The sequence below is a fragment of the Onychomys torridus genome, chromosome 8 (genome assembly GCF_903995425.1).
Source record: "Onychomys torridus chromosome 8, mOncTor1.1, whole genome shotgun sequence".
Lineage (NCBI taxonomy): Eukaryota > Metazoa > Chordata > Mammalia > Rodentia > Cricetidae > Onychomys > Onychomys torridus.
This window is the reverse complement of record NC_050450.1, coordinates 18,774,729-18,844,961: the sequence shown is the minus strand read 5'-3', so window position 1 is coordinate 18,844,961 and position 70,233 is coordinate 18,774,729. Positions and strand designations below refer to the sequence as shown.

Genomic DNA, 70,233 nt, shown 5'->3' with positions numbered 1-70,233 from the left:
TGAGTGTCAGGCCCTGGACTGGGTTATGGGGCCAGCAGCGGGTGGCACCTATTCTTTGTACCTCCTAGAAGTCAGGCTCAGACAGACCCAAGTGCACACACCAGATCATTTCTGGAAGGGACACATGCCATGAAAGAAATGACAGAGTGTGCGCTCACATTACTGGTCAGGGATCGCATAATGGAAGAGGTGGCATTTTTATCTGGGTCAGAGACACATCTTGGAGAGAGCATTCAAGGTGGAGAGATTCAAGGTAGAGGAAGTGAAAAGACTTGTGGTATAAATACCGTCCCATGGGCATTGTCTACTGCCACAAGGAGAGAGGTGCCAGAGTGGAAGTGAGGGAGGTGGTTAGGTCCCAAAGCAGAAACGTTGAGGGCAACATGAACCTTCCATACAACTCAGTGCTGCGGACTTTCATCCAGTCCCACAGTAGGAACTGGGCTGAGTCAAAGGCGAGAGTTCTGTCTACCAATCCAGGTCAGTCCTGCTGCAGCCTCTGCCTCCCCATGAGACTCTCAGCAGCCCTCAGCAGCTGCCATCCCACTCACTAGCCATATCTCAGACCTTGCTGGCCAGCCCCAGGTCCCCTACTGAGTTTTCATCCATGTGACTATATGGTGTTCTGTGCTGCCCTCCCACCCTGGCATACCCCATCTGACCTCCTGCCTAGGAAGCCAAACCTGTGCCTCATAGAATAAACCTGGGGGTGAGCTGTGGGCGGGTCACTGTGAGACCATCAAGCTCCCAGGGACATTCTTAGTTTTTAAGGCAAGATGACTCATGACTCAGTTTACCAAATCACACACAGGAAGGACCACAGGTTGGATAGTCATTATGTGGTTCAGTTCTGGTGGCCAGGCAGGGAGATGGTAGGGAAATGGACTGAACTCAGCCTTTAGGGATGGTAGGGTGTCCCTGGGTCCAGAAGGACAGGGAGACTCCAGCCACTTGGCTGGGTCCAGGCCGGGTAGAGGTGTTTGGGCCCAGCAGCTGCCCTTCCAAGGACCCCCGGGGCCTGTTGGGAGACTGGTAATTGGGCTCTGGCTGTGATTTGGGCACAGCCGTGGGGGCTACAGGGGGAGCGCTGTGGGGGAGGCGGCTCACTCAGCATTAAGCCTGGCTCCACTCAGCCGGCTGTGGAATTCCTCCTCTGATCCGGCTCCAGATTGGCCCAGGAAGAAATTGGGGGAGAATTGATTGGTGCCATGTTATACAAGCACGTCCCTCATGACAGACGCCAGGCGACTGCGGTGTGGAGCCCTGGCCCAGCCCCATTTCTCCCCTGGGATCCTCTGGCTCCAAGGCTGAGAACCCCCCTTTCCTCCTCCACCCCATGTACCCCTGGCCTGCCTGCCAGGCGCCTAGAAGGGGAGCTGGGATGCCCCTCTGAGCCACATTCACTTGCCAGAGGCAGAACCCTGGGGTCTTCTGGGTGATATTCATTGTGTGGGGGTTGGGTTTATCCTATCTGCGGGTTGCCTGACAGACCAAGACCCAGAGCTGCAGAACCCTGGTCCTAAACATCCCCCAAATAGAGATGCTCACACAGGACATTATCAGAGACCCGGCGTGTGGTCAGGATCCTTCCTCCCACCCTGAAGGACAGAGGTGGGCAGCACTGGACTGGGGGAGCCCCAGGTTTCAGCCTTTTGCTCTTTCTATGACTGGGGACAGGAAGATCTGAAAGAGAACAGGTAAACGTCCTGAGTGAGGTAGCAGGAGATGAGCTACAGAGGCTGGGGCCTTGTGCCAGGGCATGTACCACCATCTCTGAGGAGTGGGTATCCTCTAAACTCGATATGAAGGAGAGAGCCCTCAGGGCCACAAGAATTCAAATCCTTTTAGTAAATGAGCTAAGTCTTCCTACCTTCTGGGGTACTGCCCTGGGCTCAGGTTCTTCATCACCTAGAATGGCCTTCCTGATACTCCAACAGGCTGGAATTGTAGACAGAACTCCCTTCCAGAGCTACCAGGCCCAGAGTGGCCTCCCTCATTGGGCTCAGGCCCAAGGACAGGCGGAGTCAGGCAGAGGGTTGTGGGAAGGCCCATCCTTGGTGCCAGGGAGGGAAAGAACCCGGCTTCCAAAGCCGCTGGGTTCAGTGTCTCAAGCCCTGTGGGCAGGAACACTGTGAAGAGACCCCACCCCAATGGCACCAAAGAAGGTATACTGGAGGAACCTCAGAAAGGGTAGTCTGGGTCTCAGGGGCAGAGAGCCTGGTCCAGGACCAGACACACACAGGCCCCCAGGCATCAATGGGTTCTGAGCTCCAGTTTTCTTGGCTGCTAAACCAGCCAGCTGGGCTCTGCTCAGCCTGCAAGGCTATTGTGTGGAGCCCCCCTGGGGTTGGGGGACGCTGCCTGTGGACACTGGCCACCTGCCGTGGGGCCTCCGAGGACCTAGGACTCTCCCGCCTATCCTGTTGTTCTGTGTTTTGGACAGCTCTGGGCTGCCAACTAGCATTAACATCCATGCCCATCTCCCGTCCCAGGGAGCATCAAGTCAGGACAAGTTGCATTTGGATTCAAGTCTTGCTGGGGAGCCAAGGGTCTGTGATCATCCTGGGTGCACCATGTGTGAATGGCCAGTGACCTAGACCCCTGTCTGAGAGACAACGAAGCTAGGCCCCTAGGCTACAAAATTGCCCGGTCTTTGGCCTGCTTGAGGGGTGCTCACCTCCTGCTAGGTTGAGTGACAAGAGTGATTGATCCCAGAACCTAAAGACAGCTGTGAAACCTAAAGACAGTCTGTTGCCGGAGGCCTAGCTGTCTAGCAGTGCACCCCCAGTAGTTATGTCACCGGTGCTCAGGACGAGGAGAACTGGCGTTACACATATGTTCCTGCCCAGGGTGGGGCAGGCCAGAGGAGCCAGCCCGGGGTCTCCACCTTCACTGGAGTGGATGCTGGCCCACAGGCTACCTGCTCCTCGGAGAGTAGCCCTTCTGCAAGCTCATCTCTGTCAACTGCTGGAAGCTGGGCTGTCGGGGCAGAGCTGTTGGGGAGAGAGCACCTTAGAGGGCTGCGTGGCCAGTGAGGGCAGGGAGCAGACAGTGGGAAGACTTTTCAGCCAAGCTGGCACTGACTCTTAAGAATGAAGGGAGCAGCCTCACTTGCCCATAGGCTGGCTCCTGTCATCTCCCAGCCACAAGGACATTCTGTTCTGTCCCCTTGTTCCAGAGAGGACTACAGAGACACAGATATGTGTAGGTGGCCCAGTGGTAATGGGTATGAACTGGGGGCATACTGTCTCCTGCTCCAACCAGCATACGCTGGCCTGCAATGACTTACCACCTCCAAGAAGCTGCCTAAACCCCTCCACCAGAACTGACGCTCCCCCACTTCCTTCAGACCCACTTCTCCGATGCCCACAACCTGGGTACAGCTAGGATGTGGCCTTGGGTTACTTCACACATGCTGTCCCAACTCAGCACAGTAGAGCAGGAGATGGGGCAGAAAAACAGACATCTTTACTCTGGGCCCTGACCTGGCCCAGCTTACCCATGCCCCCACCCTGCTGGGCCCCGTCGTGCCCTCCTCCGCTCGCGCGGCTGGCGGCAGGGCCTCCCCGTGTGGGACCGGGCAGCCACCTGCTGCCCACAGCCGCAGCCACACAATGAAGCCCTTGTGAGTAACGGGCAGCGGCGGGCAGTGCCTCCCAGCCCACCCCAGGCTCAGAGCCCCGTTGTGTGGGGCGGCTGCCCTGGATGGGCAGCATGGATCCAGCTAGGCTGTCCCCACCCATCCTGGACCACAATGTTCCTGCCTCTCCCTAGCACTCTATTGGTCCCTATTCCTGTCTCCTGGTGGTCTGCCTGCCTGAGGACGAGAGGACTGCACCATGGGCTGACTACCAGGGGCTCCAGCAGCCAGGATCTGAGGGTTGCATCATCCACCCTAGCTTCACCTTGACCCTAAAATTCTGCCTCCTCAGAACCTGGCAGGAAACAAGTATCAGACAATGAAGCCACCCCAAGCAAGGTTGAAAACTTATCCTATTGGGGAGTCCTGCAAGGTGCTGCTCAGAGAGAAGCCATCAGATACAGGAGGGCTAGCAGTGTCCATATGTGTCCATGAGGAGATCTGGAAGTCAACAGGGTCCGGGCATCCCATGCCAGGGGCTATACAGGACCCTGGCAAAAACCTCAGAAACAAAAACAAACCAAAAAACAAACAAACAAACTCAGTCATCCCACTGAGCAGATGCCACAAGCCTGCTGGGTAAGCAGTCCGCAGCCAGGTGCTACATCCAACTCTTGGATGCTCAAGCCAAGCATGTCACACAGGAGGGAAAGAACTGGGCTCTATGGTGAGTGAGGAAATGTTATCAGGGTTCCCACCCACCCAGCCCCGCGCCCCGCGCTGGGATGTGGCGTATGACTCCACAGGTCAACCAGAGCTATCTCTGAATTAGACAAAAGAGGGGTAAGACAGTGCATTGAGGATGCCGAACTCTGGGGAGAATAGGCCCAGAGAAGCAGGACTGATTTACAGGGATGGAGAAGAGCTCAGAGCCTGGATCCAGCCAAGCCTAAAGCCATTCCCTCATTTCATAACCCAGTGCCTTTTACTGAAGTCTAGGAGGCCACTGTTTCTGTCACATGCCTCAGAGGACTTCAGGGTTTGAAGTAGACCCCCAGTGGGGGAAGAGAGTGCTCAGGGACACCTTAGTGACCCTGCTACCTTCCTTCTCTTGGGAAACCTGGCCTCAGTAACTGAAGCTGGGTGTGTGGGACTTGAGGGCATCCCCACTCACCCTAACCCAGCAGCCACGGCAGGATTCCCCAATGCCATTGTGAGGTCACCCAAGCAGCCTTTTGCCCACAGGACCTACAAAAAGTTATCAGGAGACAGATTGGAGGGTGCCAAGGCTTTGGAGGAGACTTGCTCTGCCAGACTGCAGGGGTCTCTGAGCAGGGCTCTATGCTTGTCAGCCTCAGGCTGCACATGGCCACTAGCCCTGGGCTCCACAGCTCTTCTGGCCAGCCCTGACTAGGGCTTTGAGTTCACTGAAGGGGCCCCAGGACCCAAGCCCTGCCTCTCTGTCTGCTCTGGTGAGACTTTCCAGCATTTATCTTGAGCTGTTTCCTAGCAAGGGGAAGACTCGGACCTGCAGTAAAGATTTTCACAGCCACGTAGAGAGGCATGTACTAGCCTCATGGTGAGCCCTGACAAGAGGCACAGCCCAGACCCTCACCTAGAGCTGTTCTGTGGAGGGCAGCAGCCCCTACCTGGGGTAGGAAACCTCGGCTGTGTAGGGCAGATCCCTGAACTCAGAAGCACTGGATCCTACCAGAGGTCACTTCTCCTCTATTCCCACCTCAGAAACCACCTCAGCTCCATCCTGCCCTGGAGGGAAGAATCCCCACAGGCATGCTCCAAGCCGGCTGTTGCTGGCCGCCAGCTCAGGGGTCCCCTGAGCTTCTGCAAAGCTGAGGATTTCCTCTGGATCCTGGGGCCACAGCTGTGCTCACATGTGTGGGGGGAGGGGGAGGCACGAGTTGGCGGGAACCAGGAAGGGTTGCAGGAGGCGGTTGCAGTGGCCCTCACGGGCTGTACCTAGGAGTCAGGCTAGGGTATGACACTCCCCGCTACCCGGGGTGGGGGTGGGGTGACAGGAAGGTCATGTGTCTCCAGAGTGAGGGGATGTTCCCTGGCTGGAGGAGAAATGGTACTTTGTACTGCATTTTCTGTTCGGCACTGCGTCCTGGACACAGGGAGTCTTTAGTCAAGGTCTCTATTGCTGTGATAAAACACCATGACTAAAAGCTACTTGGGGAAGAGAGGATTTATTTCAGCTTCCAATTCTCAGGTCACACTCCACCACTGAGGGAAGTTAGAGCATGAATTCAAGGCAGGAACTGAAGGAGAGACCAGAGAAGAGCTGCTTGCTGCCTTGTTCCCCATGGCTTGTTCAATCTGCTTCCCTTACACTATCCAGGACTACCTGCCCAGGGATGGTACCGCCCCCAGTGGACTGGGCCTTCCCACATCAACTTTTAATCAAGAAAATGCCCTACGGATGTGTCTACAGGCCGATCTTGTGTGTGCATTTTCTCAATAAGATCCCCTCTCCCTAGATAGGTCTAGGTTTGGGTTAAGTTGACAAACACCAAGCAGGACACAGGGTCAGGGGTCAGAGCTGATATCACCAGCAGCACAAGAACCTGAAGAGAAGGGAGCCCATCCCTGGCAGTAGCCATCAGCCCCAATCTTCCTCCTGGGCAGTTGCCCTTGGTCAAGGTACTGGAGTGTTTGCGTTGTCAGAGTGTCTGAGGCAGGCTGGAGCAGCTGTGGTCAGTTGGCTAAGGGTGCCAGGCAGCCCTCTGTGCGAGTATCGAAACCCACACCTTGGAAAAGAAGGGAAAGATGTAGAGACAAAGGCCACATGACTTCGATGGGATGGGTGGTGCTCCGGACATCTGGCTCGTACCTACCCTACCATCTGCTTTGCCCAGCCTCTCAGAGCCCCTGTCAGCCCTGGGGATCTCAGGAGTAGAGAGCCTGGGCTGCCTTGGGAGCAGAGCAGGACTGAGGTGAGATGTCATGTGTCCTCATGGATCACCACAGTGTCTGGGGTGACTGAGACTTGGCAGTAGGGTCACTTCGTGTTTGTTAATTTAAGGAGTCTTCCTGGGGAGGGTGGAGCGGGGAAAAGCCAGGCTTCTGTCAACAAATGGAGCTGGTGCTAGGCTGGTAGATGGAGAGCATGGGAGAAGAGGTGCTCTCACCCGGCCGCTGACTATCGGGACAGCCAGTCCTGCCTGCCCTGTACGCCCAGCCCAGTGGGCAAGTCCAATGGACCTGAAGGGACTGAGCCTGGGCCAGCCTCAGGATCAGACAGAAGAGCTACAGGTGGGACTGGGGGCTCAAGCCACCTGCCCACCAAAGCTAAGATGGCCTCTGGTGGCAGGAAGGTAGGTGTGACAATGAGCCAGCACCTGCCTTCTACCTCAGTGTTGGACCTGTGGACTGAGGCCCTCATGGCTCTGCGCAGCCTACCCCACCAACTCCAGGGTGCTGGGGACGGGGCTCCTTTGTGGCCCTCAGCCTCACACTGGAGCCCACGTGTGTTAGGACCTATTGCGCTCTGAGCTGTGGTCCTATCCTGCCCAGCTCAGAGGGCTGTGCTGCCCGAGATTGTGAGAGTTCCTTCCCTGGGGAGATATAGACAATGTCAACCCCCTCCTCATAAGATCCCACCACATTCCCACTAAGACCCTGAGGAACCAGTGAGTTTGCTGAGATTGCTTATAGAGAGTTGCCCGAAGTAGGAAGTGTTCACCCAGCATGGATGATTGCTCCCCCAGGGCTGCACAGATAAAGCACTTCCAATTAACCTCCAGTCTGTGTACTCTAGTACCTCCCAGGACCCTATGTTCAGTTAGGACAGAATTACACACAAAGGCTTGGGGGAGTGGCAGGAATCTCAGGTGAGGGTCCAACCACCTTTCTCACTTCCTCTTCCTCTGAGGGAACTTGACAGTTCACAGACCCACTTTTGATGGTCTCCTACAAGCAGGCAGGGGTGATCTGATGACGGGGAGGGGGAGGGGGGACAGACGGGATGGGACACTGTTTTTGCTCCGAGGACCATGTTCTACAACAGAGGTCCACACCAGAGGTCTCAGATTCCATCTGTGGAGGTGGCCGGGTTGGAGGGCATGCAGAAGGTAGTACAGAGGGTGAACAGCAGACGGGCCTACTCAGTGCCAACAAGTCTAATGGCCATCTGTGAGCCTGTGGTCCAGCCTTGGCTTCTGAGTGGGGTAAGGCAAGGATGTCAGATTGAGGTGTGGTGAACAGGCCAGCTGGGGGCTGAGATGTACTAGAAGTTGCCTCCCATCTTTCCCCTGTGATAAGGGCTATATCAAACTCAGGAATGACTGTATTCTGTGGCATATAATAAGTGCCCAATGTGTACTTATTCCTCTTGGGAATTTTAGCTGGCATCCTGAGAGGTGGGATTTTCCTCTGGGCATTTGTGGGGCCCATGGACCATGTAGGGCCCAGGCTTGCCTCTGGGATGGCCCTGACATGTGTAAAGACCTTTGCTAAGCCCCTAGAAGGCATTCCGGGGCGGCCGCACAGAGTGGCTGCCACAGGCAGCTGGGGTCAGTGAAGAGGGATGGTGGAACCATTGAGCTGATACAAAGGTCTTAATGGCAAAACCACTTATTTCAAGAGAAAACATGATCCGTAGTGAGCCCAGAGCAGACACAGGAGGGGCTGGAGGAGAGAAGCCCCGAGGACCAACGCCCCCAGGAGCTGCTGCGAACCTGCTGCTGGGATATTAAACTTCTGCCCTGGGGAAGCGATAAAATAAACATCCACCAGGCCTGTCTCTCAGAAGCAAAGGCTCCCATAATGAGAAATCCAGACCCAGTCAAGGCCCAAATCACACCCTCAGATGTTGGAAGATCCTGAGGAAGAAAGAAGCCAGATGGACCTGCCTGCAGCCCTGACCCCCTCACAGCCAGAAGAAGTTCAGCACGGTGTCTGGCCCTGGATGGAGGGTCCTGATGGCTCTGGGGCTGAAGCTGCCAAGAAGGAGGGGACAGGGACAGATATGAGACACTGTTTTGGGTGAGCAGGGCCATGGGGGCTGCATGATCTTCGAGGCTCTGGCTTGAGAAATGCGACACACATGCATGTGTGCACATAGACCTGCATCACTACATCCACATGCAGGAACACTGCACTCAAACACCCTCTCTGGGCCTCTTCTCAGAGATGAGGTTTCCCTCCTCCCTAACACTCCTGACCCCCATCCTAGATCTGCTTCTGGGAGCTGGTACCCTGACCCAACTCTGCTCTGTCCCCAAGTCTCTCAAGGTGCCACAGTCCAGCCCCTTGGTCCTCAGTGTGAGGCTTGGATGTTGGCAGTGTTAAGGCAGACTTTTACACACAAGGCAAAGACGCATGACATGCCCAAGGCCCATCACCCTTTAGGCCCGGACTTTCCTGGCTCAAGAATAATGGAGGCTCCTGATTGGGTAGAGTCTCGATGGTCAAGACGGCCACCAGAAGCCATTCTCAGAGGAAAGGTTGTAGGAAAGAGGCTGAGGCCATAAGCCACTATGGAGAGTGGTTAATAGAACATCTGCAATAGGCTTGCTGGGTCCTGGGCACTGGACACTGTGAGCCCAATGAGGACACAGCTGTCCAGTTCTCTGCCTTGCCCTGTACCAGCAACACAGCCTGTGTCAGGGTCCTGGGCTTGCCTTGTCTGGGCAGCACAACACCCCTCCCAGGTCTGGAGGGCACTCACCTAAGCCCAGGCTTCAACAGGACTGCTCTCCACCAGCCTCTTGGTGTATGACCTATGGTCATGTCGCTCCAGTCTCTGCCTCTGTTGTCCTTGGGGAAGTTCATGACGGATCAGCTTGTTACACCTGCAAAAATCCCATTTCCAAGTAAGGGTTCCAAGCAGGGCTGAATTTGGGGGCTACTTAATCCCAGTGCAGGTACCAGAAGTCAGAGAGCAGCATGCCAGGATCCCCAGCTTCCCTGAACAGGGGCCTCCATCCATAACCCTTTCAGGTCCCCGCACTCCTGCTGGAGCTCTCCTGGGTCCAGCCAGGGAGCTGTCCCCGTCTTTGGAGGGGTGGTGCTAGGCAATGATGGTGGCACCTGTCATGAACAGGGAGGGACTCAGAAGTCAGAGAAGACAGTAATGGCGTTGAGAATATCAGGCAGGTAGGAGAGGCTCAGGAGGCAGGGGAAGGGTGGAGAAGCCAGGAGCCTGGAGAGAAGGGGAGGGGAAGACCAGGCTAAGGAGAAGGCGGAGGTCAGGGGGAGAAGAGGCCAGGAAAAGGGAGGCCAGGGGAGGATATCACCGCTCAGAGCTGGGCATGGAAGTGAGAGGGAGACCTGGGATAGGTCCCAGTTTGGAGCCTTAGACCAGTGAAGTGGGGAAATGTGCTCTGTGGGCTAAGGCCAGCCCGGGCTGGACACAGGGTCTAGCCATCCCAAGGGCAGAGTGGGTGGCTGGGAACAGCATGGGGAAGAGAGTAGGAACAGCAGCTTTCAAATGACAAATGTTCACAGATGGTGTCAACAGTCCTTCACCTGGCCATAGCTGGGTATATGGAGTGGACACTGGGCACAGGCTGGAGGGCCAGTGAGGACAATGTCCTCAAGATATCAGGGCCTTGGTGGAGCCAAGAGTTGCATTAGGACAGGGTCCCCATTGGATCTGGACATGAGGGAAGCAGCTAAACCCTCTTGTGTCCAGCCCCACGCTGCAGCCATGTGAGCCTTTGGCTGTTTGCTGCTGCTCTTCCTGGTGGCCACAGCTGATGCTGCTCCACAGATACTTGCTCCCCGCAGGCCTGAGGCTCTAAGCCCATGCTGGCCCAGGACCCCCCAGAGCTGAGTGGATGAGGTTCAGAGCTCTGCACCCCTGGGATCCATCTTTGGCTGGCTGGGCTGGGGTAGGGGGGCCACACCTGCTCTGGGGTGGGATGGGGGGAGCTCTTCCGGGCCTGCAGCTGTTGGCCCCGAGGACAGACAAGGCCTCCGCTGCAACAGCTGGGCCGGAGGCTTGGGAGCCAGGAGAGCCCAGAGCCCAGGCAGCCCCCACAGGGGATCGGTTACAGCGGCTGCAGATGCTGGGGGAGGTGAGGAGGAAAAGAACAGGGGGACTAAAGGCTCCCCCAGACCATCCTCCTCACACCAGGCTCCCAACCTCCCATGCCCTATGTGGCCCAGAGATCCCAGTTACAGCCCCTTTAGGGCTGCTTCCTATGTGACAACACCCCAGCTATTCCCAGAAGCTCTCTGCTCAGGCCACGGCACACTAGCCTGTTTGGGAAGCCCTCCTCTAGCCCCTGGGCAGAGTGCAATGGCAGCTGCTGCTGTTCCAATTGGGCGATGCCTATCACCCAGCAGGTGTGTGAGGGACCCAGGAAGAAGAGACTTCATGGTGAGTGAAAATTCAGGGATACCCTTGTGTGCACCACGCTGGGGTGGTGGGTCCACCGCGGGAGACAAAGATACACTAGCGTACAGTAGGCACTCAGTACATCTTCTGGAGTGCAAGATTATCAACACCATAAAGGGATCACCATGCAGCCTTGCCTCCAGCATCCTGAGGTGTGGAAAGGAAGCTGGAGTCTCCCCTTGCTGGGACCCTAGGAGGGGAGTAGGTATCACCTCCTTGCCTCCTGGCTCTGACAGCCTGGCATCTAGCAAAGCAAGAAGCAGGGCCAGACCCAGGCCAGTAACAGCAGAGCTATGAAATGGCAGACTCAGCAGTCTGGGCTGGGTTCTGGCCAAGGGGCTCCCACTAAGACACGCCCCACCTTTCCAGTCACTGAAAGCATGCCCCACGTTACACTTCATATAGGGCCCCAAGGGCCTGGAAATGGACAAGCTGGGAGTAGATGACCCAGGCCTTTCCAGATGCTACTTGGTACCATTGTAGGGTCTCACCCTCCCACAACAGACCCAGTCTACAGCCCCATGTGGGGCTGGAGCAGGCAGCCCCTCGCATCCCAGGATCTTGGGTGCTCTCTGCTTACCCACCTGGCCATGGTCCCTGACAGCCGGTTCAGCAAGGGACAGGCCCAACTCTTGAGCCAAGGACACATTGGCCTGGCTAGTGAAGGACCAAGTGGTTGGTTTGCCAGGATTTGGGGGGATTTTGAACCATCTGCTGTGGCAGGTGTGGTCAGCCTGACTAGCAGAGTCCATGGGCTGCCTGGATGGTGGCCAGCCAGCTGCTGGGGGGCTGGGTTTGCTGCTCTGGCCACTTGCCGGAGGCAGCAGAGCCAGAAGAGAGAAGATGGAGAACAGAGAAGCAGAAGGTCCCTGTCCCCTGCCTGGCATGCTTCAGACTCCCAAATGGACGCTGTGGCAGCTGGTCAGCAAGGCCAAGGCCTCCTCGGGGATCCGGGACTAGGCCTGCAGGTGGGGACATGGGACACTGTAACTATAAGGCTGTAGGCAGCATGATGAGGACCCTGCCCCTCATCTTGGGCACTGGTGGGATAATGGCATGCTGCTTTGCAATGAGCCTTCATGAACTGTGTGAGTGCCCCCCACTGGCCGATGTTGGCTTGTTCTGGCAGATCACACTGAGCAGATGGACCCTAGGCATCGGGAAGCAGCAGCCTGGAGGTGAGGGTTGCACAAGGTGCTAGAGGTGACTCTGAACATCCCCTTGCTGGGTAGGAGGTTTAGGGATGCTTAGGCAGGAGAAGGCTTCCTGAGCTAGAATCCCTGGAAGCAGGTCTAGTAAGGCTGTGAAGACCACTGGAGGAGCCTAGCCAGCACGCATGGTGAGCAGGTCTGAACACCCAGGCTCAGGCGTATGGGCAAGCAGAGCAGCCCAAGGATGCCCTCACAGGGGCCAAGGGGGTGGTGTCACACACCTGGGCTTTGGCCTGCCTTTCTCTGGGGGCTGACCATTACACCCTGAGTCTGACGCGTCCTCTCTGCCTTCCAGGTTGCCCTACCATGCCAGAAATAGCAAGGCTAAAGAGCCAGGACTGAGCTGGGGCTATGGCCTTGCAAAATAATGTCGGAGTAGAGGGACACTGAGGAAGGAAGCTGCTGGGGTTGACAGATCCTGAAGGAGTAGAAGTAGATGCCCCAGGCAGTCTCAGGAACCCAGGCCGCCTGGGAAGCTAAGCCCAGAAAAGCCACTAGGGCTAGCCTTTCCCCCAAAGCCAATCTGAGGAGGTACCACTAAGGTGGGTCCCCAAGGAGAGAGCAGAGGAGCCCTCACAGATACTGGCCTCACCCCTTCTGCCATGAGCACCATGGAGCCAAGGCTGAAGATGCTGATCCCAGGTGCAGGCTTGCCTGGGAGGCCTGTGGGGCTTCTGGGACACACTGAAGAGGTCTAACTAGGCACTATGGCAGTTCCTCCTGGGACCTTCTGTAGGAGTAGGATGGTGTGTTCCTGAGGCTATCAAGGCTCAGGGCAGGTGAGGGGGTGTGGGGAGGGGCTGGGTAATCAGACAAGACTGCACAGTACTGAAAAGCCACTCCCTAGACTATGGGTATGTGTCACTGGCCTGGAAGCTGCTTCCTTTGAACTAGTTCAGAAAGGACCCAGAATAGAAGTAATTTGGCTCAACTGTCCAGGTCTCTGTTCTTCTACCAGAAACAGGCCCTCAACAGTCCTGAATGTAGCTGCATGTAGTGACCACTGTGACCACAAGATGGCACCAAAGGCCGGCTGGTGGAGGCTTCTGCACTAGACCCCTGTGGGCCAGTTGAGGGCTGGGCTTTGATCCTCCATCGCTGGCCAGGCTCCTCCCTCTTGGCCTCAGAAGACTGATAGCAGCTGAGGGATACAGTGGGAAGCCCTGCTGTGTGAATGGGAGGTGGAGAGGGGGTGCACCATCCAATATGAACCCGCTTCTCTAAATGAAGGTGGAGGAGACCACAGTTCTTGCTGAGGCGGGTCCTGTACGCCTTGCTGAGGACTCTTCCTCCATCTCTCCTCCCCAACCACTGGCTTTGCTGCCCGGGCAAGGTCTGAAAAGAGAGCCCCATGCTGTGAGAATAGGAACTGAGGTACCACCTAGTCTGGGGTCCAGGGCAGATGGGAGTCCCAGAAAAAGCACCTAAAGGGAGGGTGGGCGGGCTTGAATAAACATGCCTGTAACCTCCATACTCACAAGGTGGAAGCTGGAGGATCAGAAGTCAAGGCCATCGTTAGCTACATAGTGAGTTCAAGGCCAGCCTGAACTATGTGAGACTCTGTCTTTAAAAAAAAAAAAAAAAAGCCAGGGGGGGGGGGGGGGTCTGGGAAAGGTGAGCAGATCACTTACTGGGAGATAGGGACTGATAAAGAGCCATATCCTCCCTCTCCCAAGCCTGTAATTTGTCCCCGCCTGATGTTATAATTTGTCTCCTCAGATGATTACCGCAAGGTCAACCTGACATGGGTTACAGCGAGAATCTGTGCACGGGCCTCAGAGCTCACGGGGCCTTCAAACATCCCCCTTCACCTGCTTGGTTACGAAGGGGAGTGTGCCCTCCCCCTTCCCCTCCCCTGAAGTGCTTTAGAACCCCACTCCTCACTCCTACTTCCAAAAGGGACAGTTGGCCCCACCCTTCCTTCTTCCACTGCCTCGGGGGTCCCCAGTGGAGCCTCACATCTATGTCCCGCTGAGGGGCCTCAGGAGCCCCTGTCTGCATTTCACAGGGCAGGAGAGTTTGGTAGCAGGAGCCAGGACATCAGACATCACCAGCCCTCTCTGTCTAATTCTTCATTCATCATCATCACCCCAGTCCCTGGCCAGCAAATGTCACCAGCAGGACACTCTAGCTCAGCCTCAGTGTCTCTCCAGCTGTGCCCTGTACCATCTGCCAAATGACCTATTGCCCAACACCCTTATTTTCTGGCCACGTCCACGCGCTATCTGGCCATGCTACGATGCTCCTGGTTATAAAGGTTTCACTTGCCGGTTTTTCTCATCTGTTGGGCTTTTGCGTGTGACCCTGTTGTGTTCTGTTATCTCTGTAATCATCTCAGTCCACTGTGAGTCTTCTGCTATTATTGCTCTAGCTGACACATCCCTGTATGTACAGTCACTCTCTGTGAACTCACTGGGGTCACTTCTGTGGAGCCCTATTCTGGAGCACTTCTACAGGGTGTCACACTTACGGTGCTGGATCCTGTTAGCCTCTGTGTCCTGAAACCAGGACCCGCATGTCCTCACACAGTTTCCAGCAGAATATCAGTGCCCCTGACTCAAAAGGCAGTGGACACCCAGGTACAGGCGTAGGCCCCAGCATCCCCATTAGAACTTCAACTCAGATGCTCTCAGCTATGCGGCTGAAGGTTTGGAATGTACCTACTATGTCCAGTCTCCTGAGTCAACACCCCTCACTCACAGGTGCTGAAGTGAGATGATTTGCCAAGGGTTCAGTGTACAGCTTGCCACAAATCCTGTTCTCTTCTTCGTCAGTGTTACTTGATCCCGCAGCCCCAGATGGGTCTGAGGTGTTGGGGTCAGACCTCAAAGACCAAGTCCTGGCTCCACCTGGCTCACTCACCCTTTTGGCTGATGGCTGGGGCTCACTGCCCAGGCCAGGTTGGCTGGGCTCCAGGCCTTCCTTCTGACAAGCAGAAGCCTGCTGATGTTGCGTGGGGAGCAGGAGATGAAGGTCCTCATTAACCTGTTCTCAGTGCAATGGCTTAGGAGGAGCTCCTGCCTGATGCCCTAGGTAGCCACCTCCAGCTTCCATAGCCAGGACCTCCCCACTCGAGTACCTGAAACAGAAAAGGGTTGAGAATTATGGCTGTGTGTGGTGTGTGTGTGTGTGTGTGTGTGTGTGTGTGTGTGTGTGTGTGTGGACAGTGAACTTCCAGGACAATGTCTATGCTTCATCTGGGTCCAGGACACACACACACACACACACACACACACACGCACGCACGCACGCACGCACGCACGCACGCACGCGCACTATCCCAACAATGGTCACAGAGGGCAGCTTCTTCCTTCCTTCCTTCCTTCCTTCCTTCTTCTTTCTTTCTTTCTTTCTTTCTTTCTCTCTCTCTCTTCTTTCTTTCATGTATAGGTGTGTGTGGTGTGTATTTATAAGCATATTCGCATAGGCATGAATACACATGTGTGTGGAGGCCAGACCTTGGCATCCGATGTTTCCTCAGTCATTTCCTACCTTCTGTACTGGGGCAGGGTCTCTCACTTGAAGCTAGGGCTTGCTGACTCAGCTGGTTTAGCCTAGTCAGCCAGTTTGCTCTGAGACTCCCCGTTCCTACTTCCTGTGTGGCAAACCCTTTTACCTGCTGAGCCATCTCCCCAGCCCCAAATGACAGCTCTTTCAAAAAATACTTTATTATTTGAGAATCCCATCCAGTGTATTTTGATCATATCCATTCCCCAACTCCTCCCAGATCCACCCCGCCACACAGTTTCATGCTCTCTCCCCTACCCCCATCAGGTTCAGTTTGTGCCGCCCAGTGCTCTTGGGTGTGTGGCCATCTCTCCGAGCAAGGTTGACCCACAAAGGGTCACACCCATAGAGAAAATCCACTTTCCCTCTCCTAGAATCTACCAGCGGCTAGCCAACAGCGCCTCAGCAAGGCTTTGTGTGTGTGTGTGTGTGTGTGTGTGTGTGTGTGTGTGTGTGTGTGTATCCCGCCATACTGAGATCTGCCCGGCTTGAGCTTGTGTGGGTCGTGTGCACGCTGTCACATCCCTGTGAATTCATATGTGCTGCTGCCCTGTTGTGTTCAGAAAGCAGTTTTTCCTGTCGTCATCCACTTCCTCTGGTTCATACACTATTCCAGATCCGTAGTCCTCTATGATTCCTGAGCCTTGGGGAAAGGGGTATGATATAGATAGCTAAGATGTTAAAAAAAAAAAAAATGCTGGGCACTCGGGAGGCAGAGGCAGGCAGATCTCTGTGAGTTCAAGGCCAGCCTGGTCTATAGAGTGAGTCCCAGGACAGCCAGGGCTACACAGAGAAATCCTGTCTAGGGGGGAAAAAAACCAAAGTGACCTCAAAAGCTATCGTAGATGTGCAGAAAGGGGTACAGTTAGTTATTCATGGATGGAGCAAGTACAGTCACTATGGAAATCAGTGTAGGGGTTCCCCAAAAAGCTGAAAATAGATCTACCACATGTCATAGCTATACCATTCTTGGGCATATACCAAAGGGCTTCATGCCCTACTACAGAGATACCTGCTCATCCAAGTTCATTACTGCTCTAGTCACATCAGCCAGGAAATAGAAATAACCAGATATCCATCAGCTGATGAATAGATAAGGAAATGTGGTACATTTACACAATGGGGTATTCTTCAGTGGTTAAGAAAAATGAAATTCAGCTGGGCGGTGGTGGCGCACGCCTTTAATCCCAGTACTTGGGAGGCAGAGGCAGGCAGATCTCTGTGAGTTAGAGGCCAGCCTGGGCTACCAAGTGAGTTCCAGGAAAGGCGCAAAGCTACACAGGGAAACCCTGTCTCGAAAAACCAAAAAAAAAAAAAAAAAAAAAAGAAAGAAAGAAAGAAAGAAAGAAAGAAAGAAAGAAAGAAAAAGAAAAAGAAAATTGAAATTCATAGGTAAACGGACAAAACTAGAAATAACCATCCTGAGCAAAGTAACCGAGACACAGAAACACAAATGTCACGTTGTCTCTTCTATGTGGATGTGGATGCTAGCTTTCGATCTTTCGACATGTGTGATCTGTTAGAACACTCAGAAGTCAGGGAAGTAGTAAGGGCCCTAGGGGAGGAAAGCGGCTTTCCAGGCAGAGGAGGAAGAATGCGTGATATAAAGAGCAGGGAAGGTCTAGTCGACCAGGAAGGATCACATGAGGTGAGGGACGGGAGGGGAGGGACGAGAGGGCAGGAGAGAGGACCGAGTGTGGAGAGCAACAACTAATACTAAAAGCCTTGGTTTAAAAAATCATATGGAAATCCAGTGGTGTAGAAGCTTCCTAAAACACACACACACACACACACACACACACACACACACACACACACACACATAAAAAGAGTCATGTCAGGAGAGCCGATAAAGAGCCTAGTATGAGGAATCGGTGCTTTTGGCCAGTGGGGTCCCACAGAGCCCCCAAACATTAAAGGCCAATGTCACTACTCTTGCTTACTCTCTAGAACTTGCCGGTGAGAGCCTATTGCTAAAGATACCACACACTTGAGTCAAAGAATGTGGAGAAGCCGAGCTGCCTTCTGTCTGGAAGTTCCACCCCTACTAGCCAGCTTTCATAGCACTGGAAGGTGTGACGCATTCTACCAGAGGAGAAAAGTAGCCATCAGTCTTACCCAGCTATGAACGTTGTGAGCTATACCAACCACGGGCGTGTACAATACACTCACTAGTGCAACAGTGGCGTGGGTGCTAGGGAATAACCAAACACTCCCTGACTGGATTCAAGTCCCACTCCACGAGATAAAATCCACGCCTGGTACTATTGCTGGGGCCAAGAATCTGAGGCTAAGGAGGAGGTCTTAGGCCCCCAGGAAGAGTCTGCTGCTACTATTCTGCTAAGTGGTCATAGACTTTAACAGGATGTGAGCTCTAAATACCTCCAGACTCCACTCTGACACTTGCTAAGCTAATATGCAAATGAATTGTTCCCTAAGCTGAGAACACTGCCCATGGGACACAGCTCAGAACAGGCTGGAAGCAGGAACAGCCATCAGGCATGTTCAAACCTAAGGTTTGGCTTGAACCAAATGAACAATAGAAAGTCTCAAGAGACTTGGGGGTCCCTGGACCAAGAAGCCCAGAAATCCCACAGGCAGGGTGAACACTGTACCTCCCCAGATCTGTCTCTACTAGAAGTAGCTAGAGCTACCTGATCCCACTTCATCTTAGGGCCTTGGAATGGATAGACTATGTGGGGCTTGGACAGAAGCTTAGGGAGGGAGATCCGGTGAATGGAGGAAACCAGGGGCCACCAAGACCAGGGGTGAGTGGAACTCCCCAGGACTTGGGGGCCTATATGTAGATTGAATTGTGTCCCACTCCCAAAGATAAGCTGAAGTCTGAACTCCTAGAACATGCCAGCATGACCAGGTTAGGAAACTTTCTGAAAATAATCTTGTTAGGAAATTGATCTGCCCTACATATAAAGTGGCAAAAGGCAGAGTAGCCCAGAGATACCAGCACATCCATGTCCACTACTTCACTGTGAACTGTGTGTTCACAACATACAAGAAATGGAACCAACCCAGATATCCATCAATAGATGAGCAGATGAAGAAGACGCAGTTCATATACACAGTGGGATTTATTTGGCCACAAAAAGAGTGAAATTGTGACATATTTGGAGAAGTGGAAGGAACTGAAGATTATTATGTTACATATAACAAGCCAAAGATTCAGTGTGTGTGTGTGTGTGTGTGTGTGTGTGTGTGTGTGTGTGTGTGAAAGAGAGAGACAGAGAGACAGAGACAGAGACAGAGAGAGACAGAGAGAATGACAGTATAAAGTAGAAGAGAGGCCTTGAGAGACGACTCGGCAGAGCCTGGACTGCTCTTTCGGAGCACCAGAGTTCAGTTCCTAGTACCCATGTTAGCTGGCTCAACCTCCAGCTCCAGGGGATCCAGCGCCCTCTTCTGGCCTCCTCCAGCACCTGCACTCATGTACACAACCTCCACTCCATACACACAATTTAAAAAATAAAAGTCTTTTACAAAGAAAGCAGAGAAGAGGCTATTTGGGGGAAGAAAGAGACAATAACAGTGGGAAAGAAGACAGGGAGACCCATGGTAGGGAGGTTAGGAGCAAAGTGCAACCATGTATGTGTATGGAAATGTGACAGTTAGGGGCTGGGAAGTCAGCTGTTTTTCCAGAGAACCCAGGTTCGATTCCCAGCACTCACATAGTAGCTCTCGGCCATTGGTAATTTAAATTCTAGGGAATCTGACAGCCTCTTCAGGCCTCTTGAGGGCACCAGGATACAAGTGATACACAGACATACATGTAGAGCAAAAATCATAAAACAAAATGGGACAATCAAACCCACTATTTTGTATTCTAACTGAAAAAAATTAATGGAAAAAAAAAAAACCCTTGCAACAAAGAGAACTGGTAAGGTGTGTGAAGACTTGGGGCAGCCAGTCCTGGCATGGGTCAGTCAGCATCTAGGCTGAAGTCCACACTTCTGCTTTCCTGTATGGGCTGCTGTGGCTCATGAAGCCACGAAGCTAGCACTGTGTTCTGCACATCCACGACTTGCTTAATGATTTGTTCTCTGATGAGGAATTCTGTCCCCAGTGCTATTAGACTTTCAGATTGAAATGAAATTAAATAAGTTGATGAATTGCTGGATTGTAATGTATTAGAACAGACAGAGTCCTGCTTGCATCCGGTAAATGAAATGGACCTTTAAAAATTGATTTTATAGTTGATCGATGTGAACAAATCAAGGGAAACATGCTCCTTTGATCTGTCTGGGACTCATAATTTAGTGAGTTAAACAAGCTTTGAATGAGTCAACATCTAAATGTGCCTCCAATGTGAAATGCAGGGCTTCAAAAGAGAAAGGAGGCAAAGACCATCTCCTCTGTCCTGGAGAATACAGCCCTTCCTTCTGCCTGAGAAGCTGAGAGCCACAGAGGACCTGGCCTACCCATAAGAACATTTGGCCATATCCCCCAAGATCTCCAAAGGAAGACCAGAGTCTCAGGAAGCACGGGCTTGCAGATGTGAACCAGCCCTCCTATTCACTTTGGGTAGCTACTGCCAACTCCCTTGGTCATAGACCTACACCCGGGGGTCTTGATTCCTCACTAGAGAGGGAACTGACTTCTTGGAGGGAAACTCAACTAGAAACCTGGCCATATGCTTATCAGGAGTAGCGTCCAAGGCCCTGATGCCCTAGAAAAGGCTATCTTGGGAAAAGTAGATCCCATTTGCCTGGGTGGCAGGATAGAGAGAGGAGTAGCCTTCCTGTGGCATGCTGTCTGCACCAGGACCCTTGTACCAGAACATTCTCAGTTGCTCCTTAGCTCTGCGTGTACCACCGATCTCTGAGTGATGTGCAGAGATGCAGTTTGTGGTCTGGGTCGGAAATGGGTTGCCACTGCCAGGCCCTGAGGGACAATTTCCTAACTACAGGTGGACAGATGATCCTAAGCAGGTCTGGATGCCTGCCAGGCCACCAGGGCTAATCCAGGCCCTGCCCTGGGCAGTAGTTGTCAGTGAGGCTGGGGTGACTCACTATTGCTGCATACCCTGCTCAGGGGTCCCACCAGTGTTGCCTGGTGAGGACTTCTCCCCTCCAGTGGCACCTTTACCGGTTCTTCAGCCCAACTGGGACCTGGCAAGGCAAGAGGGATGGGAAGGCAAGGGTCAGGAGGAGTATGAGTGGTATCTCTTCAAAAGGTGTGCATGGGATGGAACCATTCTACCCTGTGGCTTACCCCTGCCTGCTGTTTTGAAGACCAGTGACCTGGGAAGCTGCATTTTAAGGCATCTCATTTTAACAGGGAAGGGGCACCTACTGCATCCTGTGGGAGGAATTGGCTATGGGTTTCCAGGAGTAGGACTCTGAACAGTCCAGAGACCTTGTCTGTCTAGTCCCTGGGTGGGCATCACACTCTGCTTTGTTTAGATCTTACTCATATGCCTCCACAGACACCATCTATGACCAGTTCCCCAGTTAGAATCTGTAGACTATACGATGCCCTCCACCCTTGGTGACACATGAACATTCTCTTACTGAGACATTCTCACAGCCCTGCTGAGACAGTCCAGCACTGCACCCATGTGACCATGAGCTCCTGCTGGGAGCCTGGTAGGCAATGTCCCAGAGGCCGTGTAGGTGGCAACCCACTGTGCTGGCCCCACAGGAAGCTGATCTTTTCCCCCTCCATGGGCCCCACTGCCCGCTCCAGCAGCAGTGTCCAGGAAGTGGGCTGGCCAGTGTTTATTGGGCTACTGCTGTGTACCAGACCCCTAGACATAAGCCGAGAAATCAAGACACGGTGGGATCTTCCCAAAAGAAGACCCACTGATTCACTTGAGAAGGGATTCACTTGAGAAGGAAGTCGGGTACGTTAAGCATAGGGTACAGATGATCTGAGGCTTGCCAATCAGAGGTAGCAAAAGAAACAGAGGGTGTCTGGCTGGAGTCAGCCTCCGTTTGCTCTTAAATAACCTCATAGCATCAAGGTCTCTCCTAGTCAGGAGTTGAGGGAAGGAGCTTTGTACCTGGCAGCCACTGAGCACCTCTGACAAAGTGTCATAGGTGTGGGTCTCAGCTAGGGTAGAAGTCCCCTCAAATTGTGCTTGGGACCATCTCTGGGGAGACCATGAGGCCATTGTCCTGTTGCCATGGCTCCAGGCAGCTGCTAATCCTCTCCCAGGGCTGGACCTCTCTGCAGTGTCCCCAAGCGGGCCTCACCTTATTTGATCCTCCTTGGCAGAGTGGCCTGAGGTAAGGTATTCCTGCCCAGAGCAAAGGTCACCAAGAAGGCAGAAGCAGGCCTCCAGCAACCAGGCCTCCTGTCTGTTATCATGGACTCCAGGAGGCCCTAGGTAGCCCCAACATCTGTCCTGACCAGGGGCTGTATCCTCAGTGCTGTCCACATCTGCCAGAGGAATCGCAGAGCCTTGCTGGGGAAGTGGGAACCTGATGTTGCTCTGACCTGGCAGGGCTTAAAGTGAGGTTGAGCCTGGAGAGCAGAAGAAGCAGATGCCAGTACTTGGAGCCCCCACTTCCCTGATAGTTGTAGCACACAAGCACGGTGGAAAAACCAAGTGTCTCCAGAGAGGGGAAAGACTTGGATGAGCAGGGCAGACGTGGAGGGAGCCCTGGCCCAGCCTCTAGTCCCCAGAACCCAGGCTGGGAAGGTGGACAAAAGTTTCTCCACAAGACATGAGGAGTAGGGTGACAGGGATCTTTGAGACTTGCCCTGTAAGCCAGACTGCTTTGTCTCTGTCCAGGAGTGGGGCTGCCCACTGACTGAAAACCTTACCATAGTCAGTCCAAAGTGTTCTCCTGACTGGCTTGTCCCTACCACAAGGTCTCAGCAGAGGAGGACGTGGTTTACTGGGAACCCAGCTCCTTGTCTGGGCCCTCGGTTTCTTCAGCTGAGTAGTAAGGAGGCTGGCCAAGGGCATTCCTGGGCACATGGAGTTCTCATGGTGCCTAAAGACCCCAATCTCCCCTCTGTTTACTGGTTACTGATGGCAGAGAGCCAAGCAAGGTGTGCTAGAGTCCTCCTGTTGCAGAGAAAGGCTGCTTTCCTCTCTGATTTTGCTCAGAGAGGCCCTGCTGGCCTGTGGAATGGAAGGTGGCCATTACTAGCACCTGCATAGAAGTCTCTAGAATGCTGGCCAAGGCCAGGCAGCCAAAGAGACAAAGACATTACTCAGAGAAGAGGCAGCAGACAGATCTGGAAACCAGCCCCTGGGATTAGTAGGGACCAAGAGGCACCAAGCTCTTTGTGTATGGTAAACACAACAGAGCTTAAAACGAAACCTAAACTCTCAGGTTACATCCCTTTGCTGACCATGTCTTGACACCACATCCCTTCAAGGAGACACTAGGGACCCAGGGCCCATCCTTTCACCTGTCGCTCTGGATACCCATTACTTCCTGGCTTGGGCTCTTGTATTAAGTCCCCATATGGACAGCCAGCCCACGGGCTGTGTCTGGTGAGGAGGGGCCTGCTTGTCTCTTGTGAACCTTAGGCCAACAAAACAGGGCAGAGCTTGTCCCCGGGCCAGTATGACAAACAGATACCTGTGGGAAGTGGCCTGCCCTAGAGAAGGAACAGTGGTTTCTCCTAGCCTGCTGCCGCAGGGCCTGAGAGAAGGGATGACCTGAATTCCATAAGGTGAGGAGTGAGGCCTGGCCACCCACCCCTCAGTGGCCAACCTATAGAGCTTGTCCTCATATGAGACTCTCATAGAGAGGCCCACCCTGTGCTCAGCCAGCAGCACCTCTGGTTCAGAGGGCAGCCAGAGGCCATCTCCTATCACCCCTCAAACCGGGTCCCACGATAGGAAAACTCTCTGAGAAGGAGCCAACCTCCATGTGGCCAAGCAAGGTCATGAGGGTGTGTGAGCTGGGGTTTCAGATGTGGGTAGGCTCAGTCTATGCCAGCTCAGAGACCAGCGAGCTAGGAACATGGATCCTGCCTGCCTGCCTGCTGGGCACACTCTGCTGATGATAGAGTATGAGGTGTAGTCAGGTGGCAATTAGTCTCATGGGGTCCTGTTGGAGATTTCGGTTGGTGGAAAGATAGGTTCCAGAGCAAGGCTCCCTATCTGTCTCTGTCACCCCAGTTGGAGGAGCCCAGGCCAGGTGAGCAGCCTGCAGGGGTGCTACCAGGAAGCAGTCCCTTGAGGCCTCTGCTGGTCTCTGGCTGGCTGTCCATCTCCCAATCATCTTGGACATGGTCACACTAAGCAATGTGGGTGAATGAGAGGGCCGGCAGCAGGTGGGAGGAGGGACATGAGTGGGGACAACAGCTGGAATGGAGGACAGCCAGATTGTGACACAGAGCAAGGAGCCACACCAGGACCACCACCTGTGTAGGGCTCACTTGATCAGCCACAGAGCTTCTCCCTGCCCAGGGGATCTTCACACCTGCCAGTTTCTGCCTGAGTCTCTTCCTGACTGTGTCCACATTGCACTGTGGAGAGTGGGCCCCGGCCTCCTGCTTCTCTTTAGCACAATCTAAAAATGTCGGGTTTTTTTTTTTTTTTTATCATTTTATGTATGTGTGTGGGTGTTGTGCCTGAGTGTATGTCTGTGCACTACATGTGTGCCTGGTGCTCACAGAGGTCAGAAGAAGACATTAAATTCCCCGACACTGGAGTTACAGCCCATTTTGAGCTACCATGTGGGTGCTGGGAATCAAATCCTGGTCCTGCAGCCAGTGCTCTTAACTGCTGAGCCACATCTCCAGTCCCTAGAATTTTCTGTATTAACTTTTGTTGTTGTTGTTGTTGTTACCTCTCTGCTACACACTGAACTGGTGAGAGAGGTATTGTTTTTGTCCCCGGCTGTGTCTGCCTCACTGGGAATGCTCAGACATGGTCTCTCACCTAAACGCAGAGAGGGTTCTGGAGGCCTGCAGACTAGTGCTGAGGTTACTTCTCCAGCCTAGAGACTATGGACATTCCACTGAACCCCAGCCTGTCTCCTCATCCCACACAGTCACCCAGGCCACCTCAGAACATCTGGCGCCTCACTCACACCATGCCCGTCTCTAGCAGAGTCTCTGGGTATCCAGGATGACTCAGTCTGCCTTGGTGTGCCCTGTAGAGCACCAGAGAGGGCAGATGTCAGCTGCTGGAGGCAACGGGCTGGAAGCCACCATCCCCAGCCAGAGATGAGCCCGCCTCAGACTGCAGAACAGTCGAGGTGTCCTAATGGCAGGATCTGTACAGCCTCCTTGGGAAGCTGACAGTCACTTATGAAATGGGGCCCAGGATTAGGGGAAAGGTTTAAATTGTCCTACACATGGAGTCCAAGTCTGGCTGGGAAGGAGTACTATGAGGAACTGGAGCATGGGCAATCTCCATGTGGTTGGATCTCTCCATTACAAACCTAATCCAAGTTCCATGGAGAAAATGTAGAACCACAGAACAACTGAGAAAGCCCAGGCTCTGCCTACCTGATCGGCTGAAGCATCTCCACTTGGGGACAAGCAGTGTGTGGCTGACTCCCACATCCTTTGGCCAGGTCTTGATATCATGTGGATGTATGTCATCTCAGCTGTTCTTGGTGGGACTACAGGACTTCAGGTCAGGTTAAAGAACGGCCAGCAGGCTCCAGGGCCAGGAAGCTGTGGGACAGCGTCTGTGTCTAGCTGAGGTACTCAACTCTAAGAGTTAGTAACTCTTCGGTGAGCAGCGTCCCAAGGCCTAGCGCCCAGGCTCACACCCTGCTAGCTCAGAGAATGCCAGGTGCCAGCACTCTGCTTTAAGGATTCCCACTGCCTCCCCTCCGTTCCTCGAACCTCACCTCAGACATCGCAATAGGCCACCAGACTTCTCTCGGGAGGACTCTTCTCAGACTCTCCAGGCATTAGAGGGACTCCTTTCCACCTTAAGCTTACAGTCACAGCCCAAAGTTTTTGGAAAGAAGATGGGATGGGGCGTGGTCTAAGTCACTGACAACAGTCCTAGGGCTGTGAAAACGTTTCGGAGAGACGGATAGACAGATGTGACTTGGGGCTTACAGGGAGCTAGACAGATGAAGTGGCCAAGACAAAAGTCCCACCCAGACAACCCGACTCTACTGCCTAGACCCCCGACTCCTCTCGGAAACCCCCTTTCTCGCCTTGCGGGCAGGAACTCGCCCCTCCTTACCCCGCCTCCCCACCCTACCCGAGGCGCTCGCCCCGCCCTGCCCCGCCCTCCCTCCATCCCTCTACCCTCTCCCTCCCCCTAGCCTGAGGGCGGACGCCGACCTCCCACTGCAATCGAGTGAGAGAGCGCACTGCTCTTGGAGCCCGAGGGCGCTGCCCGCTTGCGAAGTGCCGCCGCCGTGCCCGCCGTCTCCGGCTTGGGCACTCTGTCCCGCACAGGTCTGTCGCTTCCTCCCGCCGTCTCTGCACACAGCCCGGGCCTGGGGTCCCTCCATTCGGACCCCGCCTGCGGCGCACAGGACCCCCAAGCTCCCCGGGGCATCTGCGGGGATCACCTGCCTCAGCCTCAGTTCCTCTGGCGTCCTCTCCCCAACCTGGGAGCTGCATCCCTCTGCCTTTTCTCTCGCGACCCGCCAGCCGGTCTCGGAGACCTGGAGGCCGCCCGGTGTGCCTGGGTCAGGTTAGAAGCCACAAGGGACCCAGATGTCTCCCTCTGCTCATGCACCCTCTGGTCCGACCTCTCTGTGGCGCGCGCCCCCAGTGCCAGGGAGGGTTGCAGACTGGACAAACGCCGAGGCCTCAGGAGACGCGGTGTCGGAGGGAAGGTGGGAGGGCGCCGAGGGGGGCATCAGGCAGGCTAGGAGGTCTGCAGCTGGACACCCGGGGGTGGGGGACGGTCGGGGAGAAGCAGCGGCGTGCACATTCTGGTCTCCTGGTAGCGGGCATAGTGGGGCCAGCCACGGGGCTGCGGCCTGACACTCATAGACGCCCTATGGGATCTGGGGTCCCTGAGATTGTTTGCGTGGAGGAGGGAGTCTGAGTACACCCCTGCCCTCTGAGAATCGAGTCCCCACATGGCCAGGGAGGGGCACTTGTGTCCTGGAGTCCACCAGTCCTCCATCCATCCCGCCCCTCAGTGGGATCGAGAACGTCCTGGAACTTTCCTTGGTGTGTAGTGTCCCTCCCTGTCACCCATTGTGTGACTTAGGGTGAAGAGGGTCAGGACCCAGGTGCCCAAAGTCAGACATGGGAACTGTTGCTGAGCAACAGAACGCATGCAGGGTCAGGTGGGATGCACAGGAGCTTCCAGTAGCACCAATGACTGACAATTAGATTCCCCATAAAGTAAAGGCCCAGATTTCTGAGGAAATGGGCTGGAGATGGGAATAACCTCCTCCAGGGCAGGGAGACCCACGTGAGCTCCTTGGCGGGATTGTGCGATCCCAGCTTCCCGGCTGGCCCTAAACCTGCCTCACTTTCCCCCTGCCCTGGCCCAAGCTGCCTCCAAATGTGTTCAGAGTGTATTTGGGGAAAGGTAACAGGAGAGGTGTTGCTAATGGCTGTAGGTGGAGGTGGGATGAGGGTGTCTGACTCCAGTCCCACCCTCAGCAAAGCAGGAGGGGGACATGGCATGGGGGACTTGACACTTGCATCTCCAAATGAATAAAGGAGTGGTCATTTCATCCCTCTGGCGACTCTACATTTGTATGGATTTGCTTACACCTGAAGCCTGGGCTCAAGGAAGCACCAAGGTCCCCAAGATCACAGGGCAGGTATTGGGGTAGGGGCCAGGACCTGCTGGGGAAGATGCACAGGAGGGTTTGGTTGTTTAAGCTGGTCTTCAGCTGGACTCTGGATGTGAAACCGCCTCCTTTGCTCCTCCCTCCCACAGTTGAAATGGCCGGAGGGGCAATTTTCCCGTGAACATGTAATTCTTGTGAATAAGAAGATTGGTCTTTTAAAAACGGTTCTTGCAGAATTATAGTCTAAGAGGCAGGCACAGCTCTAGGGCCTATTTTGTTCTTTGTAGCTCTGAGACTGGTTGGGAGTTGCAGTGTTTGTATAGATGGCAAGGGCTGGTGGCCTGCTAAATCACTCCTGGGCTCTGGGCAGCAGTGAGGAGGGATAGCCCAGGGAGAAACCTCAGAGAAGTGTAGAGAAAATCAGAGCTAGACTTAAGGTCAGAATGTGTTCGAGAACTGCTACCCAAGCCAGAGCCTGTTAGGGAAGTCCTGAGTCCATCAACCCTTTCCTCCACAGGGCACAGCTCATCTTCAGGAGCTGATCCTTTACCTTCATCCAGCCCTTGTCAGGTCCCTTGTTCAGTCTTTTGGGGAGAGGTGACCCATGGCCTCTGCAGCAGGTCCATGCCTATTGGCCAAGTGAAATGACATTTCTGGCTGCACCAGAGTCCTTTTTAGGATGGATTTCTGCAAGGGTCCATGGCATCTGTGAGCATAACTTTAAAAGTCCCATGTAGACACTTCTTGAGACTAGCCCCTGTGAGCCAATCAGCAGTCCCATCTACTGGCCTCCAAGGAAGCCCCTGTCTAAATGTCTGAGAAAAGGTCATTAGCTACAGTCATCTTGTACCTAACATTGTCTTTTAAAGTTATGTGTTTATATGTGTATGGATATTTTGCCTTCATGTATGTCTATGTACCACATGTATGCAGTGCTGTGTGTGCAGAGACCAGAAGAGGGTCTCAGATCCCCTGGGACTGGAGTTAAAGACAGCTGTGAGCTGTCATGTGGGTGCTGGGAATTGAACCTAGTCTCCTCTGGAAGAGCAGCTAGTGCTCACAAAGCCTCTCTCCAGCCATTCTCCTTTCTTAATACCAAGTTTCACGTATCATGGGCTGGTAATGGAAGGGGGGGGGGCAGATAATGGGATAAGTCCACGAAGTCTATTTGAAGGTCAAAGGAATTTATTCAGGCTTTAACTCACAATAAGAATACTTGAGTTGGTCGCCGAATCCAGGAGGGGTGGGGCATGGTCCAGCTCCGTTCTCAGAAGAGCTCTGCTTTGATCCGCAGCACCAGCATCCAAGACCATCAAGACCATGAGGAAATGAAGAGAGAGGAGCACTACTCCTCCCAGGTCTTAAGTAGGGGCAGGTACCTAGCAGTGACCTGCTGCCTCGCTAGGGGCGGTGCTCCAGGGTAAAGCACAGACATGCACCCCTACAGCCTGGCCTCAAACTTAGAATCTCATCAGGAAGGACCTTAGGTTTCTAATCCTCTACCTCAACCTCTTTCAAGTGCTGGACTCCCAAGCCTGTGCTAGCACACCTGGTTTATGCATTGTTAGGAATTGAACCCAGGTAATCATGCATGCTAGTCAATCACTCTACATTCCCAGCCCTACCTTTGGCCTTTTCTTTTCTTTCTTTCTTTCTTTCTTTTTTTAATATTAAATAAGGTTTGTCACGTACCTCTTGTCTTATCTTTGCTGATGGAATAGTATTATCATTGCCACTGTTTATGGTATTTCAGTGATGTGTCCTACTGATATTCTTCAGGATTTTCTGCGGCTCAGTGGTGATGCTGATGTATTGTGACTTAATCCACTGAGGACATGATTAGCCAGGAGGTGGCATCTAGCATCTTCTCTGAGTGATGAAGTTTCATCTTTCCCCTTTGTCTTGTGGCTCCTGCTTGTTCTTCCTGTTGCTTCCATGTCTGCATCTTCTCGGCATCCTTCAGTGTCTTCTGTTTCACCAACTCTCTCCTCAGCACTATCTAGATTAGAATTAGTCTTGATTCTTGTGGACTTGTTGTTTATTTAAATGACTGTATTTTTCATTTTTTTTCTTTCTTTTTTTTTTTTTTCTTGCCGGAGCTGAGGACCAAACCCAGGGCCTTGCGCTTGCTAGGCAAGCACTCTACCACTGAGCTAAATCCCCAACCTGTATTTTCCATTTTTTTAAGATTTGTTTTATTTTAAATTATGTGTGTCTATGTGTGCTTATGTGCATGTAAGTGCAGATGTTCATGGAGGCCAGAGGATCTTGGAACTGGAGTTTCAGGCAGTTGTGAGCTGCCTAACATAAGTGTGGGAATCCAGATTGGATCCTCTGCAAGAACAGTCTACATGCTTAACAGATGGGCCGACTCTCTTGGCACTAAATGACTGTATTTTTTATACCCAGGTTCTGTGACTTCAAAGTAGGGGACCTGCTCTGTTTACTCCACACTCCTTATAATATCTTATCTGTGCTTTACTCAAAGATCTTATTACACTTACTGAAACATGTTCCAGGCATACTAGTAGAATCATCTTGTTTTATTTCCCCTTTCCCAGGTGATCCACTGCTGGTCTTCTCCTCGGTTCTCCAGGTCATATTCCTTAACACCCTTGAACCTTGAGAACTTGGACTTTGGTGCATTGGCTTGTGGGGAGGAACATTTCATTTCATTGATGCTGCTGCTGATGTTCACTCTAGGATCCCTGTACCTCAGCCTGCCTCTTCTTGTCCTTCACATTTCAGTTGCCTCTGCTTGGTCCTGGTCACCCCACGACTAGGTCCTGCATGCCCTGGCGGCTGTTGGAGTGTCCCATGTCTCCTATGGTTCAGGCCATTACAGATCAGCTGAGCAGGCCCAGGATTCAGAGGGCAACATAACTAGTGGACAGCCTGGCTCGGGCGGAGGGCTCCTGCCCCCTGGCTCGGGCGGAGGGCTCCTGCCTCCCCGGGGCCTGTCCCTGGCCTGTGTCCTCCAGGTACTTCAGTCCCTTGCTGGTTGCCCAGCCATAGGCATCAGTCCTGCCCATCTCCTCTTCCCCCAGCAACAGAGGTGTTTATTTCTTCCTGGGCATCTTGGCTTTTATGAAAGACTTCAAACACAAAGAAACACAAAGCAAGCGAGAGTGTATGCATCTGCCACTCATCTGTCAGGCCCTGTCCTCCCACACCTGCCTCTCTACTTTCTCCACAAAGCCCACGCACTGGCCCTGGGTCCTCACTCTGCTTCTCAGGCCTTAGTTCACCTGGTTCTGCCACGTGGTGGGCTATGCACCCCCTCAAATGCTGTGCCCGCAGCCTGATGTGTTCCTGTTAGCTGTTATGTCTGCTCCATGTGTTCGTCCTCACGGCGTTAGGCACCACGCTGTGCGGTAAGCCTGGCCTTAAGGCTATCTGCCATTGCTGAGACAGACCTGTGCCCTGGGGAGGCAGAACCTCAACCTGGTGGACTCAGGGGTGAGAAGTGGCCCAGCCACTGTATAGGACAGGGACTTCTGGGGTCACCGCTGCTTCGGAGAGGCTCAGGCCCTACTAGGGGTGGAAACTGTCTACCGGGAACAGCATTCCCTAGGATCCCCTGTTTCCGGGAAGGCCCCACCCCAGAGAGAGTCCAACCTTGGACTTATTGGCAAAGCAGGCCTAGGATGCCACACGTGTTGGGTATGACTGGCTTACCCCAGCCATGGCATCCTAGCTTCCCCATCCTTCTCTACTGGCCACTTCTCTTCATAGTTTTGGGACCTCTGGGGAAGTGATACCCACTGAGCTTATGTCCCTTTCCTGAAATGCTGCCCTCCAGGGCTCTGAGAGGTTACAGAGAGAGGGTGCTGGACAGCAGGCCAAGCTAGGGGAGTCATAGGTTGTGGGTCATAGGGCAGCCGCTGTAGTATCAGTATTGATAGGTAATGACCCTCTTGGCTCACTGAGCCACCCATCCTCTTGTCCCCACGGTGGCTTCTTCTTTCTCTCCAGCTTATTTTCCAAACAATTTGCTTAATGTGATTCCCAGCCAAGTCGAACATGACTAATGGTGTTTACCCACCACCGTCGGGCGGGCGGGCGGGCTGGCTGGGAATGGTTGGAGGAAGGAATGCCTGAATGTGTCCACTCATGATACCCTCTTCTCTTGCAGAGACACACGTGGGCTGGTAACTGGCCTGAAGCTGGCAGCATGGAGCCCCTCTTTCCAGCTTCCACACCCAGCTGGAATGCCTCAGCGGCTTCCAGTGGTAGCCATAACTGGTCACTGGCGAGCCCAGTATCATCGATGGGAGCCCCAGGGATACTCGTACCTGTGCTCTACTTGCTGGTGTGCACAGTGGGGCTGGGTGGAAATACACTGGTCATCTATGTGGTGCTGCGGCATGCCAAGATGAAGACAGTTACGAATGTATACATCCTGAACCTGGCTGTGGCTGACGTATTGTTTATGTTGGGGCTTCCCTTCCTGGCTACACAGAACGCCATCTCTTACTGGCCCTTTGGCCCTTTCCTGTGCCGCCTGGTCATGACGCTGGATGGCATCAACCAGTTCACCAGTATCTTCTGCCTGATGGTCATGAGTGTTGACCGCTACCTGGCTGTGGTCCACCCTCTCCGCTCAGCCCGGTGGCGTCGCCCACGGGTAGCCAAGCTGGCCAGCGCTGCTGTCTGGGTCTTCTCACTGCTCATGTCTCTGCCACTCTTGGTCTTTGCTGATGTCCAGGAGGGCTGGGGCACCTGCAACCTGAGCTGGCCGGAGCCCGTGCAGCTGTGGGGTGCAGCCTTCATCACCTACACGTCTGTGCTGGGCTTCTTTGGGCCCCTGCTGGTCATCTGTTTGTGCTACCTGCTCATTGTGGTGAAGGTAAAGGCCGCGGGCATGCGTGTGGGCTCTTCCCGGCGACGGCGCTCAGAGCGCAAGGTGACTCGCATGGTGGTGGTGGTAGTGCTGGTGTTCGTGGGCTGCTGGCTGCCTTTCTTCATTGTCAACATCGTCAACCTGGCCTTCACGCTGCCTGAGGAGCCTGTCTCGGCCGGCCTCTACTTCTTCGTGGTGGTCTTGTCTTATGCCAACAGCTGTGCCAACCCCCTGCTCTATGGCTTCCTCTCTGATAACTTCCGCCAGAGCTTCCGGAAGGTTCTGTGCCTACGTAGAGGATATGGGATGGAGGATGCAGATGTCATAGAACCACAGCCAGACAAGAGTGGGCGGCCACAGGCCACACTGCCCACACGCAGCTATGAGGCCAATGGGCTCATGCAGACCAGCAGGCTTTGAGTGCCCCAGTAGCGCGCTGGTCCTGCCAGGCCTCGCTGCTGTTGTCTGCTGGGATGTGAGTGTGCTAAGGTACTCTTGTCCCCAGGTCTGCAAGCTGGACTCTTGATAGCAGTGTGAAGACAGCCGCCTGGGGCTAAGCCAAGGGTGGGCAGCACAGCTGGCGTCCTGTGGTGACTGACCATCTCTTTCACCAAAATGTTCTGCCAGGCCAGGGTCGGAGAGTTTGGAGATCGTGAGATGGGCTTGGCAGGGAGAAAGGGCTCAATTTTGCCCCCTGGAAATATTCAGGCACCTCCGCCCGCAATGTGGCACAGTTGTCAGCCTCCCAGGCCAAGAGGCAATTTTCCAGGAGGGAGCCAGGAGACGCTCCGTAAACTATTGGTTTGTGTAGTGACTGCCCACCCTGAAGCTGTGCTGGGATGCTGGCCCTCGGCCACTGCTCCGTCCATGTTCTGCTTAACATGGAAGCCAAATGACAGGTAACCACGTGTGCTTGGCCCCAGGCTCTGCTCACAGAGCTCCTAGGCCTCTGTGATCTTGCAGCTGCATGTACTTCGAGGCAACAGTTGAAGCAAAGCCGCACCGGCCCTGGGACAAAGGAGATAAAGCCGTGGGGGCCTATTCTGGCCTTTCCCCGTCTTTCTCCAGCGTGAGGAAAGTGAGGCCGTGGCCTCCATGGTGGGAATGGGTGTGCAGGGCCGACATCTGGTGAAGAGTGGGCAGAGGAATGAATAAACACACCTGGTGAAGAGTGGGCAGAAGAACAGACTCCCCAGGACCTGGTCTGTACAGAGTGGCTCCTGAGGGTGGCCCGGGGAAAGACTCTACAGAGGCTTCCCTGAGGTTCAGAGACTGTGAGGACACACAGAGGCCTTAATAGCCCTCTTTCTCCTTAAGGCAGAATGCTAGGGCTCTGTGCTTGGAGGGGGAGCAGGGGAGCAGGTAGCAACAGGAAGTGCTCCCAGCGCAAACAGCACAGCCTGGAAAGACATACAACGTGTGAGAAAGTACAAATGCCAGTGCCAGAGAGGCCCAGGCCCTGGGGAACCTGTGACCGCTCCTCAGCCCCTCCAGCAGTTTCTATACCCCGGCCCCAGAATGTGCTCAAAGAGCCCCCAGATCCACATTTTACTGGGGTCCCCGGGGCACCCTTGGGCCTTTCTGAAGCTGGAGAAAGAAGTGAATCCAATTATTCTCCTGCTCTGGGCAGCCCCGCCTGGCAGTGCCTGGCTCCCTAGGAGGTTGTAGAGGCCAGGCCAGCAGGACTGGGCAGAGGAAAGCTGTGGGAGCTGCTGGGTCTCAAATGGGACCCCTCCCTAGACAGATGCCAAGCCTGGAAGGCTCTTGTGTCCGACAACCTGCCCCTAAATAAATCATAATAATAAATAGAAATAAAAGTGTTTAATGACTTTTATTTCTAAATAAAAAGTGAATAAATAGAAAATAAAGTGTTTGATTCTTTCCCAAAGCAAATATTGTCTGTGGAGCCAAGTGAGGTCAGCTCAAAGCAGAGAACCTCATAAATACAATGCCATCAGCTCCCAGAGGACTGACCTCAGATGAGGAAGGTGGCGGGCAATTCCAGCTGGAGGTTCTGGATCCATTCTCAGGAGCTGATGGCAAGACCCGCCCCGCCCACCAATGTCAGAGTCTCAAAAAGTGTTCCTAAAAGATTCTGAAGCCACTTTACCCCTCAGTCTCTGCCCACCATTGGAACCCCTGAGATTGGGCCACAAAGGGTAACCACACCAAATGGCTCAGGAGAGTGAGTTTTGACAAAGGGGGTTCCTGACCAGACAAAAGTACTCTCAAAGGTATAGACATGACAGGCAGCCAGCACCCTCTTACAGAGAGCAAGGCACCAACATGTCCCATGGAATTAGACATAAGAATGGATGGAGGTGCTCCTTAGATTTCCTTGGTCCTAGAAGCTTCCCCTAGACCTCTGGGTACCCTGTTCCCAATCTTGCCAGCCCGAAGCCCCCATATGGCAGGCAGCAGCATCACAGCCCCAGGGAGCCCATTCCCTTTGTTCCCCAATCCAGGCTCACCCCTCAGCAGGGCTACAATCTGGCCATACTGCACTCACACAACCTTCACCCATTCCACTGACCACTTGATGGTCAAGTGCATACCATCCCAGACCCCAGACCCAAACTACTAGTTCACAATGCCCCCTTTCCAATCCTTCCTGGTGGTTCTGCCATACTGACCCCATGGGCAGGCATCAGTCAGTTCCTATGTTTCCCTAACTAGGCTGGAGGAGTATTCTAACAGAGAACCACACGTGTGAAGTCTCAGAGGCCAAGAAACACAGGCAAATGAACCCTCCTGTCAGAATATTCGGGGTGTCAGGGACAAGTTGTGGTAGAAAAGAGGAACAGGTGAAGCCCCACCTCTGCCTCCAGGGTCTCATCATGGGTCACCAGCAAGTAAGGATGAGCTGAGATGACGCTGGAGGAGGGGAAGCCAGAATGTCAATAGTGTACAGGTGCTAGGGTACAAGGAATGGGGCAGGATGTGGCCTGAGCAAGGTGGGTGAGTGAGATGGGGATCCCAAGGTGCTGAGAGACCAGCACGACGTCCCTGGCAAGGGCTGGGGCAGTAACCTAGACTGGTTCCTGATGAGGGAGCATGGTAGGGCAAGACCCAGGATTGAGAAATGTGTGGACTATTCTGGGAGTCCAAACTTGGCCGACATGGATGGGCAGAGACAGGACCCTGGATACCCTGGACACTCCTGTATTAAAGGCCTGATGGGTGTCCAGGAGAGCCACGGGTCCTGGACACTATAGTACAGGGATATCCTCTGCTGCAGTCACAGAGAATTGCAGGGGTGGCCCAAAGCAAACATTCTGGGGCCACTGTGGCGGTCTGCTGATCTACTTTATGGCTCTGTCCGCATCAGTGGCTTTTATTGGACACTGGGTTCCAGCGACTGAGTGACCTTGCCCAGGAAATCCGGCCTATGGGGCAGGGCCGAGGATGGGGATGGGGACAGGAGATGTGTATTTGCCTGGCAGGGTGGGGTGCAGCCTGGAAATGGTGGTGACAATCAGAGTCTCCTTGTCAGAGTCTCCTGACAAGCAGATCCATGTTGCAGCCCCCCCCCCCCCCACCCATCAGCAGGAGTAATGTCAGGGATCCCAGCACAGATTCTGAGAGAAAGGAACATTGTTCTCATCAGCCACCTCTCTCAGGTATCCTAAGGATGAAGGGCAGGTAGATGAGTAAAAATAGCAGGTTGCCACTGGCCCAGGTACCTGGGGACACCATTGCTTCTTACTAACTAGGGGAGACTGAAGACATCAAGAGAGAGCATGGCTGGGAATGTCCATTTGGTCTCTCCAGCCCCTCACCCTTCAGGGCCCGCCTCCCATGATTCCTGGGACCCGGCATCTGTCATGGGCAATGGGGCCTCTCCACCCCAGGGGAGACAGAAAGCTTTGGTGGAAGGGACACTTAGTGCCTTCGAGTGGAAATGATGGGAATTTGTATAAGTTAGATGGAGGGCAGGGTCAGCATCATCAGATCCAGAAGAGAATACAGGAGAGAGTCCTATGCAGGAACAGCCTGGCACAGTGGCCTCCACCCTCCCTCCTTCCTGGTCCCCCTGGGCTCTCCATAGTCAGACAGCTGAAGCTGTTGGGTCCATCACTATCCAGAGTGAGTGCAGGCCAGTGGGAAGGTTGAGAGTGGGCAGCAACTTGGAGATACCTGACCCTTCACTCTGATCACAGGAGAGGATGTCTGTCCATCTGGCCCCTGATTCTCCTCCTTCCCGTGAGGCCTGAAGCTTTTGGGAAGGAGCCAGTGGCCAGGCCTATTACCTCAGAAATCTGTGTCCTCACTCCTAACTCAGCCCTGAGTAGTTTACACTAGGTTTTCTGGTACAAGTTAAGATGCTCCTCCTGCCCATACGGCTGTGCTCCCTCCTGACTGTGCTCCCTCCTGGCTGTGCTCTCTCCCGGCTGTGCTCCCTCCTGGCTGTGCTCCCTCCTGGCTGTGCTCCCTCCTGACTGTGCTCCCTCCTGACTGTGCTCCCTCCTGGCTATGCTCCCTCTCATTGCTTCCAGTGAAATCATGTACTTGCTGTCTGTGGGTCACATTTCGCCAAGAACCTGTGTATATCCAACAACACTCTGTTTGTCCCATCACTGGTTTATCACACTGGCATAATGTCCCCAAGGTTCATCTCTATGTCCTGACAGGTGTCAGCACATCCTGAACAGTATCCTATTGCATCTGGGCCATGCTTCATGCTTGGCAGACATGTGGATTGTGTCACCATTTGGGCTTGATAATGTCTAAAGCACATGTGGTTGCATAAACCTATAATCCCAGCACTTGGGTAATGGCAGCAGGAAGACCAGGCGCCAGGTGCCAGGAGCTGAAGGCCAGCCTCAGCTATTGTGTGTTCAAAGCCAGTCTGGGTTACCTAAGCCCTTCTCCCTCCCTCCCTCCCCCCCTCTCTCCATATATATGTATATGTGTGTGTGTGTGTGTGTGTGTGTGTGTGTGCGCGTGTGTGTGCGCGTGCGTGCGCGCGCACGTCGCGCAGATGCCTGTGAATGTCAGAAGGGGGCATCAGAACTGAATCTAGAACTACAGGTGCTTATAGGTCCCTGCCATAGGCTTTGGGAACAGAACTCAGGACCTATGTGAGAACAGCAAGCCCACTTAACCACCAAGGCATCTCTCCAACCTGGAGAATCAATTTGGAGGCCAATCTTGGATGCAGAAAGAGATTCCGTGTCAAAAGGGAAAAAGGGAGGGAGGGGGAAGAGGAGGGGGGGGGGGAGGGGAGGATACTCTGTGAGGAGCACTCAGAGTACAGACTGGGATTGTACTTGCTCAAGATGCCCAGGAGGGGCACAGCCAGAAGAACTAGAGTAGAGTCCCATCACTAGGGCCTCAGGAGACTAGTGGCCGCCCATAAACAGATTCCTGGGGAACTGCATGGAGGGGGAGGCTTCCCAAGCTGTGTGTTAAATGCTAATCTACTTTGCCGCCAAATAGAAAGTTTCATGTTGTGTGAGTTTCAGCTAATGATGGGAATTCACTCAGCTGGAAATCAAATACAAGATAAACCTTCCTTGGCAGGAGCATCGCCAAAATGTCTCCACACCAGAATATTTCCCTCCTTCCTTCCCTCCCTCCCTCCTTCCCTCCCTTCCTCCCTCCCTCCCTCCCTCCCTCCCTCCCTCTTTCCTTCCTTTCTTTTTTTTTTTCTTATTTTTTTGGGGGAGTGTTTTTTGTGTTTTGTTTTTCAATACGGGGGTTCCTCTGGCTGTCCTGGAACTCGCTCTGTAGACCAGGCTGGCCTCAAACTCACAGAGATCTGCCTGCCTCTGCCTCCCGAGTGCTGGGAATAAAGGTATGTGCCACCACTGCCCGACTCTGACTTGTTCCTTTTCTTTCTTTCTTTCTTTCTTTCTTTCTTTCTTTCTTTCTTTCTTTCTTTCTTTCTGTTCTTCAAGACAGGTTTTGAGACTTTTTCTTTTTAAAAGATTGATTTTTTTATTATTTTTAATTATGTGCTAGTATATCTGCATGCATGTGGGTAAATGCATGTGAGTGCAGGTACCATGGAGGCCAGAGATCCCCTGGAGCTGGAGTTTCAGGTGGTTGTGAGCTACCAAACATAGGTTCATTGAAAGAGCAGCAAGCGCCCTTAACTGCTGAGCCATCCCTCCAGCCCCTGTATATTTTTCTTAGTTTTATCACATGGAGTGGAGCCAGCGTGTTCCTGATTAACTCTGGTTCTGCACAGCTGGTGGCCCAGGCTGCTGCCATAAATTCCCTCTAACTGTAATCTCTAATTGCTCAGGGCAGTGGCCAGAGTGCCATTGATTTTCCATCTTGGGCCTTTTCACAGGGTGAAAGGCTTATCACTCTGCCAGGATCGGCCGCGTCCCACGGGCTTCTATCACTGTGCAGAAAATCGAATCCTGACTATCACACCCCATTTCAGCTCTGGTCATCCTAAGATAAATTAACTGGGAGGGGATGGGAGGGGTGGGGTAGGGTGCAGGCACATCCCCAAGAGTGTGGGAAGACTTAGTCTCGTGTTGCCCTGAGAACTTGGGTCCCCCCCCACACACACACATCTAGAGTTTATCAAATACCCTTTGTTGCCTTCTGAGAGCTGAGGCCTTCCACTTCTCCCTTGTTCTGCCCTGCCCACACTATGGCGGTGTTTTGTATAAGTCCATTGCCTCCCTGTGAGCCCAGTTCTGCCCTCCAAATGGGCCACCTGGAAGCAGAGCTGGCCGTGGCTCGCCTGTCTCTTCCACCTGGTAGTAGGCATTTTCTGGGCTCCATGTCCGGAGGAGCCTTTCCTATATCCATCTGCACATGGCAGCACCCACACTGTGGATCTGAGGCACTGGTTCGGGGCTGAGTGAGGGTACTCTTCTTTGGGAGTCCCTGTCCAAAGCCTCCAAAGACAGCAGGCTAGGAGAACAGGCACCCTCTGACCCTCAAGTCACCACCCCACAAACCCCAGCTGCTCTTCCCACATGACCCTTCATCTCAACAGCAAGAGGCCAGGTGTCTGCACCATGGCCAGGTGCCAAGCCCTCCACCCTTCTGAGTCACCTGGGAGCCTCCGACCCAGGCTCCCTAGCAGTCTTGAAGTACCAGCTGTGTTCACACAGTAAGGCTGTCAAGAGGCGATGGGACTCTCTGGGTCTGCGTAACAGGCCCAGTTTGTGGAGGTCCCACCTGGGGCTCTTTGTACCTCATGGTACATGTGAACTGAACAGAATGCAGGCTTTATATGGAGACAGCCAGGCTGGACCTCTCCCCTCGGAACATGGCAGAGCAACCACTGTGTCTGGCCCTGGGGCTCAGCAGGCTCTCGTGGACACCAGCCATTCACCTGGTGCTTTAGTGACCAGGCAACAGGTGTAAGGATGCAAAGGCAGGATCAGGCCCGGGCTTATCTGCTACCCAAGCTGTAGAAAGGAGAAGGTAACTGAGAGGATTCCTCCTTGGGCCTCCCCCTTCCTGTTTGGACAGGGGTGGTCTCTACAGAGGACCCTTTTGGTTCTACATTTCCTACTTCAGGGTAGTTCCCGACATACCTCCTGCCTGCCCAGCATCCTGGGTGTATCCAGCTATTCTAGCTATAAGCGGACACAATCCAAGGGTCAAAGTTCAACCTGAGCTCCACCGACCTGAGCATCCTGAGTGGGGCTGGATCCCTGAGATGAGAACAGGCCTGGACACCTGACCCATCCACTGGGCCTGGGATCTTTCTGGACCATTATGCTTAGGTTTCTGCGGGCCTGGCTGGGCCTTGGTGATGCCCTTCTGAGACAGGATACTCTTTCTTTTCAGGAGCTGGACAGGGCACCCCATGTCCACTTGGAGTGGAAATCTCTCAGTAAGAAAGAAAGTGAGAAATTCCCAGGAGTTAGGCTGGGACATTCCCACCTACCAATCATGAGAGACTGGTCTTGTTGGGGCCATGGCATGGAGTCGTGTCCACTGGCGCCTTGCCCCTCCCTTCCTCTGGTCCCTCAGCCCTGCAGTCCCGAGTTCTGCGGGGTCCAGAGACTAATCTATGATAGTCATACTTTCCATTTTGAATTAGTGAGTTTATTAATTACATAGCAACCCAAGTAAAAAAAATTCTAGATAGAGACAGAGATGATAGTAAAACATCCTCAACTTGGTGCCCAAAACAACCAACATTAATTGATTTGGGGGACCCCTTTAAGGCAACCAGGTGGAGTTACCAATACAGAATGTCCTGGGCAGAACCGAGTGTCTGTTCCCCTTAGATGAGACTTCCAAATAAAAGAACAAATAGCAAAAATAGAGGTAACACCATCAAATCATGGGTATACAAACACATAGCAGAAACCAAATGGGGAAGTTGAGGCAGTCCACTGAAGGTCTTAAACAGAGCTTTGTCTCTGTGGATGATCTTCCCCTGGCTGAACTTCTGACTTCCTGTCTACCATCCCATCACTGTGTCATAGGACAAACAATACTTAAGGCCTGGGAGATGGCTTTTCACTCCTGGGCTGTTTTGCTCGGCTTTCCTCCCTATCCCAGCTCATTCCCAGGTAAGGAGCCTTGGAGGACACCCTGAGACAAACACGGGTCTGAAACGAGAGGCGGGGCAGCCCTCCTCCCACAGCCAGCTTCTCCGTGAGCACAAACAGCTGGTGACAGGTAACTGATACACTCTCCATTGTATCTTGCCTGTTGCCCATTCGGGCACTGCCATGTAAAGTGGACAGATGGAAGCATTTCTTGGCATGGCTTTTAACCTTGGCTCATGATCCTAAGGGATCATGGGGAAGTCCAAGCCTATTGATCACCACAGTGACCCAGAGGGTCACCATGTTCTCAAGGATATAAGAGATCTTTGCAGGCTACCTGTCCATACTGCCCACCAGCTGACCACAGCCTTGAGAAGTCCCTAGACCCAGCTCACCCTTCCAGTTGTGAACGCTACCTGTCCTTGGGGATGTGGAAAGGTATAGGACCAGGGCAGGCCCTGACCCTAGAAAACACAGGGCTCATGGGCCAAGAGCCTCCCAGGACAAAGCCTGGGGGCCTTTAGGCATCTGGAGTCCCATGACTGTCCGGTGCCAAAGCTCTGTCACAACAGAGGGGAGGGGAGCCCTTGGAGCACCAGCTGACATCTGCCATGCTCCGATGTTTCTGCCTGCCCCTGTGTAGGCTTCTCTGGACCCTAGCCAACTTGACCAGCCTTGAGGTGCCCAATTAAACTCTTAGGGATGCCCTGAGGAGGAGGCTGGTGAGAGAAGAGCCAGGAGGAGGAAAGGCTCATGGGGGCCAGCTGGGCTTGGCTAGGGACAGGTGTGGGGGAGTCAACAACCTCAGTCACTCCATACCTCTTGCCACATCCATACACCTTTTACCCAGAGGAAGAAGGGTGCAGCCAGAAAAGGAGGCCCATGTCTAAGAATAAAGTGACCCCCTGGGGTCTAATGCTAGGCCCTGGGGTCTGTGTCCAAAGCTTCCTCCACACCCAGCCCTTTCCAGATGGGAGACCTCATGAGCTCCATTCAACCCCTCAGTGCTCAGCTGTGTGTTCACCCCAAGAATGAGGTGAGGCTCCAACCACCTCATGCCAAATCCCCCACTACTCTTACCACCTTCTGGCTCCTCGACCTTCCAGAGTCAGCCTCAAGGTCCAGCCTCCTTTGACCTCTTTGACCCCCCCCCACCTACTCAGCCCAGCAGGTGCTTTGAAAAGGGATGTGGGCTGCACAGAGGGCCCTGGCACAGCCCTTCATGGGCGGAGCCAAAGGCCCTCTCTGAGGTGATGTGTGACCTTCCCACATCCCTATTATATGAACTTCTTTGGGGGAGATGAAAAAAAAAAGTTGAGACCCAGGTAGGTAATCAACCACAGACTAAATAAACAGCTCTATTCCAGTCTAGCTTGGTAAAACTAATGGGTTTAATTGGGGTTACTCACTGAATCATGGGTAATTCATGAGCAGCTTTATCAGCCAAGAAAATGCCTCTCTCTCAGCAGTTGTCAACTGTGTGTTTATCCCCTGGGAGAGGTGGGGCCTGTGAGTACCACCACTAACAACTGTCAACTGCCCATACAATCCAGGAGGAAGGGTGGGGCTTGGTAAGTCCTGACCCCCAGTACCTATCTGCAACCCTGAGGGAGGGGCAGGGCCTCATTAGCCCCTCCTCCCAGCAACAGTTAGCTGTCTGTACACCCACAGGGAGGGGTGGTGCTTTGTGAGCCCCTCTTCCTCCCATGAAGAACCATTGTTGAACGGGTGTGGGTTCACGAGGGTCCGTGGGAAGCAGCACCCTCTGAAGGTGTCTTAGCCTTTCTAGCTGCAGGGGGACTCAGCCTCTCAGACTAAGATGTCTTCCCTTAGCCCCGGGCGATTTTGTTGTTCTTCAAATCTGCACACTTAGCAAGTGGATTCCCATATCCCCAAACGAAGTCTCCAAAGGGACAACGACAAACACAAATTCTCAATTAAGGAATATCACAGTGTGCCGGATTTTTCCCAACCAAGTTTTGCATGCACTTTGTACCCTTGGGACAAAATTCACTTAGAGGGCAACAAGAAAAACGGAAGGTGACCGAGAAACAAAAGGTAGGTGACCGATAGGTGCTAGCACTCTGGAGCCAGACCAGGTGTAGCTCAGTGGGAATCCTCCCATCCAAGAACCATTGATGGGCCAATTTGGGGCAGGTTTGTGCAGCACCTGAGTGCTCAAGAGGGCAACAGCATTGTCAGTCCCAAAGAACAGCCATCCACACCAGCACTATGGCAGCCACCAGCCACAAGCCCAGCGCCACAGCTTTGTACTGTCCACCTTCATCTGTGGCTGTCCCCATAGGAACAGGCCAGACTCACCCCGTCCTGAGAGCTGCCATTTGAACACTGACTCCGGGGTGCCAGGTACGGAATGGGAGCCGTTGGGAGCCACAATCCAGAGGACTGCTGTGGGTGCTGGGGATGCCCCTGCACAGTGTAGATGGTGAGATATGCACTCTTGGGGCTCTGAGTCCCCGATGTCTCTGTACCTGGCTCCCACAGCAGACATTCCGGGCAAAGTCATGAGACATGCCCCTCTCTCCCCACATCACCTACCACTTCCTGTTACCATCGCACAGTAGTGCTCCCTGCCTGGTCAGCTGTGGGCACGGCTCTTTCCCCAACACTCAGTCAAAGAACCCTTTCATGCTGCCTGGCGCCTGTGGCTTCCCCTGGTCCATCCAAGACCAATAGGCTAAGGGCTGGCTCCACAGAGCTGGGCAGAACACTGGGAGAAATGCTCCATCCACCACCCAGCCTGCCCTAAACTGCTTGCCTTAGGCTCCTCAAAGCCTGACCAGATCTCCAGGGTCCTCCTGTGCACCCTGTGGAGTCCAATGCTTCAAACTAGTGTCTCCTCTGCTACAGGAAACTGAGCTTGCTTCTTGTCTAGGGTAGAGTCCCACAATGCAGGGCTTGGTGAGGATGCTGGTACAGGAGACCCAGGCTGGGGCCACCACGCTGCACCCAATAAGCGAGGCCACTGACTCACCTGGTCACAGTATCTGCAGAGTAGCATTCGGTCATGCTCTGTGATGCCCCCTTCTCCACTTGCTGATATCCCAGTCGGCCTCAGCACAGAGAGGTTTGAGTCCCTGAGCTACTAGCAAGAATGACTTTGGTGGTCTTCCAACAGTCCCTGATGGTCCAAGACCAAACCCACATAGGACTCCCTCATCCCTGCTCAGTCCCTGAACACACACTGCTCCCAGGAGCTCAGTGCCCCTGAGGCAAGCTGCTTGTTCAGGGAAGCATGGAGCTAGCGTTTGGAGGCAAACTAGCCTCATCCTGTAGCTTGCTTGGTATGTCTGGAGTCTAGCCACATTCCCAGCTCCCCTTTAGACCATCTCTGATGGCCAGGAGAGAAGGACAGGAGGTGAGGAGAAGGCCCAGAATGTGTGTGTATCTGTGAGGACTCTGGAGGCCTAGGCTGTAGGTGAGCATGGGCTGGTGAAAGCCAAGGACAGCCATGACTGCTAGCCACAGATGACAGTTCACACCAGCTCAGCACCCAACAGACACAGAGGCCCCTCTGGGGACAGTGGATGTCACTGGTTGTTGGCTGTGATGACTCAGATGGGGGAGGTGTGAAGACAGAGGCCTAGGATGTCACTGGTTGTTGGCTGTGATGACTCAGATGAGGGAGGTGTGAAGACAGAGGCCTAGTGACTAAATCACCGTCCCTCAGGCCATACAGCTCCCTTTCCCGGGAACATCTTTGGCCTGGTTGATGGGGACAGTAGGGACATGTCCCTGAAAGAACTAGGTGGCTATCGCCAGGGCTGGGGCCTCTCTGTGGTCTCCTAGAGAAAGATGGCGCCCTAAGTCTGAGCATTGGTCTCCGAAATAAATGGGCTCTCATGGCAGCTCAGCAGGATCAGGTGTGTCCTCTGTAGCAAGAAAGACAGTAAAGTGTGTGGGGGAAGGGCCTTTTCAGGAGTGAAGGCTAGGGAGGAGCCTGAGGTTTTCAAGTCTAGACCTGCTAGGAGGCTGGGGTGTCTTTCTGGCCAGTGGACTGGCCAGACAGGTGTATGTATCTATGGACTCTAAGAAGAGTTGTCAGCATTCAGGGTAATTCAGTGGACAGGACAGTGAGTCTCAGGCCAGAAATAGCTCTGGCTGAGCTCAGCCACCAGCATCACCGTGACGACAGGGTGTCATGGCCCCCAGCAGTAGATGCCCTGCTGTGCCATGGAGAAGCTACCAACAACACCCTTTGCTGCCCCCAGCCCTAGAAGACTGCAAAGCCATGCTTTATATGGCATAGAGCTGGGAGCTTGGAAGCTTGTGCCAGTGGGGGCAGCTGGGATACTAGGCATGGGGGAGTCAACACCCTAACATCCTGTGAGTCATCCCCTCCTGGTAGAGGTGGTCGGTAGTCCATGAAGGTGCTTAAGTAACATGGATAGCAGAGAAAACTTGGTGAGCATCAGGAGTTTGGGGTTCTATTGTCTAGGCTCCGGGGCATGGATTAAGTGTAGGGTGGGTGACAGATGGAGGGGTCTGAGGCCAAGTGTATGAAGATAGATCCTCCAGCAGCCAGTCAAGGCCAGCCAGTCCAAGGAAGAATGGGTGACAGATCTGTAGTTGGGACTGTAGGATCAATCTTGGTCTCCAAGAAACTAACCACTTGGTCCAGGCAGGAGGCTCAGTTTGCAAGTAGAGCTGGTTATTGGAAGGGAAGCTGAGGGGTAACCCAAACAAGCCAAGGCAGCCTGTAGCCAGACCCAGCTGGTCAATGCTGTATAGATGGAGCAGAGGATTGACTCTGGGACACTTGTGTCCCTTGGTGGTGACATGGGACCAGGAAGCTGGGCATGGTCCTCCCTTTCCACTTCTGCTCTCAAGGGGCCATTACCCATCTGTGGTAGAATTCTCTCCTCCAAGCATAACAGCCCCTATCATCTTCACCAGAGGAGCTGTGACCACTTTGCAAGTGACCTTCAAGAGTGGATCTATTGACTGTTGAGTTTCCCTCACTGAAGGAGAGGGTGAGAGGTTTCCACACTCCTTACCAGAGATCTCAGCCCTTTCTTCCTGTCCCTCCAAGCCAGCTGTATGTGACCTATCCCAGCTGCATGCACTCTTGGAGGCTCAGAAGATGCTAGAGTATATCCTGTCATACCTCAGGGTGGGGCAGGGTGAGGGAGTTGTCATCCATACTGGGGGAGACAGTTCAATGATGCAGCAGTTGGGGTGGGGGTAAGTAACCCCTCACCCATGCCCTGTAAGTAAGCCTAATAGGCTCATTGGTTCACCACGAAAGAACTAGGTGAGATCATACTTTGGTCTGTTGTTGGCACCCTATCTGAGGAGAAGGTGTTTGTCCTCACATCCCCAGGAAAAGTTCAAGTAATGCCACCACTGGGGTCCAATAGGACAGCACAGCACCAGACACAGCACCCGGGTTTCCTCTCTCAACTTTAATCCATACTCCCAAAGTGGGCAGAGGCTGTCTCCTTGGACTGACATGACCACCGCCATCTTGAATCTGAGGAGCTGTGATGACTCAGCCTGAGACTCGAGATCCAGCCAATGGACGTCCCCTTCCTGGCGCAGGCAGTCTTAGAGGTCATCACAAGGCACTTCCCTCCTGTGAGGAGGTAGAGGTTGGCTGGAGTGGAAATGGGGGGATTTTTCGGGTTTTTTGTGAGTCATCCACGCTGCCAGGGGTACCCTTCAGTGGCACAGCCACAGGGGATCTCCAGATGGTAGAGCTGCCTTAGGGTCCCCACAAGCACCCTTTTGTAAGTAACCCTATCAACTCACTGGCTCACCAACCTGCACTTGGATCTCCCTTTCTTTGGTCTCTCAAGGCCTGCACCTGTCTGGGGTGACTAGAGAGTTCTTTATGTTCCCCATGAAAAGTCCAGCTGACATCCCGGGTGGACACCACCCGTCCTGCTTGCTGTGGTAACCTGAGTCCTTGCTGTCCCATCCCGCTCTGCCTGGGTCATGGAGTCAGAGGGCTGTTCCTGGACGGTCTCAAGACAACAGCAGCACCATCCTCATTACCTTGTGGTCACCACCTACACCTGAAGAAATCAAACCTTGGGGACAAGGTTCACCTGCCATGGCCCAGGTGTCTGAGGCCACAGAGAGGGAGAGATTATCTCCTGTCTATTTTGGGTGTGAGCATAAAGGGCCAGGGTCTTCCTGACCTTGTTTCTCTAGTTGTAAAATGATAGGCCCTACCACAATGGGGCACCATTTAATCATGTGGCATGCTTAAAATAGTGCCCAGCTTCGCCCCCCCCCCCCCCCCCCCAGTGCACCAGCCCACCCTAAACTACCACCCTTGGGAAGTCAGAGGAGGCCTACGCTGCTGAAGAATGTGGAATGCTTCAGTGGGAGGTGATGATGGAGTGGCAGGCTCAGCCAGGGGCTGCTAGCTTGATCCTCTTCCCGGATGATTCCCACTGCCCTGGGAGAGGCCTGGGGGTGAGTGGCTGCTGAGGATGGGGGAGGGAAAGATGTTATTGAGAGTGAGTGTGAGTGGGCACAGCAAGGAGATCTCAATGCCATCACTGCACAGGGAATCATCTGGCTACTGCTCTACAGGCTGACGGGGTAGCACTTCTACCCAGACCATGGAAACAGGACCTGGACAGAACCCACCATACCACCCCAAGGCAAGGAGTGGGGGTTCTGCAGCCTCCACCCGCCTCACCCCAGCTCAGGAGCCCCTGATCAGCTGAGTGCCCTGCAGCTTCTGCCCCTATCCTCCTACCTATAATGCATCCGGGTGCAGGCTCCACAGGTGTCCTGAGCCCTGAACCCATGGACTGTCCTGCTGCTGGGCTCTATGGTGGCAGCACCCAGGGCACATTCTTAATGGCACCCCAAAGAGCATGAGCTGCTTTCTGGCTGTCGCTGTGGTGACCAACAACTGTGACAAGTGGCATGGTTTCCGTGGGGACGGGAGGTGACGTGTCCTCTGAACAGTGTGCTGGAGAGAGGGCCCAGCGTCTCTCCCACCCCCGACTGCCAGGGCTGAAGAGAAAGGACAAAGGCTGCCATGCAGAGTCCCAGGATTAGGGTTGTCTGGCAGGGAGGTGCCAGTGGCAGGGTTACAGGTTGAGCTTTCTGTCTGAACTAGGGAATGAGCACCCCTTTATCAGGGGTCATGCACCTCCTCAGCCCTCCCTGATAAGACCCCAATGCATACACATTTCTTCCTCCCAGAGGGCACCAAGGACAATGTGTTCAGGAAATTGAGGAGCCTGATCCAGAGAAACTCCAGAGATGAGAAACTACCTGGTCCCATCAGTATGGCTACGTCCTGCCCTGGTCCAGGACTAGTGCCATGGCCTGTATTGTGAAATCCAGGCCACCACCTCCAGGAAGCCCTGCCTGTCCTCAACTGCCCCCACATAACTATCCCATGTCCCCTTCCAGGCTTGGATTTCCAGGAACGCTCTTCTGTCTCTAAAACTTCCTCTCCAGATGTTTATCTGCAGTAGGCATGGGAACATGAGGCAATTTCCCCTGGAACATGTATCACCAGATGTGGGGAGCAGAGGCCAGAATGGGGTCAGGTGCCCATGTGTGGGCAGCTTGTGGTGAAAGCATGTTACTCCACCCTCCCCCCCCCTTTACAGTCCAGGACAAGAAACAAGTACCCCCTGCCCCAACGGTCCAGGGTATGAACATACCTCCCTTCCTGACTCTACTCTGGGAGCACTGGGCAGTGAGCTGCTGAGTTGTAGGTGAGCAGTTGGGTGCATCTAGGGTAGGGTTCTGCCTGAAGAATTTCTCTGAGTAGGGCTAACATCAGGAAGGACATCGAGTGGAGCAAACAGCATGATCAAGGGGATATATACAAGCTGAGCCTCATCAGGCCTGGGGGTCGTGCAATGTCCCCAACTGATACCCAAGTCCCTCAAACTGCTGGTGGAGACAGGAGAAATCAGGCTTGGTGGGGATGTGGGGAGTATCTGGCCGCACCTGGATAGAGGATTTCCCCTGAGGTATGGGGGATGACGGGCTCATGGACAAAGCCTGGCTGTACAGGAGTTCTGAGATGGACAGCTGCCTGCCTCTTCATGCGACACCACACTCGAAGTGGAAAACAAAGGTGCTCTTTATTTGGATGAGACCGTGTGGCCGGGTGGCAACCCCAGTCACTAGTAGCCAGCCAGCTGCAGGACAGTGGGGTAGCGGTTGCGGTGGGCCATGCACTTCTGGCGGTCAATGAAGAGGCTGTTGGTCTTGATGGCAATGTCCTTCTCCAGGCTCATGCGTGTGTCCTCCAGGTTCCGAAGCGCCTGCTCCGCATCCTCAAGCTTCTCCTTCAGCGCATTGAGGGACATGGTCAGCTCCTCCACTTCACTCAGCAACCTGCAGCGAGGGAATGGCGAGTTAGGGGAGAGACCAGGAAGGGGCAATGATGCTACAGAGGACCCCCAAAGGCTTACCGAGACCTCACCAAATTGGTTATAGTGTTGCAAAATCACTGGGAACCTGGCATGGGTCGTGAAGGGCCCTCATTACCAGCCCAAAGGGGGCCTTCGCCCTCAGCTGAGCTGGAGCAGGGAGAGGGAGTCTTGAAACACTGCCCCCTCGTGGTGAAAATAAGCAATGGCAGCCTGAACAGGGGCTAACCCTCATATTTCTGGGCAGGAACCACCTTTGAACCCTTGATTTCTAGAACAAAATTACAGTCAAAGAAGGAGGAAGAAGACAGACGTGTATACCTAGAAGGGCATCCTAGAACCAGCTAGATGAGGAAAATAAAAGGCGTAACCCACCATGCCTGTAGGAGGTACATGGAACCCAGGATTACACCAGTGATAAAGGGGCGGGTGGTGGCCATGCCTGGCCTCTCTGCCCTGTGGCCTCAGGAATCTGGGTTGTCAGACTCTAGGCTCCTTCCAGAAGGGTGAGGCATCCCAGTATGGCACAGGACCCTGTGTTGTACCTGACACGCAACCCTCTCCAGGGTCCACCCCCCCCCCCCCCCCCAACACACACAAGCCTCATGTCTGCTCATATATGGGAGTATGGTGCTGTGGGGGGGGGTGTCTCAGGATAGCCTCAAGGTCTGAGGGAAGTCGAAGAGGCTCAAAGATGACCCTAGCTACCCAGGACTGCTCCAGCAGCCAGTGAGTACCTGAACTGTGCAGTATCTCGGCACAGCTCCACGTTGGGCCTGTGTGACCGCTGGTACAGGCGGGTCTGGGCCACACGCAGAGGGGCCTCCTTGTCCTTGATGGCCTGCTTCAAGGCCGCCACCTGGTGCTCCTGGTCCGTGATCTCCCTCAGCGTCTGCACGGGGCAATGTGTGAGCCTGAGGCAGGCTGAAGCCTGGAGCAATCAGGGCACCTGCCTACCCCAACCCAGCATGTGAGGGAGGGTCAGACTACTTGCTCCCTTATCTCCTGGCCCTGGCTGGAGACATTGAGTCCTGAGTCTGTGTCCAGGGGCAGGCCTGTAGAAGACCTTCAGGGAGTCCTAGGAGTCAGGGCAGGCTGTTTGTCCTCCAGCCCCGGGCAAGAAAGTTAGGACAGCCTAGAGCAGGACCCCACAGGCACACTATACCCCCATACCACCTCCCTTCCAAACCCCACAGCTGGCAGCTCCCGCGGGTCTGTCTCCTGGATGGCTGTGCCAGTAGACCACTCCCAAATATAAACCTGCTTTTACATCAGCTCAGGGAGCCCCCAGAGGTGTATGGATGTCTGCTTCTGGGTGGGCCAGTCACAGAGGGGCCCTTGAAGCCAGCTTGTGACTGAGCATAGAGTAGATAACAACCCTGGTCCCTGTGGTTAAGGGAAAGGAAGGGCGTGGCTTGAGGGCGAGGGGGCAGGTGGGCGTTTCCAGGGGAACGTGGGGGTGAGTCCAGATGTGAGTGGGTTTGCCCTAAGCATGGGATGGGCTTGCTGGCAGGCGTGTCCTGGGTGCGGTCAGACAGATGGGCGTGTCCGGCGGTGGGCGTGCCCGACGGTGGGCGTGCCCTGCGGTCCCACCTTTTGCAGGTGGTACTGCAGTTTGTGGCGGGCGTCGTCCAGCTCTTCGGAGCGGCGTGAGAAAGCCACGTTCACTGCGTCGCACTGCAGCCTCAGGTCCTCGGCCGTATCCCGCAGGATGCAGTCAATTAACTTCCGAAGGTTAACCGAGGCTAGCCGCTCGCGTTCGGCTCGAAGCAGGATATCCTGAGTAAATCTGGCCCACGTCTCGGGAGTGGAGGCACTGAGGATGGAGGTGCGGCCTGCTCAGGGTGTAGTCACGCAGAGGCTCCGGCACTGCCGGCGATCCCCCATTGCGCACCCGTCTCACATAGACGTCCCCAGGTTCTCCCGGGCCTCTAGTGGCGGCTGCCTGCCCTCTGCTGGCCGCGAGCAGAAACGCAGCCCAGGCCACCCACGGGGATTCCAGGTTGGAGCAGGCACCAACCTTGTGTGAATAATTGTGGGTGCCAGGCACTTGGGTAAGGGGCTTCTCGTTTTCCCACCCCAGCTGCAGACAGAGATTACCCCAGAGAACTAGTCTAGGTCCGCGGGGCCAGGAGTCCTTCCTCAGATTTTGGAAGCAGAGCAAGAAGGTGACCGGCACAAACGGGGACGCCTAGGAACCTACCTCTCCTCGAACTTGCTGGAGTGCGGGTGGAATTGCACCTCGGTACTCTCATTGCTGTAGCGAGCGCAGGTCTCGTCGATGTTGTAGGCCTCTACTTTGTCTGACCAGGCCATCTCACAGGTCTCCTTGTGTTCCCGGTTCAGCCTAGTGGGGAGAGGAGGCGCCAGGCACAGTACGTTCCAGGGAGCATCAGGTCCCGTTCCAGCTTCCAGGGACTCCAGTTCCTGCTCAGGCACCCTTCCGTGGCTAGCAGTGCCCAGGTTCCAGAACAAGAGTGGACATAGCTGTACATGCCCCGCTGAGCAGTGCCCACATCACTGGCTGTGATCCAGAAGCCTTCTGACCTCTCCAAGCCTGTCACTGTGTCTAGCTAGCTGTCCTGCCTCCCACCTCTGACCAGCCTTGGGGCAGGAGGCAGGGTTGTCCCTCTGGGGCTGCTGAGACCCACCGTATCTGGCCCACGGCTTGTGCTATAGTCCTCTTCAGGAGTTCCTGGATGTTCCTGATGAGCTCAGTTTCCTGGAGAGGAGACAGACAGTCCTTTCTGGAACTGAGGGACCCAGCAGGAGCCAAGGCATGGGACTCATCTCCATTGGCTTTTGCTTTTGTCTCCATCGCCCACCCCCCCCCCCCCACCACCCCCACCCCGCAAAACAAGGAGATATGAGCTCAGCCCTCTCGTGCTAAGTTTATTCTGGGTGGTTTGGGCATGTTGTAAATGGATGTTTTCTCTAGGGGTGTCTTGTGGTTGTTGGGTCACCCATGACAGTTGTCTAGGTTCTGGGGTCATCTCCAACACTCCCCAGTTTACCGAAGGACATTAGCCTTAGCTCAGCCCTAGTCCACCTCTGAGGACTCCAAGCCCATAGGAAGTCAGATGTCCTCTGTCTGCTGCCCAGTGCCCACCACAAATAGGCAGGAGACTCTGTTTGCTTTTACTCCAACATTTTCTGGGTGTCAGGAATCCTTTTGTGTGTAAGTCCACATGGGCCATGCTCTCCACTGTCCCATGTCCTCAGTAAGCCACACATATCTGCTCCACTGACAGTGGTCAAGGCCTGGGGGGATGACAGGGCTTCTCTGAGGTACCAGCTAGGCTATTTATTCCCCCATCCTTCATCATCGCCTACAGGCCTAAGCCCACCCCAGGAGGCTCCAGCTCTGAGGGATTCGGGTTGTGCAGCATCCAGGCTGAGTGACCCCCTAATCTTAGTATAAGGTTCCCCAAAGCAAGCTACACTGGGTTTGAGGGAAAAGGTGTCTGATGAAGGGAGAGGTGGTATGGGGTTTTTTTGGTTGTGGTTGTTGTTGTTTGGTGTTTGTTTGTTTGTTTGTTTTTTAAGAATCATGCCATGTAGTCCAGACTGTCCTGGAACTTGTGATCCTGCTCCCTTGGTCTCCCCGATGCTGGGATTCTGAGTGTATACGAGGAGGAGATTTTAGAAGCTGAGGCTCCAGGACTCTGGGCACAAAGAGCAGATGCCATGGTCCTCCACACCCTCTCTATACCTGCAGCACTGGCTGGCGTGGCTGTCTACTTTGAGAGCAAATACCATCAGCAAGGGGCATGCTGGTACAGGGGGAGCCTACAGCTCAATAAAAAACAACAAACAAACAAAACGCTCAGGGTTGGAATTAATGTCTTTGAAATCTTGTAGGCCAGAGGGGATTCCAAAAGAGAGAAAGTGACTTGGAAGTCAGGGACTCCATGTGGTAAAAATGTCTGGGGGACCAGGAGTCCTGTCTGGGCAGAGGGGGTAGCACTGTGTGAACCCTGAGGCCCTGGGATGTCTGCATGAGTGCCTGAGCCTGCCTCCCACTCTGGGCCTGAGCGGCCAGCTGCACCTTTAGCAGCTCCACCTCCACGTAGTCCCGCACAAGGTCTGGCTGCTGGCGGCGTTCTCGACACTGTAGGTTGTCAGTGGCGATGGAGAGGAGCACAGAAGTGGCATCCAAGGCACGCTGCAGCCGCAGTTTCTGGGCCAGCATCAGGTCAGTGTCGTCAGACAGCTCGTCTATCTCTCGCTGAAGCTCTGACTTCCAGCAATGCATGTCCTCCAGGCGCGCTCCGACCTTTCCCGTGGAGTCCTGCTGTGTGCGCTGGGCCAGCGCGCCAGTCTCGGCTGCCAGCTGCCTGCTCTCATGCCGCTGCCGCTCAGAGTAGTCCCGGTCTGCAAAGGCCTGGTGGTAGCGGGCATAACAGTTCTGAAACCACTCGTCCATCAGGTATTTGGCTGTGCGGAAGCCAGCGGTGGCCAGCCCCGAGGACGTGTAGGCACCGGTATTGCAGGCCACATCATACTCCTTGTGCGGCAGCTCACAGGCCTGTATTGACTGTGGGGCTGGCTCCTTGGTCAGGAGCACGTCCGTTTGTGCCATGGTGCCCACTGCCTGACTGAGCAGGAAGGGGGGCAGAAAAAAGAGAGAGTCACTGGGCAGTCGTCCAGGCACGATCAGGGGGGCAGTACTGGTCACTCTGTCCCGAGCAAGGCTCCTGGTTGCTTCAGGAACATTGTATACACCAACTGCCTCCTGTTGCTGGGCAACAGGGTCACCCAAGGGGAGGGGCCGAACTGCCCTCTTAAAGGGCCAAGGGCTGGAGAGATAGCTTAAATAGATAAATGTATTTGCCTTACAAGAACCTGAGTTCCACTCCCAGAACACAGATGAAAAAAAAGTGGGTGTTATGGCACATGCTTGTAATCCCAGCACTGGGAAGGTAGGAGTTCACTGGCCAGGCAGCCCAACTATATTTGATGGGTTCCAGGCAAGTGAAAGACCTTGTCTCAAAAAAATAACACTGACCAATCATCATGGCAAACACTTTTTTAAAAGGGTTTATTTATTTATTCATGTATACAGTGTTCTGCCTATAGGCCAGAAGAGGGCATCAGATCTCATTGTAGATGGTTATGAGCTGCCATGTGATTGCTGGGAACTGAACTCAGGACCTCTGGAAGAGCAGCCAGTGCTCTTTAACCTCTGAGCCATCTCTCCAGCCCGTGACAAATACTTAAGCCCAGCACTCAGGAGGCAGAGGCAGGTGGATCTCTGTGAGTTCGAGGCCAAGCCTGGTCTACAGAATGAGTTCCAGCCTGGCCAGGGCTACACAGTAAAATCCTGTCCCAAACAAAGCAAAATCTCCCAAAACAATGACAACAACAAAAACAGACAAACAACAAACCAAGGTGGATGGTGCCTGAGAAATATCACCTAAGGTTGTCCTCTGAAGTCCGTGTGCACACAAGTACCCATACACATATGCACTTACATACATGCACATTCACACAAATGGGGCCAAGCAGGCCCCAACTCACCCCCTCTTCATCCCACTGTGACCCAAGCAGTAGAGGCTCAGGATTTATATTCACTAGAGGATCTTGGGGCCAGCCCTGGACTCCACCACTGGAGTAGTGAAGGGTCCTGAAACCCCGACATCCTGTTCTCCTCTTGGCTCCTCTGTTCTTCTTTCCTGGGACTGCCCTCCATGACCCAGTCCTGAGCTTGGCTTTGCTCTGCTGGAGCAGGGTGGAGGAGGCACTGCCTGCTTAGAGGGCACTTTAGGGTGAATAAGCAGAGCTGGAGGGGGTGAGGGCAGTGGAAACATGGACAGAACTCTCAGTCCTAGAAGTGGCTCCTCTTCCTGATCTTTCCTCTTCAACATTCCCAATACCCAAGCCACCCCATGATCCCACAACTTGGCCCCCACTCTTCATGTGGTCTGAACTCCTCGTACATGCCTAGGAGACCAAACACCCACCCTATCTCAGCCTGACCCCATCTGCTCCCAAGGCCGCTGTCTAAGGGCTAGGCTCACCTCTTCCTCCTGCATCCCATAGCTAGATTCACACCCAGGGCCTCCTGGGGATGTGGGCCAGTGTTCTGAAGGGGGTTCATCCAGTGGGTTTATCTGGAGTCAAATGTCCTGATCTGCTCAAGAAAGAGGAGACAGGCTCTGTCTGGGCAGTTGTCCCCAGGGCACCAGTTAGATAGGAAACTCTGCTATCCAGCTTGGGCATAAGAAACCCTGCTCTAAGTCAATATCCAGTGTGACCAAAAGAGGGCAACATTGACTGCAGAATGTGCTAGCCACCTATTTCCTGACTGTTCCGGCCTGAGTGGTCTACCTCCTCTCCCACCTGGCCTTCCCCAGAGGTACCCACATACTGGGTCCTCTCTGAAAGAAACCCACACCCTTAGCCAGCATAGGCTTTACAGTGAGAGCCCCTTCAGCTTTTCCCTCGTCATTGTCTTGCCCTCTGTTTCCAGCCTCAAGAACCTCAGGCTCTCTCTGCTTAACACACAAGCCTGGTTCCACCCCAGGCTTCTGCCCAGGCTGTGCATTCCTAGCACCCTTCCCTGGTGCTCACCCCATAGCATCCGGCCCCTTCACTCCGTGCTTGGCCTGGCCATCATCTGATAGTGGATCCTGGCATTTATACTAGAACCGTCAGCAGATGTTTTACACATGTATGTTGCAGGGGAGGGGTCAGAAGCCATGAGAATTCATAACCAGACCAAGCAAGAGCTGGACACCAGGAGCTTTTGGGGGGTCAGTGTGAACCTCCCCCTGTCTCTTCTGTGACTCAGTTTTCCCAGGTGATCGCAGGTGCAGGGCCATCCAGAGCATGACCATGGTTTTTCCTTAGGCTCATCCCTGATGTGTGGACCCAGGCACTGCCAAGGAGGAAACCTAGCCTTAGCTCAGTGACTACATGATCTTCAGTTTCAGTATTCAAGTATGGGGGCACAGCAAGTAGGGTGCACCAGGGGATCCCAAGCTAATGATGCTTCTCATATGTAGGCTCAATGTAGGCTCTACTATGTCAGGATATCTCCAAAGCAGAGCTTGGACCTTAGTTCCCAGGTTGAGGGATCAGGACTTGGCAAATGTCTGCAGGAACAGGTTGAGTCTTTGTCTCCACCAGCCGCTAGTCTGACCCTCAGTCCAGAGTAAGAGACATTTATGCCGTGAAGGTGTCAGTGTGTAGCCCCTCCCAGTCTCTCCCCACCCCCCAGGGAGGGGAGGAACACCAGTTATTCCACAAGACTTCCAGGAGACTGACAAGGCAGTCATAACTATACTCAAAGATGGAGCCGTGTGGGGGACAGGCAGGCGAAGCCACAGCGGGGGCCCAAACAAACTGAATGGGATGTGTGGGCACAATGGTGGTGGGATAGGGAACTGTGCTGAGTCGGGGCAGGGGCCCTCTCTGATGGGACTTCTTTCCGAGTTGCACTTGCAGTAGGGAAATTGAGTCCAGGCGCATGCGAAAGTTTCCACAGCACAGCTGCAGCGTTCTCTTCCTCAGCAGAGTTAGGGACAGATGGCTTTACAAGTTCTAACACCATAAGTGGAATGGATTGGGGTGAAAGGGACCCATTCTTTTGGGTTTGGCCAGCAGGCCCTCATGGCCAGAGGATGCTCCCTCAGTGCTATCCCCAACATGCAAAGTTCTAAATGGGAGGGAAGCCATACAGCCTCACAGCCTCTACCCGAGACAAGGCCATCCTATGTGTCCCAGGCTGAGATGGGCCCAAGGTCACACTGACATGATAGGGTCAGCAAAGGAGAGACCGCCATATGGCCACCTTACATGCCCTGGCCAGCATCCCCACTTGTTCCTGCCTGGAATGACAGCCCAAGGAGCCATCCTGACTGGAGCAGACCCAGCTGCAGGAGCAGTGGATGGCACAGTCACATTTCCCAGGCCAGTGGGACATTTTAATTACAGAAGGATCCAAAGCTCCTTGGCATCCCTGAGCCAGTGCCGCAGTGGGCAGATGTCTGTGCTGTACAGGCAAGAAGCAGGAGGAGGCAGCCAAGGACTTCTGGGAAGAAGAGTCCTCAAGTCCAAGTCCGAACAACGGTAGGAAAGAGCTGTGCAGGGTATTGGGGGTGTACCCCTCCCCTAATGACTCCCTGGACCACTGTGAAAGCCCTGCTTCCCTTCAGAGACATCAAAGTTTCTCAATCTGTGGATTGCAACCCCTTTGGGGGTCCCATAGCAGATATCCTGTATGAAATAGTTTTATGGTTGGGGGAGTCACAACATGAGGAACTGTATTAAAGGGTCGCAGCATTAGGAAGGTTGAGAACTGGCCAGGCAGTGGTGGCACACGCCTTTAATCCCAGAGGCAAAGGAGGGTGGATCTCTGTGAGTTTGAGGCTAGCCTGGTCTACAGAGTGAATTCCAGGACAGCCAGGACTGTTACACAGAGAAAACCTGTCTTGAGGAGGAGGAGGAGGAGGAGGAGGAGGAGGACGAGGAGGAGGAGGAGGAGGAGGAGGAGGAGAAGGAAGAAGAAGAAGAAGAAGAAGAAGAAGAAGAAGAAGAAGAAGAAGAAGAAGAAGAAAGTTGAGAACCACTGTCCTAGAGGATGAGACAAAGCAAGAAGATATGGGATGGACAGCAAGCTGAGGGCCGAGTCCAGTGTCTGGTCATCAGCTGAGGTAGGCACTGGGCTTGAGCCTCCCCACTTGGCAAGGCAGGACCAGGAGGCCGATGGATAGATGCTTCACTCCTACTTGACTCGCTCCTGTTTCCCCAAGCAGTGAACACAATGAGGAAGGCAAATCCATGGACTCTACCCCGCCTACCTCTTGGAGGGAGACAAGACTCAAACAAGGAACTGTGAGATGAGGCATGTGTGGCTCAGGTCACCTGCCTGAAGGTGGCTAGCTGTGTGTGGCTGTCCAGACAGCTGTGTCCATCTCAAGGATCCAGAGCGACTCAGCCTGGCACTCAGGATGTCTCCATCTCATGGATGCACTTTCCCAGCCACAGCACCAAGGCTGTGTGAAAACAAACACTTATTTAGAAATCTCAGCCTGGGACCCCAAGTGGTTCCCAACCTTCCTAACGCTGCCACCCTTCATTACAGTCCCACATGCTGTGACTCCCAACTGCAAAACTGCTACTTCATAACTGTAATTTTGCTACTGTTATGAATCGTAATGTAAATATCTGATATGTGACACCACCCCCACCCCCACCCCCCCGCGTGCCCCAAAGGACTCACAACCCACATGTTGAGAACCAAAGCTTGGCCTGGGGAGATGGCTCAGTCAGTAAACTGCTTGCCACACAAGTATGAGGACCTGAGTCTGGGTCCCCTGCAATCTTGTAAGAGGCTGAGTGTAGCAGCACATACCTCTAATCCCAGAGCTGGGGAGACAGGAGGATTCTAGTTTAGTCAATCATTAAGCTTCAGTTTCAGTGAGAGACCTTGTCTCAAAAAAAAAAAAAAAAGTTGGAAAAGTGATGGAAAAAGACAACCTCCACACACATGTGCATGCACATGTAAGCCTGTATGTCCACATACATACACCATATACACACAAATCTCCAAGACCATGCATGGCTTTGAAAATAGAGGAAAGAAACTCTTGCCGGCCTGGAATTCCAGCTACTGGGAAGAATAAAGCAGGAAGATCACAAGTTCAAGTCCAACCTGGGCAACTTAGGAAAACCTTGTCTCAAAATGAGAAGAAACAAAAGGGACAGAATGAAGCTGGCAGGGCCAGTGTCCAGCATGGACAAAGATCTGAGTTCCATCCCGGCACCACCAAAACCAAACCAAAACAAACCATGGCACTTCGGTGAGGGGCTTTGAGTTACACCTTTCTACACCTTAAAAATAACAACGTAGGCCAGGTGGTGGCACACACCTTTAATTCCCAGCACTCGGGAAACAGGGGCAGGTGGATCTCTGAGTTCTAGGTCAGCATGGTCTACAGAGTGAGTTCCGTTACAGCCAAGGCTACACAGAGAGATCTTGTCTTAAACAAACAACAAAACAAAAAACCAACCTAAACAACCACCACCATACTCACCAAATAGGAAAACAAATCAAAATGTGGAAACCCAGTATAGACATGGCTGGGGAGAGCCCACATGGCCTTCGATGAGCATCTCAGCAGGCTATTCAGCTCTACAGGCAAGATTCACAAGTACCGCCCAGCCACTGAGCAATGCTAGGCTTTGAACTACAGCCACAGGAAATGACTCCACATCAAGGAAGGAGGTTCAAAAAGGACAGGGAACAACCATTTGCAGCAAAGCTTTGTCCAAAGACACACCACAAAAAAAAAAAAAAAAAAAAAAAAAAGAAAGAAAAAAAAAAAGCAGATAGGGCCCCACACCTAACAGAAGGGCAAACAGAGCCAGAGTGAGGCTTCCTCTCCAAGGACATGGGGTATCTGGGATCACACACACATTTGAAACACACAGAGACACATATATGGTGAAAGGCCGGCAGGGAACATGGTTCCTGGCTGAGCTTCCTGCAGGGAGTGAGCTTGCCATCACCGCAGGGACACAGGAAGTTACTAGTCAGGATGTGGTAGAGGACCAGCTGGGAGTGGAGGGACACAGTCTAAGTTGACACCCAGGAGAGTGTGAGGCTTCAGATGCCAAGCCAACAGGAGGCCTGGCCTAGAGTCAGCTGTGCGAGCTGGGCAGAGGCTGGACGGCCAGGAAAGATTCTGCCATACTGAAAGGACAAGGCGGCTCCAGAGAGGACTGGCCCTGGTCGCCATCAAAAAGGGGCTTTGGGGTTCTCTGTAGGCCAGTGGGGACTCCTGGGGATAGCATTACCCTGGCTGGCCCCAACTGCCCATTCAGCCAGGAGAAGTCTGTGGAATATACAGAAGCCTAGATCTAATGACCAGAGGGTTCTCCTCATGCACCCTCACCAGGGGCTTCCTGTACTGGGGAGCCAGGGGGAACATACAGGTGTAGCTGCCTCATACCGGATGGGCCTGTGAGACAGTGTCTGGGGCCTACTGCCTTTGAGAACAGCCAAATCCCTACTTTATCAGCTCAGCTTTATCTGCAAAACCTCCGACAAGTCCCTGAGAAGAAAATTAAATAGAGGATTTAGCAGAGACTCTGAGACTGCCTGGGCAGGGTTGGGTTGGGCTAGCTTACTGGATGGGGGCTGCTGAGCTGAGTCCTGGTGGGTGGGCAGTTACCCCGCCTGACTCTCCCTGGCCCTGCAGGTTCAGAGGCCAGTGGAAAGGGCCACTCCAGCCAGTACTACAAGAGGCCACTAGGCCTTCCCTTCCCTTCCCTTCCCTTCCTCATCCCAAATGTCTGGATGGGGAAACTGAAGCTCAGAGAGGTAGTACCATTAGCTTACATGGGAGCTGTGTGGTAATATTCCCAGGAACCCTGAAGTGTAGGTAGCTACGGTGCTCAAGTGCTTGCCCCAGGGAGAAAGTGTGAGCAGCCCAGAGAGATAGGCATCATAGCTCCCCCCACAAAAAAACCTCCATAGCCAGAGGCTGGGGCATTCTACAAGCCCCCAACAGAGCAGTCTCAGTACCCTTTATCATGGAGTAGAAGACTAAAGTACATAGCAGCTGGTATCCAGCAAGGGAAGACTCATTCTGTGGACCCTGGGAACATCGGCTTACTGAGATGCCGGTAAACTCTGACTCACTCTGTTATGTTCTTCATGCAGAGTGGCCCAACCTCAGCCTCTGTGACCTACTGGGACTGTGTTCCACAACTGAGCAACAGATGAGGGAGAGGGATGCACCCAGAGGGCAGCCTAGACATTGGACCTAATTATCATGGGTGCGTGTCCACCTCTAGCCTCACCGTCCCTCTCCAGGACTGTAAGTCAGAAGCCCACATTCTACCCTCACATCCCCAAATCTCAGAATAGGATTGGTCTGAGACACACTTGGTCACTCCTGCTGGTGGGCCTACAGGTAGGCAGGGACCGTGGGGGATAACAGGAGGGACTTTCTGCTGGTTTCGGCCCATCCATGGTCCCCAAGGAAAGTCCCTGTGCAGACAAAAAAGCTGACAGGTGTCCTGTGGGTCCCTGTTGGTCTCTTCAGGGCCCAGTTTCCTCTCCAGGGCGCTGTGGTGAGGGGACCTGGATGTCCCTGTAGCACCTTAGATGCAGGTTCTGGGCCATATGAACTGTGAAACTGGGTGCAGAGGGCGGCTTTCCAGGTAGAGAGACGTCTCATGAGGCTAAAAAGTCCCCAGGGGCACCAGATCTGAGTGGACCCATGTAGGCTGAGGGGCATGGGTTGGGCGGAGAAGATACACTGCCTTCAGCTGCTGGGTAAGACATTTACTCCAAGGACCATCATCCCAGAGGACTGGTCTGAGGCCAGCCTCCCCTTCACACGCAAGAGTGCATACACACACACACACACACACACACACACACACACACACACACACACACGGTGGATTTGATCCAGAAGGAGCTGGCAGAGTCTTTGAAAACCTCCCTGGAAACCTACCAGCCATGAAGGGCCAGCAGTACACAAAAGTAAAGAATCTCGACATTGACCAGGAGACCAGAGTGGCCACATTCCTGTCTGGAGACCATGCAAGATCATCTGGGCCTCACTTAGTTCACAGGTCCTCAGGAGCCTGGGTCATCCCAGGGCTTTGAGACACAGGGCTTGTCAGCACAGCTGGCCAAGGTTACCAGTGCTGAGGGGCCGACCCAGCCTGGAAGGCTTTTGGGGGCTCCTGGCACTTTCCCAGGACAGACAATATCCGTGGAGTATGACCACCAATGTGAAGACAGCCCAAGGCCAATGCCTGGTGGTTAGCCCAGCCACATGGTCTCCTGGAAGGAGCCTCCAAAACCCTTATTTGCACGGGCTCAGAGGGCACTGGGTCAACCACCCATACTTCTACGCTGCCTCCCCACCAGATGACCCTAGGGGCTTGTCCAATCCCAGAATGTCCCACTCTACCCTTCCCAGAGAGCTAGACAAGACTGGGGTCCTTGGAGATGGTGAGAGAGTGGGACCCAATTCTGTCCCTGGACCTAGTAGAGAGAACAAGAATGGAACCCACTCACAGTGGGGAACCCAAGGCCTCTGGCCCCCTCCATTGTCATGATCTTAGTTGTTAGGGACACCCCGATCCAGACCTCTGGTCAGCTAACTCGATGCTTCTACCTAGCAGGCTTCAGCAGCCACCACACTGGCTAGGCGTGCCTGCAGTTCCAACAGTGACAGCAGCCCTGTGACCTTGATTATCTCAGCTGAGGGGGATGGGGTAGCACTGGGAGCTCTCGGCCCCAGGGATATTAAGAGGCCCCACATCTTCCAAAAGGTGCTGTCACAGCAGAGCAGATTAGGGCTGTGCTGGTGAGAGATAAGGGCCTGAGGGTCGTTTGGAGGGCAGGCACTGAGAACAGGCTGGGATGGCGGGGTTCTCTCTACTGCCTTGGCCTCTCCCCGTTGCCCTTGCCTTCCTTCCCCCACCCTCTGGTTCTGCCCTATAGAGAGATGGCAGGTGAAAGGCACAGCACTGCCTTGAAGTCAGGACACCCGGGGATCCCTGCCAAATGCATCTGGGAGTGGTCGGGCCCACGGATGATGATGGTCCAGGAGCCTAGCCCAGCTCTTTCGTGCCCACCACTCAGGGACAGAAATAGACAAAAGGGTCTGGGCTCCACCCATCACTTAGTCCAAAGAGCCCCTTAAAATAGACACGAAGAAAGTCAACTAGATCCACATGCTGTGCCCCTAAAGATCCTCTCGGGAGCCATGGCCGTGGCCTAGAGCCATTTGGCTGATGGAACCAGGAGCACTCAAAAGTTCAAGACCCCACAAGGAGGGAGCAAACCACCCATTAAGTGCAGGAGGAGAGAGCAGGCCACTGGACCAATCGCTATCCTCCTGGCCAAGCTGTCCATACCACCCAGTTCCCATTCACATCCTCACTACCCCGGTTCCAGGCCAGCCTTCAGACATCTTCTGGCTTTGACCTCCACACGGGAGCCCCACAGAGCTTCCTTCCCACAGAGGCAGCCTGAGCCCCTGATCTCCTCACGGTCTCCTCCCTGCTCAGGGGGCTCTTGTTACTTTGTACTCTCTGGATGAAGCCACAGGTTGAAGCCTCCCTGAAGCCTCTCTCCACCCTGTCACCTCTTTAGCACAGGTCTGAAGCGAAGGAACAGAGGCAGCCCCACTTCTGTTCACTAGACCAGAGCTGTCATAGAGTGGCCTAAGATGCACACGCTGCAGCCTGAGGTCTGGTTGGAGGGGACTTGAAGCAGGGTGTTAGAGACAGGGCAGAATGGACAGTTTTCTTTCCACACATTCCTTGGCTGTTTTAAGGTAGGGAGTAGAGCACAGGGATTAGCACAGGGAGTAGGAACTAGTCAGGGATTAGCAAGGCAAAGGAGGGAACCAGAAAGCCTTTCACACCGCAGTACACAACCACACAGCTGTGCAGATAGACCTGAATATATATACTGCCCTGAACGCAACCTTGAACATGCTCACACAGATTTGTACATGGTTGTGCAAATGGCCCTGTTCACAGTTGTACATATTATACAATAAATGTTCCCATTAAGAGGGACCTAGGCACCCAACATTGCAGAGGAACCCACTGCGGGGTGCAGGACCTGCAGGGGCTGCAGCTGAAGGAGAGAAAGACTTCAGGAGTCGGGATGGGGGGGAGGGCTCCAAGCTAGGACCTGGCCACATGCTCCAACTAGCCTACCACCCAGTTCCAAGCAGGACCCTAGGAAATGACCAGGGAATATCAGGTGACTATCCCATCTTCCTGGGCTGGGGGGGAGGGCAAAGGGGTGGGAGCTGGCCTTCTCCTTCCTTCACATCTTCCCTCCGCAATCTTTCAGACTTCCTGTCTCTACTTGGTGGTCTCAAATGTCAACTTAGCTCCAACATGTTGATGTCCCTTCCAGACAGCAAGGCCCTGACAAAGCAGGGCTAGCCTTGGAAGAAGATGGGGAAAAGATGGGTTTCCAAATGTCCAATGAGCTGTTGCAAAAGGCCACATCAGTTGGTGAGAGATGCAGGGAAGCCTCACCCTGAGTCCTGAGTTCTTTGAAGACTGAAAGGAGGGTGGAGGCCGGGCGGTGGTGGCACACGCCTTTAATCCCAGCAGCACTCGGGAGGTAGAGCCAGGCGGATCTCTGTGAGTTCGAGGCCAGTCTGGTCTCCAAAGCGAGTTCCAGGAAAGGCGCAAAGCTACACAGAGAAACCCTGTCTCAAAAAACCAAAAACCAAAAACCAAAAAAAAAAAAAAAAAGAAGAAGAAGAAGAAAAGAAAAGAAAAAGAGGGTGGTGACAGAACCACGGCCAGGGCCACTCAGCTGCTGGATCTCCTATGTCCACCAAGGCCAGGCTACCCTGTTGGCACCTCTAGATGCCAATGGCCACACCCACCTGCTGAGGTTGAAAAGCTGCCCGAGAGACTCAGAGGAGACCTTACTAAGCAATGGGGAACACAGAGCTTCCCGCCCATGAGCCCTCGGTAGGAAATAGCAGGGGATGGTGAAGGCAGTCCCACAGTGCTCTGTAACTACCACCTGCCGCTTGCACCAATGACTGGTTATAGCCAATTCTCAGACTATGTGGTATTCCCTCCATGTACTAGGTATTCTCTGGGCACCAAAATTAAAGGCAGCAGTGAACTGCTCAAACCTCCAGATCCATGCAGGACCTCACTGTCTACTTGACACATCCTTGAGCCATTGACTATGGGACTAGGCTAACATCCACCCTCACAAGGGCAGGAAGGCTCCTGCACACAGTGGTGAAATGCAGATATGGCCTCATAAGTGGCAAATCAGGGCAGGGAGGGCCTCTCACCACCAGAGCAGGGCTAGGGTGGAGCTACCACAGAGGCATGGGGGTGTGGCCTTGGCTGCTCCCCATTAACAAGGCCTTCCCCCCTCCCCCACTCCAGGCCCCTGATCAGGCTTGAAATAGCCCAGCAGCAGCCGACACAAAGGGCTTGTAAAGACGCCAGGGCGGGCTGGCAGCAGACCCTCCCTGGCGCTAATGTACTCTGCATTATTGTAAATGGAGCTTTTCTGAACAGCAAGGGTGCTCAGGGAGTCAGCCTTGGCCGGGAATAGTCTTCGTGTCCTGACTCCAGATGCATAGAGGCTGGCCCCTTAGGGGCACTACTGGCTCAAGGTCACCCCAGATCTGCTCTTCCCATGCTCCAGTCCACCATGTCCCTACTGGTCCCTTCCTTGGTCATTCTGACCCCATGGCTGTGCCCCTCTTGGAAGCCATCTCCCTGTACTCTCTGTCTGCAGAGACCTGCCCAGGACCCCTCTGGTAGATGGGTCCTGCCTGCTGCTCCACCTCCAGCCCCCCATACCATCCTGCCTGTCCCTGGGTCTCCTCCCACCCTGTATTCCACCTCATCATGTTAAAGACCAGAGTGACATTTATTAAGGTATCACACCAGTTCCTAGAGACATTCATGGCCAGCCCCACAGATTTGGTGGCTTAAAGCAACAGGAGTTGATTCTCCATGGTTCTGGAAACTGAAGTGTGACCTTAGAGTATGGCAGGGCCCTGCAGGGTGTACCCTCCTGTGGCAACCAGGGAAGATCTTCCCTGCCCCTGTGATTCCTGGGATCTTCCTGCTGGCTCAGAGCTGACATATGTCCTACCTTGGATGGGCTGGGGCTTCGCAAGCCCATTGGCCAGCTGGTGGGCAGGCAGCGTGGTGCGTCATGGAATGGGGTGTGTGGGAGAGAATCAGAGGGCCTGGGTGCGAGTAGTTGGCCCTGCCTGCTGCACAGGTGAGGCAAGAGTGCTAACGGGAAATGGCCTTGGATGTTCTTTCAACAATCTAGAAGAGGCTTCCCCTCCTTTGGCCCAAGCACTAGCCAGAAAGGGGACACAAAAGGCCATGGTGCATTCTGGGAACATGATCTGGTTCTAAGACAGAAGAGCATCTACCTTTGTGTCTCAGTAAGAAACTGCTCACCAGGCCTGGGGAGTCACAGGGGAGGGGCTATCCAGGTCCCCCATTCATTGCCAGACTTTGCCACTGAAAGCCCCTCTTATCTGCCCAGACTCCCCAAGAGCCCATGTGTTGGGGTACCTGCTCATGCATTCCACATCTACCTGTGGGTCTTCCCTGCCTTGGTGTCCCTCTCCATCATCAGTCCTGGAGGCCCCAAGGTCTGACAAGGATACAAGCAACTTCTCCAACTAACAGTCACCCACACCTCAGCCTGCTTAAACTCAAATCCTTATCCCCAACTTCCTACTCCTTGCACATAGCAATGAGCAACAAGAAACTGAGACCCGCTGGGCGGTGGTGGTGCACACCTTTAATCCCAGCACTCAGGAGGCAGAAGCAGGCAGATCTCTGTGAGTTCGAGGCCAGCCTGGTCTACAGAGCGAGATCCAGGGCCAGCACCAAAACTACACAGAGAAACCCTGTCTCAAAAGAAAGAAAGAAAGAAAGAAAGAAAGAAAGAAAGAAAGAAAGAAAGAAGGAAGGAAGGAAGGAAGGAAGGAAGGAAGGAAGGAAGGAAGGAAGGAAGAAAGAAAGAAAGAAAGAAAGAAAGAAAGAAAGAAAAAAGAAACTGAGACCCTGGCACCCACTGTAGAAGTCCAATAGTCCAGGAAAGGGAGCAAGCACATCAAGCCAACCAAAGAATAGATGTGAGGGCTGGAGGATGGCTCAGTCAGTCAAGTGTTTCCCACACAAACATGAGGATCTGAGATCAATCCTCCATATACACCTGGGCATGCATCTCTACACCCACGGGCCAAGCTCCGGACCCATAGTTTGGGAGTCATTTTTGATTGGTCCAATTAAATAGCTCATCCACCAGCTCTGATCATGCAGCTCCTGGTCCAATCTAAGGCAGGGAAGATTCTCACACCAGACACAACTTAGAAAAGAAGCCAGGGTCCAGGTGAAAGCATAAAAACAAAAACAGCATGAATGGCCAAGACAGCGTGTCTCCCACCCACCCACTGCTCCTACAGAAGCACGTCCTAATGAGAGCTGTCTAGCTGAAGCCGGGATACAGCATTTAAAGAGAACAACCATAAACTTTATCAGAGAATTTCAAGAAGACACAAATGCTTCATTGAACTGTGAGGATCATAAAAACATCTCAGCGGTGTTCAAGAAAATACAAATACCCAGCTGAAGGAAATGATGAAGGTAATTCAGAATTTGAAAACTGGATTCAGTAGAGGAATGAAACGCAGAGGAGCACATGGGAGAAGTGAGGATGAAATTAAAACTCAGGGGAAGCCTGGCCAGGAGAACGAGCCAAACAGAAGATGGAAACAGGGCTCAGATGGAGAGCAGAGGAGCTAAACCAAATAAGCAAAGACAAACAAAGCATAGGAAAAGAAGACCTTCCAAAAGACCAGATCTTCTAAGCCTGGGCATAGACGAGGGAGAAGAACCCCAGGACGACGGCACAGAGCAGAGCTTTAACAGTAGAGGAGAAGAAACTTCCCCAAACGGAAAAAAAGACACGCCCATACAGATACAAGAAGCACAAAGGTGCCGGGTGGTGGTGCCGCACGCCTTTAATCTCAGCACTTGGGAGGCAGAGGCAGGAGGATTTCTGAGTTTGAGGCCAGCCTGGTCTACAGAGGGAGTTCAGGGGCAGCCAGGGCTACACAGAGAAACCTTCCTTCCTTCCTTCCTTCCTTCCTTCCTTCCTTCCTTCCTTCCTTCCTTCCTTCCTTCCTTCCTTCCTTCCTTCCTTCCTTTCTTTCTTCCTTCCTTCCTTCCTTTTAAAAAATATTTACTTATTAATTATGTATACAGTATTCTGTCTGCATGTCTTACAGGCCAGAAGAGGGCACCAGATCGAATTATGGATGGTTGTGAGCCACCATGTAGTTGCTGGGAACTGAACTCAGAACCACTGGAAGAGCAGGCAGTGCTCTTAACCTCTGAGCCATTTCTCCAGCCCCAAGAAACCCTTTCTTAAAAGAAGGAGGAAGAAGAGGAGGAGGAGGAGGAGGAGGAGGAGGAGGAGGAGGAGGAGAAGAAGAAGAACAACCACCACCACCACCACCACGCTGAACTCTCCCAGCTTAGACAAGACCAGAAACGAAACTCCCGGTTTATCATGGTTAAAAACTAAATGTGCAGAACAAAGGAAAACACTGAAAGCTGCAAGAGAAAAAATGTAAGTCAGACATAAAGGAAAACCTATCAGGACAACAGCTGGTTTGTCGATGGAAATTCTGAAAGCCAGAAGAGCCCTGAGCAATGCTTTCCAAGTTCTAAAAGACATGACTGCCAGCCTAGACTACTGTACCCAGCAAAACCATCTGCTGTAGTTGAAGGACAAAGAGAAGCTTCCCATGATCCAGTCTTAAAAATCATATCCACCAACAGCAAAATGCTAAGCAGAATACTAAACTAAGCAACACTTAGAACCAAAGAGAAGATTAAGTACATCCAGAAGTCTCTAGATGAGAAAAAAAATAAGTCATAATTAATGAAATACAAAGCACAACTAAGAACACACACACACACAGAGAGAGAGAGAGAGAGAGAGAGAGAGAGAGAGAGACAGACAGACAGACAGAGAGACAGAGAGGCAGAGAGAGACAGAGAGAGAGACAGAGAGACTGCAGTCAACACACACCTTTCAATAATGACTTTAAATATTAATGCTCTCAACTCTCCAATCCAAAGACAGGCCAGCTGAATGGATTAAGAAACAAAATCCAGCTGGGCAGTGGTGGCACACGCCTTTAATCCCAGCACTTGGGAGGCAGAGCCAGGCAGATCTCTGTGAATTCGAGGCCAGCCCGGACTACCAAGTGAGTTCCAGGAAAGGTGCAAAGCTACACAGAGAAACCCTGTCTCGAAAAATAAAAAATAAAAAAAGAAAGAAAGAAAAGAAAAGAAACAAAATCCAGCCAGGCGGTGGTGGTGCACGTCTTTAATCTCAGCACTCGGGAGGCAGAGCTGTGTGGATTTCTGTGAGTCGAAGGCCAGCCTGGTCTATAGAGTGAGATCCAAAACTACACAGGGAAACCCGGTCTCAAAAACCAAAATAAATAAATAAGAAAGAAAAGAAGAAAAAAAGAAACAAACAAAATCCAGGCTAGAGAGTGGCTCAGCAGTTAAGAGCACTGACTGCTCTTCTAGAGGTCCTGAGTTCAATTCCCAGCAACGACATGGTGGCTCACAACCATCTATAGTGGGGTCTGATGCCCTCTTTTGGCATACAGACATACATGCAGATAGGGCACTTATATTCTTAAAGAAACAAAATCCATATTTCTGGAATGCTGTCTTAGATTTAAAGACAGGCACCACCTTAGAGCGAAAGGGTGGAGAAATGTACTCAGGCAAACGGGATCCAGAAGCAAGCAGGAGCTGCTGTTCTAATATCTGACAAAACAGACTTCAAACATAAAGTCCCAGGCATGGTGACATGCACCTATAACTCAATTCTGGGGAAACAGAGGCAGGAGGACCCATGGGGCTTGCCCAGTCTAGCTTAATCGATGAGTCCTATATCCAATGAGAAACTCTCACAAAATAAGATACCAGATACTGATCCCTGACGTCTACATATGAGTATACATGTGCACACATAACTACATGCTCAAACACATAATCTCACAAATACAGACAAGAAAAGAATGGATGTGAAGGTAAAATTATGAGTGGTGAGATCCTTCCATACATCAGGAACAAATAAAGGGCTTTTCCTGTAGTCTCCCAGGACTCAGAAAGGGAAGAATCTGTCTCCTACTCTCTCAGGAAGGTCATTGTCCCCACCTTGGACAACTCCCCAGCCTTCACTAAAGGTGAGCCATTCACATGACAGACGGCTGATTCTCAATTGAGTACATAGCACCTGCCTTGAACTTCAGCCAACAAGATCTGCGATGAATTATTTTTAAACTCATCAGTGGTGTGTGAGAGATCTAATGGGGTTTGCCGTGGGATAATTGCCATAGGGAAGGTCAAAGTTCAATAAGGCAGCTGCCAAGCCAGCTCTCTCCTCAGTCACCACTGTCTGAACCCACAGCCAGGCACAGAATACTCCAGACTTGGTGGCCAGTAAAAGTGGTTCTGAAAGGTCACAGCTGCTAGGATTGGGAACACAGAGGCCCAGGGAGGGTCTCCACAAGGGTTGAAGCTGTGGGATCCCTGCACAGGAGCAGGATGGGACAAGTCATAACAGGAAGGGGCGTGGTCAGAGAGAATAGGTGCCCAGCTTCTGCTGCCACAGGGCTTGAGG

The 70,233-nt window shown here is 53.4% G+C and overlaps 2 protein-coding genes across 2 annotated transcripts; one reads left to right on the top strand and one right to left on the bottom strand.

Moving 5' to 3' along the window:
• The first annotated feature begins 31,474 nt into the window (after nucleotides 1–31,474).
• On the top strand, nucleotides 31,475–32,578 carry Sstr5 (somatostatin receptor 5). Its single transcript, XM_036198416.1, has one exon. The coding sequence runs from the start codon at nucleotides 31,490–31,492 to the stop codon at nucleotides 32,576–32,578; it is 1,089 nt and encodes a 362-aa protein (XP_036054309.1). The 5' UTR covers nucleotides 31,475–31,489.
• A 16,186-nt stretch (nucleotides 32,579–48,764) lies between these two features.
• On the bottom strand, nucleotides 48,765–53,649 carry Tekt4 (tektin 4). Its single transcript, XM_036198371.1, has 6 exons — nucleotides 53,062–53,649; nucleotides 51,665–51,735; nucleotides 51,217–51,360; nucleotides 50,607–50,829; nucleotides 49,751–49,905; nucleotides 48,765–48,978 (listed from the first exon to the last, which is right to left on the bottom strand). Exons 1-6 carry the CDS (start codon nucleotides 53,593–53,595, stop codon nucleotides 48,765–48,767), a joined length of 1,341 nt encoding a protein of 446 aa, XP_036054264.1. The 5' UTR covers nucleotides 53,596–53,649.
• Between the last annotated feature and the right edge of the window lie 16,584 nt (nucleotides 53,650–70,233).

What these genes read in the sequence shown, in the direction of transcription:
- Sstr5 (XM_036198416.1), top strand. Translation starts at nt 31,490, where the DNA reads ATGGAGCCCCTCTTTCCAGCTTCCACACCCAGCTGGAATGCCTCAGCG.
- Tekt4 (XM_036198371.1), bottom strand. Translation starts at nt 53,595, where the DNA reads ATGGCACAAACGGACGTGCTCCTGACCAAGGAGCCAGCCCCACAGTCA. An exon ending in TGCAGTACCACCTGCAAAAG is followed by an intron (nt 49,906 to 50,606) that starts GTGGGACCGCAG and finishes TGCCCCGTGCAG; the next exon opens with ACGCTGAGGGAGATCACGGA. An exon ending in CGAGATACTGCACAGTTCAG is followed by an intron (nt 48,979 to 49,750) that starts GTACTCACTGGC and finishes CCCTCGCTGCAG; the next exon opens with GTTGCTGAGTGAAGTGGAGG.